This window comes from Pelodiscus sinensis, chromosome 8 (assembly GCF_049634645.1).
Source record: "Pelodiscus sinensis isolate JC-2024 chromosome 8, ASM4963464v1, whole genome shotgun sequence".
In the NCBI taxonomy this organism is placed as follows: Eukaryota; Metazoa; Chordata; order Testudines; family Trionychidae; genus Pelodiscus; species Pelodiscus sinensis.
Window position 1 is genome coordinate 20,718,014 of NC_134718.1, and position 70,335 is coordinate 20,788,348.

Here is a 70,335-nt window from a genome sequence, read left to right on the forward strand (position 1 = left end):
TCAACTGGTAGTGTCTCTTGACATTAAATTCCTTATAAACAGCCACAGTCTCTTGGCATATCAGACAAACACAGTGATTCTCTATTTCAGTGAAGAAATATTCCACTTTCCACCTGTCCTGGAAGCGGCGGCCCTCACTGTCAACTTTCCTTCTCTTATTTACAGTCGCCATTTTTTTAAATTGACCAGAAGGGGAAGGGATCATGTGAGCGCAGTGCCAGAGGTTTAATACACTGCCCAAGTAATACATTGCACTAATACACTGCCCAACAAGAATTCTCTTGCCTTTGTGGCTGTTTGTGGCGAAGTCTCTAATGATGAGCTCCACGTGCCTGAGCCCGTTTGTGGCAAAGTCTCTAATGTTCGCAGCTCCACGTGCCTGAGCCCGTTTGTGGCAAAGTCTCTAATGTTCGCAGCTCCACGTGCCTGAGCCCGCCAGGAAGCTGACAGTGCACAGGGCCAATCACAGATACTGAGCTTGAGCAGCTGCGGAGTCCGTCCCTGATCTCAGCAGCTGCGGAGTCCGTCCCTGCACTCTCGGCCCCAAGGTAGAGGGCTTGCAGGGTCAGAGGCGGGCGGAGAGCGCAGGGCACGCTGGCCTCACGGCGGCCCGGGGGCAGGGCGAACCCGTAGCCAAGTGGGGGAGCGGGGCTGCGGACGTGCCCTACATGGAGGACTTTAGGACCGCAGCGGCCGCCATGGACAGCGGCGGCGCGGTCGGAAGCGGCGCCAGTCAGAGGAGCGCCGGGGAGCCAGGAGAGGGGGAGGAAGCGGGGGCTGTCCCCGCACTCTCAGCCCCAAAGCGGAGTGCAGGGGCAGGGTTTGGGACCGTGGCGGCAGCGGCGGCCCGAAGCGGCGCGCTGAGCGCGCCAGTTAAAAAAAAGCACCGGGGAGCCGGGAGAAGCGGGGGGCCGTATTAAATCCGACCGCGGGCCGCATTTGGCCCGCGGGCCGGACTTTGGACATGCCTGGACTAGAGGAAAAGTGAAGGAGAACAGAACAGAACAGAACATCCCAGCCCAGCCTAACCCAGCACAAGAGACTAGCCCTAGACAGCCTGCAACAAAGCCTGACCCAAGGCATTGGGAGGAGGTACTTAGGAGGGGTTGGAGAAGTGGCCCAGGGAGGGGCCACTGTTCCATGGGGCAAGAGCCAGGCCTCACAACCCACTTGGGTCTATCCCTCCCTCCCCCATAGGGCCCTGGGCCAGAACCTGGAGCAAGTGGGTGGGACTGGGTTCCCCCCAACTCCTTCTTGGCTGGTGGGCTGCTTGCAAGAAACAGGAGAGGCCCTGTGGTTTAATGTAGGGGCTGACCTCCCATACCCTGGACTTGCCGGGCTCAGAAAGCAGGATACCCTTGCCTTCATGGCAGCGTTAGGGACACCGCAAGCCTCTGAGGCACATGAAGAAAACCCCGCCAAGAAGCACAGAACCTAGGGGCTTAGCCCCAACCAGCCACAATAAGAACTGACCCAAACTTCCATTCTGAGCTGAAACTAACTTTTGCTTTGAGGTTAGTAAATAGCTGGATAATTGATTTATTCATTTTTTAACAATTTTTCATTTCTGCAATTCATCGCTTCCTTATCTCTCTGGCTGGGCCTGGAAGCAGAAGTACTATAATATACTGAGTAAACTTCAATCCTTCCATTTCAGGGCATAACTCAACATGATGGAATGTAAGAACTGCACAGTGGGTTTTTTTTCTAAATTTGTCTTTGAATTTTTTTGGCGGGGTTATTGGCATACTATAGCTGAAAACATTCAGATTTTGTTTGCCAAAAGCTAAAAACAACAGAATATTTTCAGCTTTCTAACTCTCAACCTAAATTTTTCTGGAAATTGATTTTTTATTAATATTTCCATTTAGTAAAAAAAACACTTCCTGTCAAAACTAGCTAGAGCTAAAACATGGGTTCCCAAACTGGGGGGTATACCCCCCAGGGTCTGTGTGTGAAGAAATTCCAGGGGGGGCATGAGGTGACCCAGTCCTCCCCCCCTGCCCCGGTCAATAGTTTTGCTGCTATTGGGAAGGGGGGGGCATGAGGGTTTCTCAAAAATCAAAAAGGGGGCATCCTGCCGAAAAGTTTGGGAACCACTGATCTAAAATGTACGCTACAAACTCTTCAGTCTTCAGGCAAGTGGGTGACTGGCTATGTTTCCCCAAGAAAAAGACTGAGCATCCACTCATTGCATTTTTTTCCACCTATAACTTAAGGTTGCAAGCCTTGGAAATGGGAGTGAAGAGGCCTCCAAAGGCATGTCTATACTGGGGAGTTTTTTTAAATAACTCTCCTTATTTCAAAATAACAAGGCAAGCATTCACACTACCAAGCCCATTATTTCAAACTAAGGGGCTTGTTATTTCAAAATAATAACCACTGCTCGTGACGAGGAAAAACTTATATTGAAATAGTTATTTTGGGAATTATTTCAGAATAACTTATTTTGCAATAACCTGATAGTGTAGACATAGCCACAGTGGCCAAAGCAGTGTTTCTCAACCCTCAGGGTACTCGAGAGAAGTCCGGGGGATACATTAACACAACTGAAATTTGGAGAAAACTGAATTTTTTTAAGTTTTACCGTGCTTTATTATTTTTGTATAGCCAAAAATTTCATTGCCCACATGGCTATGATTAAGTTTTTTAAACAAATGTGTTACAATGGTAGAAAAAAAAATTGTGTCTGAAAACTGTAGGTACTTGGGTTACTTTTTTTTTTTTAATGGGTACTTTATAAAAAAGGTTGAGAAACACTGGTCTAGCGGATAATGGCAGTGGGGGTAGGGGAGGAAGTATAACCTCTTAACTTACCCTGGGAGTGTTGATTTTATTTCTGAACCTTTGATTTTTTTTTCTATTTTTGCAAAAGGCTATTTTTGGTATCTTCATTGAAGAATGCCTTATTTCTAGCTCTTGTTCTGTCCAGCTGTCTATGGGTATGTCTACACAGCAAAGTTATTTCGAAATAGCTTTCCTAGCATCTACACAGCCAAACCGTTATTTCAAAATAGGGGAGTGCTTATTTTGAATTTGGTAAACCTCATTCTACGAGGAATAATACCTAATTCGAAATAGCTATTTTGAAATAAGCACTGTGTAGACACTTATTCCGAAATAGGGGGCCTCCAGCCTTCCCAGGGTGGCCTGATGGCCACTCCAGCCTCAACCAAGAACACTTCTCTCCCTCCAGGGAGCCCTTAAAGGGGTTGACTCTGGCCAAAGTGCCTGTGCCAGCTCCAAACCTGCCAGCCCAGAGCCAGCAGTCACTGTCTCTGACCCAGTGGCCCCAAAACATGAGCCAGCAAGCCACTGGCAGCCAGCCCTCCACTGCTCCCCAGGAGCAGTCTGCCAGATCCCAGGAGCCTGACAGGCCCGGAGAAGGTGAGCACCTTCCTGGTCCAGGGTGGAGATCATGGATCTTATTCAGGTTGGGGGGGATGCCCCCAACATCCATGATCTCTGCACTAGATGGAAGAACCTGGCTGTCTATGGCAGGATAGCTACCAGTCTGGCCACATGTGAACCCAGGAGCAGATTTGTATGAAAATCAAGTTGGTCTGGCAAGACCCCCAACCCTGAACCCTGAGCTTCCCCTCCCCCTTCTTCCCCTTGCTTCCCACTTCCAGCTCCCTCCTCCCAGGTTTCCCCTTCCCCTCTCCCACCCTCTCTCACCTCCTTTCCCCAGTCTCACCAGAGTTTCATCCCCCCCCCCCCCAGTTTTGTTAAATAAAGACAATTTGTGTTTATGAAAAAACATGTATTTTATTTTACATCAGGAAGGGGTGCTGGTGGGGGTAAGTGGAAGGACATGAGGGAGGAATGAGGCATAAGCCCCCAGTGGGGCAGACCACGGATACTGTTAGTACTTCTCAGGGTGGAAGCTCTCCCACAGGGCCTCCTGGATACTGACAGCCCCCCCAATGGACCTCCCGGATGGCAGCCTGCAGAAAGTGCAGGCTTGCAGCAACACATCCAAGAGAAGCACCAGAGTGCCCAGGGGTAGCTCCGTCTCCATGTTGCAGAGTGCTCTGGACTGGCCAGGTTCAGAAAGCTCTGGACTGGCCAGGTTCAGCTGGTGGTGGGAAGCAGAGCTCCAGTAGCAGCGGGGCTAGTGTGGTGGGGAGCAGTGGAGAGTGCAGCCAGGCCTAAGCCAGAGGCAATGGGGCTGGTTCCTGGGAGCAAAGCCCTGGCCAGCGGAGATCAGCAATGCAACCTTGACTGGGGCTGGCAAAGTGGAAAGAGTAGCCTCAGCCAGGGCCAGTGTCGGGGGGAGTGTAGCCTTGGCCTAGGGCAGGGAGCACAGCCCCTGCAGGGCTGGGGGTAGTGGAGCTGGTGGGGAGCAGGGCCAGCAGCTGGGAGGGGAGCCCTTGGTCCAGCTAATTCCTTGGCTGGGGACCCCTTAGGTTCTAAGAGTGCCAGGCAAGGGAGGTCCCATCTGTACCACAAATAGCAGTTAAAGCATTAAAAGTATATTTTCAAACATGTCCACTACAGCCCAAGAAAATCTACCTTTGTCTGCTTGAAATATCAGAGATCTTACAGAAAGCTCTTTCTTGCAGACCATAATTTACATAGGTAGAAATTTTGAATAAGCATCTGCTGTGCTTGGTGTATGTGCCAACCCTGTCTGAATCTTATGAGTTTTCCCCGTTCTTCATCACACAGTCCCTTTCTCTATCATTATAAGTGATAATGCACTGCAGAAATGCTGGTAACACTGCAGTCAAGACATTGCTCCAATGTGCATTCTGCCACAACCACATACTTAAATCTTGCATAGGAAGATGAGCTTCTGTCAGAGCTACCTCTAATTATAGCCTCAATTCTGTTTTGCTTTGTTTCTCAGCTAATTGAAAGTTTATGTAGACCGAAGATGCTTTTAGATGGAGCTTGTAATGGTTCAGGGGAAAAGTCCCTGTGTGGATTCTAATGGGATTCTTAGACAATTTTTTGCCATGTTTAGAATTCCCACATAATATATCTGGGGGTAAGAAGTGAATTCAGTTGGTACTCTGGAATCCTCCTGTGAATACAGTACTGCAGAAGTCTCATTTTTGCCTTATTAATAAATATCCTCACTTACTCAAACCCTTCTTTGTTGGACTCTGTTCCATCAGATCTCAGATAGAGGAGCTCCCTTTAGGTAAATTATTATTTACTTACTGACAACTTTGTTTCAAAAGCAATTATTTATCATTCCCCAACTCCTTGAGCTAGGTTTAGATGACAGCTATAGAACTTCATACGCCTCACAGTATAAATTGCTGATATAATTACAAGCCAATTAAATGTGGGATAGCTTTGTTGGTTAATAGCCATTTCAAGCCTTACAAATATTTCTGGAGGACACTCTTTCTGTGGACCATACTTCTGATATTTGGGCTTTGATAAACTAGCTGCCATATTTACATATACAAATGAAAGTTGCTGTAAGAAGGGAATCCGTTTTCTTAATCCTGATGCTCACCTAAATCCCAGTTGTGTTATTCATGCATTCCCAAAATACCCAATCATTTAAAACCAAGTTTTATTGTACTGTAAAACCTGCGCTATCTGTAACTTAAGCATCCAGAAAACTGTAGAAACTGGCAAATTTCTGACACCAAAAAAAGGGGAAAAAAAAGGAAACTGGCTCTTTTAGGTGCTGGGCCGCTTATGCAGCACGTACCTGGCGGAGGACCGAATGGCAGCCAGAAGCAAGCATCTCTGCTCCTCCCATGGCTGCTGGCATCCCCGGCAAGCCAGCCCCCTCCACCTCTTCCTCCCATCCCCCCTTGACTTTCATCCCGCTTCACCAGGCCCCCCCTGCAGCTTGTGGCTCCCCCTAACAAGGCCACATCCTGGCTCCTGCCCCACCCTCCTCAGATAACCAGAATTTGTAGGTTACCGGCACGCTCTAATCCCCGGGTGTGCTGGATAACACAGGTTTTACTGTACAAGCAATTCAATGTCAAGTACCAAAGGGGGACCTAGGGAACTGTAATCACATAAACCTCTATTGTTCCTGTCTGTAGCCATGTCTTAAAGGCACAGACATCCTGGGCAGCCATTGTGGCAGGAAGGCAGTCAGAGGAAGCCACTGGCCACACGGCTCTCCCTGTCTGTCTGCCAAGGAAGCATGGCACAAGCACAAGACTCCCAAGGACCTTCCAGAGAGCCATCCCACAACCCAGCCAGGGAGCCAAAGAGGCGAGCTCCAGCCTGATCAGGGCCTGAGGTCCTAGCACTATTGGAACTTTGGGGAGAGGAGGAATTCCTGAAGGCTCTGCATTCCCAACACCAAAATGACATTTATGGCCAAGAGGCTGGCAAAAAAAGGCTATCAGCCCAGAACCTTGGACCAAGTGCGGGCCAAGGTAAAAGAATTGAGGCAGGACTATGCCAGGGCCCATGAGCACAGCTCCACCTCCTGGGAAGTGCCTCATTACTGTGTCTACTACCAGGAGCGGGACATAATCCTGGGAGATGGGGAATCCATCTCTGCATGGGTGCTCATCGAGTCAGGGTTGGAGACACCTGTCCAGCACTGCCAGGAGGTGGCTGAGGACAACCCAGAGCAGCAGCTGCAGGAGGAGGAGGAGGAGGAGGACCCCAACAGGAGTCTTGTCACCCTCACCCTGGAGCTGGTCCCCCATACCTAGGAGGCCTCCCAGGAATCTTCTGACCCTGGTGAAGGAACATCAGGTGAGCGTGGTCAGGTTGCCACACATAGAATGGGGGAGGTGGAAGCACAGGTGTGCCAGCAAATCTTCACGTCATGCTCTTCCTGGACAGCTTGCACCTCTCTGTGCATGTGCAAGCACGTTCAGTCCCAGGGCATACATGGGCAGCTGCTCTCAGCTTGGGGAGGGCCCCACACATGTCTGATCCCAGGGAGGGCTGTCCTCTCCCCGCCAGGCACTGCGGGAAGCAGGCTGGTCACAAGGGCACATGCACGATAGCACACAGACCACCACAAGTGTCACACAACACTCAGCCATGTATGCACATGCAACACAACAATTGTTCCCGCAGGCAGTGCTGCCCTGGGCAGGCGGTGGGGGCCTTGGGACACCCAAGTTGCTCCAGGCCCCTGTACTACATCTGGTGACCCACTGTGGCTGGACAGTTCCCTGGGCTGCATGGCCATGGTGGTGTTGCGGTGGGGTGGAAGGAGGCAGGATGTTGCCCTAGCCATCTTGGGGCCCGAGGCCAAGGCTGCTGACCAGGCCAGACTGGGCTTGCAGTGAGAACATTGGTGTCCCTTATTCCAAGGACTTACTGATCACAAGCAGGGACAGCGTGTGCATGCATAAGTGACCACTTCTCCCTCTTATCCTCCACAGACAGACCTGCTGGAGCAGACCAGTGTGCGACACCCACCCAGGCCCACAGAAGCTGCAGGCACTGGTGGATCTCCAATGCAGGCACGTTGAGGCCCCAGAGGAGACTATGGCACAAATACCCAGCTGCAGCTCCCCCCCCCACCCCGCCCCCTGCCCCACTCACCCCGAGCCCGTCTAGGGCCACGAACTCGAGGCAGCAGACTTTTGCAGGCAAAGCAACACCCTCAGCCCTAAACCTGCCTCCCTCCCTCCTCCAGGTTTACATCCCCCTTCAGTCCCCGTTAAGGAGACTTTGTTATACAGTAAATTTCCGATAATACGGCACCTTTAGGACCCAGGGGGTGCTGGATTATCCGATATGCCGGACTATCGGAAGGGGGGCCATGAGGGGTCTGGGGTGATGTGGGGGGGTGCCACCCCAGACCCCCTCATGGCCCCCCTTCCGATCGTCCGGCTCTGCCCCAGGCATCCCCGATTCAGCCGCTGCTGGTCAGTTTCAGCAGCAGCTGAATTAGGATGCCTGCAGCAGAGCAGCTGGAGTGCTGCCGGGTTGGTCAGGTAGCACCGCCCCTTGGCGCTGTGAGATCAACCCGGCAGCACCTCAGTTGCCCTTGGGGATGCCTGGGACAGAGCAGCTGGGGTGCTGCCAGGTTGGTCCCACAGCGCCAAGGGGCGGCGCTACCGGACCAACCCAGCAGCACCCCAGCTGCTCTGCCCCAGGTGTCTCCCAGTCAACCGCCGCTGAAACTGACCAGTGGCTGACTCCAGGAAGCCGAAGGCAGAGCTGCTCTGCCCCGGGCTTCCTGGAGTCAGCCACTGGTCAATTTCAGCAGCGGCTGAATCGGGGACAGCTGGGGTGCTACCAGGTTGGTCCCACAGCGCCAAGGGGCAGCGCTATGGGACCTACTGGCAGCACTCCAGCTGCTCTGGCCCCGGCTTCCCCGATTCAGCTGCTGGTCAGTTTTAGCAGCGGCTGAATCGGGGAAGCTGGGGGCAGAGCAGCTCCAAAGGTCCGGCTGCCTGGAGCACTGCCGGGTTCCTGAAGGTGCCGGACCATCAGATGCCGGACCAATGGAGTTTTACTGTATTTACAATAAAGTTTATTTTTGAAAACATTTTGAACACAGTTTTATTTTGTTAGTAAATGTTATTCTTTGTACACTGATGGGTTTTTAGGGTAAGTCTAGACAAAGTTACAGAGGCATGTAAATTAGACATACCGACATAGTCAATGAAGCGGGGATTTAAATATCCCCTGCTCCATTAGAATAAAAATGGCCACCGCGCTGTGCCAGCACAGCCGTTTGTCGGTGCGAACAGGCAGTCAAGACGGGGATCAGTCATCAAGGAAAGCCTTTGCCGACAGAGTCCCGTCTTGACAGCTGAGCCAGCACAGCGTGGCAGCCATTTTTATTCTAATGAAGTGGGGGATATTTAAATCCCCGCTTCATTGACTATGTCGGTATGTCTGGCAACAGAGGCATGTAGTCACTCTAGACATACCCTTAATGCTTTTGACAGCTGTGTGTGTGTGTGTGTGTGTGTTAAGTGTCTGGAGACTGGTGCAGGGATGAGTGGTGGGAGGAAAGGTCTTGAGGGGGGCCCAGGCCATAGGCCTCATTGGGGAGAGTCATTGGGCTCCTGTTGAGAATCTCTCACGCAGGGGCTCCTGGATGCGGACCCCCACCTGCTGTGATTGGCAGATGGCAGCTGTCTGGGGCTGCTTGAACTGCCTCCCCTCAACATCAGCTCATGCCCCCCCCCTCTGGGAGGAAGGTCTCCCCTTTGCTCTCCACCAGGTTGTGAAGCACACAACACACAGCCACCACCTCAGGGTATGTCTACACTAGTCACCCTAGTTCGAACTAGGGTAGCTAATGTAGTCATTCGAACTTGCAAATGAAGCCCGGGATTAAAATATCACGGGCTTTATTTGCATGATCCCGCGTGACGCCATTTTTAAATAGCCCGTAGTTCGAACCCCCTGCCTGCGGCTACACATGACACTGGCTAGGTAGTTCGAATTAAAGCTCCTAATTCAAACTACTGTTATTCCTCCTCGGACCCCCTCTTCCCTGTTACTCCTCTTCGGAGTAACTGTAGTTCGAATTAGGAGCTTTAATTCGAACTACCTAGCCCATGCCGCGTGTAGCTGCAGGCAGGGGGTTCGAACTACGGGGCATTTAAAAATGGCGGCACGTGGGAACATGCAAATAAAGCCCGGGATATTTTAATCCCAGGTGTGATGGTCTGTCACTGGTTGGGGGGCGGGGCGGCCGGAGCCCCCGCCGGCAGGGGGCCGACTGCCAGAAGCGGGCCCCCCAGCATTCCTCCAGCGCAAGCCGGAGGCAGCGGCGGGCGGGGGCCCTACCCCCGCGGCTGCGCCGGCTGCAGGAACACAGCCCGTTCCCTGCGGCCCCGGGCGGCGGGGGCGGGGCAGAGCAACGCGGCTGGCCAGCTGGGCTGCGCGCCGGGACGTGCCCGGAAGGGGTGAGGCCCCGGGTAGCGGCCGGCGCGGCGGGCCCATTCAAAAGGGCCCGCCGCCGGCGGGGCAGGGCGCAGGCTCCTCGCGGCGGCGGGGGAGCAGCCCTGGCAGCAGGACGGAGCCCGAGCGCCACATCCCACGGCTGTCGGCCCGGCGCTGGTCCCGAGGCCTCCGGGACAGCCACTGCCCTTGGCGGTCGCTCAGCCCCTCGGCAGACGGGGGGCGAACCCCACCACGCCGTGTCCGGAGGGAGTGGGACAGCCAGAGACAGATCGGGACCCGAGAGCTCTCCCCGGAGGCCGCACCCGGGAGCGGGACACCGCAGGACGCCGAGCCAGGGTAGGTGCAGGGACACCGGGCGCGATCGGCAGGAGTCACTCGGAGGGAGGAAGGAGCCCGGGGTGGGGCGCTTCTGGCGCCCATGGGTGGACGAGTTGCGGAGGGAATGACCCCCTCGTTTACCACGCCGGGGCATTAACACGCCCAGCCGCTTAGGGCCCCGGGCTGGGACCCGGAGAGAGGGTGGGACCTGGTCCCCCTCCCTCCCTGAAGGGAGCATCCCACTCCCCGAAACCTCAACAAAGGGAAGCCACAAGGCGCAACCCCGCGAGGGGAAATTCCAGACCGGGGGCCTTTCGCCCCATCCCGCAGAGACGGGTAACTATTGCAGGGTTCGCTGATCTCCCCCTTCCTCCCGGGAGGGGGTGATTGCACCCGTTATCGGGGACCCCATAGCGGGGACCCGAGAGTGGATGTGGAACCAAGAGGGGACAAGGGGGTCCGCAGACCCCCCCTCTCGGGCTAAGAGGGGGTGATCGCACCCCGAACCCGCACACCAGGCTTCATTTGCAAGTTCGAATGACTACATTAGCCACCCTAGTTCAAACTAGGATGGCTAGTGTAGACAGTCCCTCAGGGATATTGCGTTACCCCATGTTGAGGTGAGTGAGCAGGCACCTAAACCTCCCCTTCAGCTGGCCAAAGGCGCATTCCACCTGCAAGCGCATCCATGTCAGGTGCGTGTTAAATTGTTCCCTGCTTGTGTCCAGATGGCCAGCGTAGGGCTTCCTGAGCCAGGGCATAAGGGGATACGCCACATCGTCCTCAATGCAGATTGGCATCACCAAGTCCCCAACAGCAAAGTTTCGCTGCAGAAAGAATGTTCCAGCCTGAAGCCTGCGGCACAGGTAGGAATTTCTGAAGATCTGGGCATCATGTGACCAGGCCCGACCACTCAACACTAATGTCTGTAAACTTTTCCACCAGGGCCTGCAGCACCATGGAGAAGTAGCCCTTTCTGTTGATGTACTGGGCTGCTTGATGGGGTAGTGAGTGAATAGGGATGTGAGTTCCATTGAGCACTCCTCCACAGTTCGGGAATCCCAGCCCAGCAAAGCCAGCCACGATGGTGTCCAGGAGTACAGGATCGGTCAGAAAAGTTCCCCGCTGTTGGCAGAACCGCAGCTAGATTTCACCTTCAAAATGGCACATGATCGGCACAGCGCCAGAACGTGAGTGTGCAAATGATATTTGAATCCCGGGCTTATTTGCACTTTCGAAGTGCTTGATTTGCATCCCTCTGCCGACAGAGGGATGAAGTCTTGATGTAGCCTAGGTTACTTCCCTCATCCAGTAAGGATCCCACACCTGCCCTGACCACCCTCTTACTGCTAACATGCCTGTAGAAACCTTTCTTGTTACCTTTCACATCCCTTGCTAACTGCAATTCCAATTGCGCTCTGTCCTTCTTGATTATACCCCTGCATGTTTGAGCAATATATTTATACTCCTCCCTAGTCATCTGTCTATGTTTTAACTCCTTGGGTGGAGCACAGGGTGAAGCACCACGCCCCTTGCAAAAGGAGAGACCCCCCCCCCAAAGAGAGGCTGGAACAGGGGTAGGCAAGAGGCTGTCAGTGGCCTGCCAAGCCACTGGATCTGGCCTGTGGCTGTCTTGCCGGAACCCTTAGGTAGAGAACAGCTCACACTTTAAAAAGACAGCTGTTCTCTGATCTAGACAGCTGGGGAGGGAGGAGGGAGACTTTTCATGCTATTCCCGCCCTGCAGCAAAAATACTCAGCTCCCATTTGCCAATCTCTCAGTTTCCAGCCAATAGGAACTGAGAATTCGTGCTGTTGGCAGGGCTTTCTCTGTCCTACCTCATCACCTCTCCACCTCCCTTATGCCCCGAGAGGAGCCATGTGGAGCAGCGAGCAGTCTGCAACAGACAGTCTATCTCAGGGTTCTACAAGTAGGTGCCTTCCAACCAGAGCCTGCCTCTGGTACTCCATGCCTCCCTCTCTCCCCTTTGACTACCTGCCCCAGGGTACCACCTTCTGTATCCCTTTCCCCCCTTCTCCCAGGTCACAATGCCCTCCCATACCCTACAACCCCCACCCCTCCAACAGGCCAGACTCCTCTTCTGCCCCCATATCTCTTCCCATCACATTCCCTTGCCTCAGGTCACTACCCAACCCTCTGCACCCCCTTCATGCAAGTCACAACTCCCTCCCAGACCTTTCAAACCTCCTAAAGCCCCTCCCCAGGCCAAAATCCTCTCCTGTACCCATACCCCCTACTGGACCATGTACCCCAAACTCCTGCCCTAGATCATAGCTCCCTCCTTCACCCAAACTCCTTCTCACACCCCTCATCCTCCTGCACCCCAATCTCCTCTCTCAAGTTCCCTTCTGCACACAACCCCCATCCCGGACTGCATACAGCTTCTATAGAAATGCAGCCCTTGACCACTTGCCAAAATCTTGGCGTAGCCCCCCATTAAAAATTATTGCCCACCCCTGGGCTGATAGTGTGGCCCGCACTGCCCAGCACACACCTCCTTTTTGCATGCTGAGTGGAGAGAGAGGGGACGAGACTTATTTGTGAGAGATTGGGTAAATGCTGAGAGAGAGCGAGCTGCAAGTGACTCCCCCCTCCACTCCTGCCATACTTTTATTGCCTTCCAGCCTGACTCAGAGCTCAGGCAACCTGGAACCTGAAAATATGGGATCACTGCTCATTTGGGATGGGGGAGACTCGTGTTCAATCCCCCCCTTCTGCTGGGGGAGATGAAAGCACTTCACCTTAGTCAGAATTTGATGCTAGAAGGGACCACTAAATTTTCTAGTTTAGGGGTTCTCAAAGTCAGGGGGAGGCCTGTCAAAGGAATTTTTTCCTTTTAAAGAGCTCTGGCTGTCAGCTTCTGATAACTGGCACTCCTGCAGAAGCCTGAGAGATGGAAATCAAGGGGAAAGTCAGAGCCCTGCCATTTGGAGTCAACCTGTCCTTCCTCCCCATTCTTATGCCAGCCCCCTACCTTGCTGCTACCTCAGGGGGCTGACAGTCAGGCTCAGCCTGCCAGCATCCTGGGGCAGGAGCAATAGCACAGAGGTAAGGGTGGCAATGGAACATTAAGACTGCTGTGAACTGAAAAGTGACATTAACAAAAATCCGTATTCACAATACCAACCTTATTTCTGTATTGTTGCTAGTCCTGGGCTGCCTTCAGAGCTGGGTGGCAATATCTGTGGAGCATAAATGACTACAGACACAAAGGGGGGCTCAACCAAAAATGTTTTAAAACCACTAATCTCATCTAACCTTCTGTATATCACAGAACACCAGCATTCTAAAGCCAAAGTTAGACCATAGTACTAAGTTTACAGGAAGCCAAACTCTTAAGTGGCACAGTCAAACAATAGAAGAGACTGTGAAGTACCAGCTGTGCCTGAGACCCTCACAATGGCAGGGAAATGACTGAGAGATACCCAGAGAAGCCCAGTGAGTGACCCTCACTGCAGAGGAAGTCCTCTAAGATCAATGCCAATCTGATCGGGGGGGGGGGGGGAATTTTACCTTAACTAACATGTGGTTGGGCATGCGAGCAAGGACTCAAGAGTCTTGGCCCTCCTGGCCTATATTCCATTTCCAACCCTGGCTATTCCTGATGCTTGGATGAAGATTTTTAAAACAAAAACAACACCTTGCATAATATTCACTTCTTTACCCCATTAAGTAGCTATCTGAAAACCTGAAGCATGAGCATTTAGGGAGCTAGGACATAAATAAAGTGAGACCCAGGACTGATACACCTTGGCTGTGTCTACACTGGGCCACTTATTCCGGAAAATCAGCCGCTTTTCCGGAATAAGCTGAGCGTTGTCTACACTGGCCCTTGAATTTCCGGAAAAGCAACGATGCTCTACTGTACAAAATCAGCCGCTATTCCGGAAAAACTATTCTGCTCCCACTCGGGCATAAGTCCTTATTCCGGAACACTGTTCCGGAAAAGGGCCAGTGTAGACAGCCCAGTACAGGCAGTCCCCGACTTACGTCGGATCCGCACTTACGTCGGATCCGCACTTACGTCGGATCCGCACTTACGAACGGAGCTTTCTCGCCCCGGAAGTCGGGGCGAGAAAGCCCCGTTCGTAAGCTGCTCCGGTGCCCCTGGTCTGCTGGAGACCGTCTCCAGCAGACCAGGGGCACCGGGCGGGTTCCCGCGCTTCTGAGGCTTTGCCAGAGCAAAGCCTCAGAAGCGCGGGAACCGCTGCTGCTGCCCCTTGAGACCCGGTGCCTGTGGTCTGCTGGGGACGGTCCCCAGCAGACCACAGGCACCCGGACTGAAGCCGCAGCCGCGGGGGGTCCCGCGCCTCTGAGGCTTTGCCAGAGCAAAGCCTCAGAGGCGCGGGGAACCGCCGCTGCTGCCGCTCCAGTCTGGGTGCCTGTGGTCTGCTGGGGACGGTCCCCAGCAGACCATAGGCACCCTGACTGAAGCCGCAGCCGCGGGGGGGTCCCTGCCTCTGAGGCTTTGCCAGAGCAAAGCCTCAGAGGCGCGGCACCCCGCTGCCGCTGCGGCTCTGCTCCCCGTGTCCCTGGTCTGCTGGGGGTGGGGGCGCAGCTAGTGTGCTCCCCCCCCAGCAGACCAGGCTTTTGTTTTGGACTCTGGGGCAGAGCAGCTGGGGCACTGCCGATTGGTCCTGCAGCGCCCGTGGGCACTACTGGACCAACCCGGCAGCACCCCAGCTGCTCTGCCCCAGGTCCTGATTCAGCCACTGCTGGTCAGTTTCAGCAGCGGCTGAATCAGGACGTCTGGGGCAGAGCAGATGGGGTGCTGCTGGGTTGGTCCAGTAGCACCCCAGCTGCTCTGCCCCAGGCGTCCCCAACTCAGCTTCTGCTGAAACTGACCAGCGCTGACTACAGGAAGCCCAAGGCAGAGTTGCTCTGCCCCGGGCTTCCTGGAATCAGCTGCTGATCAGTTTCAGCAGCAGCTGACTTGGGGACGCCTGGGGTTCTTAAGTTGATTCTGTATGTAAGTCAGAACTGGCGGTCAGTTTCAGCAGTGTCTGAATCTGGACGCCAGTTCCGACTTACATACAGATTCAACTTAAGAACAAACCTACAGTCCCTATCTTGTACGTAACCCGGGGACTGCCTGTAGTCTTTTCCGGAAAAAAGCCCCGATCGCGAAAATGGCATTCGGGGCTCTTTTCCAGAAAAGTGCATCTACATTGACCACAGACGCTTTTCCGGAAAAAGGGCTTTTCCGGAAAAGCAGCCTGCCAATGTAGATGCTCCTTTTCCGGAAAAACTGAAAACGGAATAGTATTCCGTTTTAAGCATTTCCAGAAATTCATGCCAGTGTAGACACAGCCCCTGTCTGCTACCATCACAAGCAACCCCCTCATACAACTGCACTGAGAAATTTGTCCATCTCTCAAAATTAAATTATTTGTCCTCAGAACTCATTGCATGAATCTCACCCCTTTGATGGTGAGAAACTTTCTAATTTCCAGCCAAAGTTTGTTAATGGATAGTTCATATCCATTGTTCTTGTGCACACATTCTTTAGCATACACAGCTCTTCACCCTCCCTAGTATTTACCTCTCCCCTGTCAGTCTTCTTTTTTGATAGACTAAACAAGTGAAACTTTTCCAGTATCCTCTCATAATATAGAGCCTCCATTCCCCAACCATCCTAGTAACTCTTCTCTGCACCTATTTCTATTTAAATTTATCTTTCTTGAACATGGGTGACTACAATGGAACACAGTATTTTATGCGTGGTCTTATCTGTGCCGTGTGTAGTAATCTTGTATAGTAATTCTGTCTGGCTGTTAGAAATGCCTCACCTGACATAGCCTAGGATCCCATTTGTCTTTTTCATAGCCACATCACATTGGTGGCCCATAGCCATTCTGTGATCAACCCATACTTCCAACTTTCTCTTGTCTGCTGACACCTTCAACTGATGAGGCCCCAGCATGATTTTGCACTTTATACCATTGAATTTCATCCTACTCCCAACTTTATTTAGAACATAAGAATGGCCCTACTAGGTCAGATCAAAGGTCCATCTAGCCCAGTTCTGTGTTTTACAATAGTGAACAATGCCAGATGCCCAAGAGGGAGTGAACAGAAAAGAGAATCATCAAGTAATCCCTCCCCTATCTGACAAACAGAGGCTCAGGGACACCATTCTTACCCATCTAAACTAATAAGTATTGATGGACCTAATCTCCATGAATTTACCTAGTTCTTTTTTGAGCCCTGGTAAAGTCCTGATCTTCACAACATCTTCTGGCAAAGATTTCCACAGGTTGACTGTGCGCTGCACGAAGAAATCTTCCCTTTGTTTCAAACCTGCTATCTATTAATTTCATTTGCTGACCCCTAGTTCTTACATTATGGGAACAAGTAAATTAACTTTTTCTTATTCACTTTTTCCATACTTGTCTTGACTAATCCCCATCCCACCGCTGCAGTACAAGCAATATGCGTTTTTATTCAGAGACAACAGCAGGGAAATCAAAGAAATAGGAACTCGAAGGGAGGGGCTCAGAAATGCATGAAGGACAGCCTTTTGCCTCCTGAGGTCCTTGAGGGTAAAGCTGCCCTTGATTCCTACCCACCATGTCCTGGGCCTGGCAGATCCTGGGGTTTCTAGCGGTGGAAGCAATGTAGCTGGGGAAGGAGTTATAAATATTTTGAGGAGGGCAGATGGGGTTCTGGGAGAAGACTTTCCATAGGCACACAGCTAGGCACTCCATCACTGTTGTCAGGGGGGCAAAGATTCTCTCCTGCTGCCTCACCTGCAGCTTCCTACATGCTCTCCTCTCCTGGCATTCTGCGATCCTGTCCTGGTGCTCTGCCCGCATCTCCTCCATCTGCTCTTTGAACATATCCTCCCTTGTCTGTTTTCACCTGCATATCTGTGATAAGTGGACAGATGCTGGAGCCAGAGGAGTACGTAGTGAGCTGGATGCTGTTCCTGCTGTAATGAAAGGTTACAAGGGCAGACATTACAGGAGTTAGATTAGGATTAGGCTCAACACAATGTGTTAACATAAAGCGAAGGTCTCCATAAAGACCATGGAAGGTGTTGTGTGCAAGGCCAAAGTTTTGCTTTTAAGCGGCCAATGTACAGAAGGTAAGCTGAGTTCTCAGGGGAGCATCTCAGGCTAGGGCAGGAGCCTGCAGGTGGGAGGGGGAGAGGGACAGAGTGGCTTACCTCATGCAGGGTGTCCAGCACATGCAGAGTCCCATACACATGGCTTCAGGGCCAGCTTTAGGAAGTGTGGGACCCAATTCAAACAGTTTTGGTGGGGCTCCACCACCCAGGATTTTTTGTTGAGAAAAAAAGAAAAAAAAACACACAACAAACTACAACCACACACAAAAGTTTCGATACATTGCGGCATATATTATAAATATCAAGTTGGTTAAGCTGTTACCCGGGAGACTTTTAGGTAAGCAATTGCTGTGGAGCCTAAGCAATTAATCAAAGCCTAAGGCTGTGCCCCCACAGAAGCCAGATTCGGCCTGGTGTTACATATTTATCACCGCTGGACTGAGAATCACAAATCAGGCCAGACAAGGTTTAGGGCCAAACCATGTACAGGCAGTCCCCGGGTTACGTACAAGATAGGGACTGTAGGTTTGTTCTTAAGTTGAATCTGTATGTAAGTCGGAACTGGCGTCCAGATTCAGCCGCTGCTGAAACTGACCGCCAGTTCTGACTTACATACAGATTCAACTTAAGAACCCCAAGCTTCCCCAAGTCAGCTGCTGCTGAAACTGATCAGCGCTGATTCCAGGAAGCCCGGGGCAGAGCAACTCTGCCTCGGGCTTCCTGTAGTCAGCGCTGGTCAGTTTCAGCAGCGGCTGACTTGGGGACGCCTGGGGCAGAGCAGCTGGGGTGCTGCTGGGTTGCTCCAGTAGCACCGCTCCTCGGCGCTACTGGACCAACCCAGCAGCACCCCAGCTGCTCTGCCCCAGGCGTCCTGATTCAGCCACTGCTGAAACTGACCAGCAGCGGCTGAATCAGGACCTGGGGCAGAGCAGCTGGGGTGCTGCCGGGTTGGTCCAGTAGTGCCCAGAGCGGCGCTGCAGGACCAATTGGCAGCACCCCAGCTGCTCTGCTCCAGGGTCCAAAACAAAAGCCTGGTCTGCTGGGGGGGGGGCACACTAGCCGTGCACCCCCCCCCCCAGCAGACCAGGGACACCGGGAGCAGAGCCGCAACGGCAGCGGGGTGCCGCGCCTCTGAGGCTTTGCTCTGGCAAAGTCTCAGAGGCGCGGGACCCCCCCGCGGCTGCGGCTTCAGTCCTGGTGCCTGTGGTCTGCTGGGGACCGTCCCCAGCAGACCACAGGCACCGGGACTGAAGCGGCAGCAGCGGCGGGTTCCCGCGCTTCTGAGGCTTTGCTCTGGCAAAGCCTCAGAAGCGCGGGAACCCGCCCGGTGTCCCTGGTCTGCTGGAGACGGTCTCCAGCAGACCAGGGGCACAGAGCAGCTTACGAACGGGGCTCTCTCGCCCCGGAGCTCGCAGGTAGCAATCTGCTACCTCGACCTCCGGGGCGAGAAAGCCCTGTTTGTAAGTGCGGATCCGACATAAGTCGGATCCGCGTAAGTCGGGGACTGCCTGTATTTGAAAGTTAAAGGCACACAACAACAAGCAACTGCAACAAACCCACCCTATCCCAGAAGAAAGAAAGATAGAAAGGTCCCATACACAAAAGGGGTACACTTTACAGAATAGGAGATGGCGATGGATGCCTGCGACCTACAATCCCTTGGCTAATTGAAAGCCTTAGGAAAAGATCAGCAGGGGAGATCCCTCAAAGCGCTGGTCTGTCCTCCAGAACAGATATGCTTCCTGGATCCTCGTCTCCACCGTGGGTTGGCTCCTCCGGAAGAAGCTCCTGTCAGCCCTTCAGCTTCACGGATCCGTCCGGTAGGCAGGGTTTAGTGGATGAGCAACAGAGTCCCAGTCCAATAGGCACCTGCCAGAAATCCACACAGCACCACGAGCTAGGCCTCAAAACCCTAACCAAACATCCACAGGCATGGGATGGAACGTCACAGGGAAGACAAATGAAGACACGAACCTAACCAGACTACAGACAGGCAGGCAAACCAGAGTTCCTCTCAGAACCAAGCATTTAAAGTTTCTGAGGTGGGAAAACAGGAGTAGTGAGTGGGGTGCAAAATATGGTGTGTGTGCAACGAAAAGTGGGGCTGAGTGCAAACTATCCAATCTTTTCAATAAAGTTTAAAGTTTGATTTTTAAAAAGTTACCAGACAGTGTTGCAGTTTTCTGTTACATTGATTTACTTTTTAAATAGCAAAAATTGAGTCTTTGTTAAGGAAGTGTCAGTTCTGCGGGCAAATTCCAGTCCTTAGTGATTTCAGCACCAATGACTTCACTAGGTAATGTGGTACCTCACCACCATTGCCTCCTTTGCACTGCCCTTCAACACATATTGCCTGCATGTTGAGTCCAAAGTCAATCACACTGAGACAAGACAAGGACTCTCGATAGATTCTAGTCAGCTCTGACTTTAAACACTGGATGTAAAGGGCCAGATATAATTGAGGACTCTCAAACAGACTCTACACCACCAGAAATAAAACCTGTTTCCATCTTCTGTGACTTTCACTTAGATGTGACTCACTATCCTCTGCTTAGTGTTCAAGTTATGGTAGACCCTAAGCCAGGTCATATTAAGTTCAGGTCTTTTACCTTTTAATCATACAATACAGATAACAACATTTCATTCTCCCAGCTCCAAGTCTTAAGTGAATTTCAACACAAAAGAGCCAAAATTGATCACCTTGACACACCAAGTGTGTCTACTGATGATCTCTGTGGCGAAGTAGGTATGTCTATATAAATAAGGTCTGCTCATGAAGCCTTTTCCTACAGTTGATTAACAGATGGCAGTAGATAGCTCATTCAGACCACTGGCTGATAATAATCAGTCACCCTGACCAGCCATTAACCATAGTCATGGACTCACCCTACTCTCCATTGTCTCTTATGATTCTCTGATGACCTGTGACACAAGAGGGTGGAAAGAGAAACTGAAGGGAGAGACCTCTCTAAATTCACCAATCAAAGAGCAGTACTACCAACCCAAAAATCACAAGGAACGCCTACACAAAGTTATGAGAATGGTTTACAAATCATAAGATTTTTTTAAAAATAAAACATGTTGGATTTTTTTTGGCCTTTTGTTTCTTGTGTATTTAGGGTTCATATTTTAAAGCTTTCCTCCTTAGCTGTAAGGCCCAGAAGTATAGAGAACTTTTTTTAAATGAAAGCTGAGATTCCTACATAATCAATTGACTCCAGGCCTTTAGAAAAACACCAAATGTTTTGAGACTCATGGTAAAACAATGGAGGAATTCTTGTGAGCCCATGCTTTGCCCACAGTATAAATTAAAAAAAAAACCAATATGGGTATGTCTACACTTGCAGCCTAACTTGGAATAGGGCTGCAAATGTAGGCATTCGAAATTGCAAATCAAGCCCGGGGTCTAAATATCTTGATTTGCATGTTCCCGGCCGGGCGCCATTTTTGAAATTGATAAACCCATAATAAGTGCCTGCGTCTACACATGGCAGTGAAACAGGCATTAAAATAAAGCCCTAGTTCGAAATGCCTGTTAAACCTCATTGCAGGAGGAATAACAGGTAACAGGTATTTCGAATTAGGGCTTTATTTCAAACGCCCGTTTCACTGCCACGTGTAGAGGCGGGCAGTTATTCTGGGCTTGTCAATTTAAAAAATGGCGCCTGGCCAGGAACATGCAAATCAAGCACATGATATTTAGATCCCGGGCTTGATTTGCAATTTCTAATGCCTACATTTGCAACCCTAGTTCGAATTAGGCTGCAAGTGTAGACATACCCTATCTTCCCCACTAACCATCCTAATGAGATACTGCAAATGGTGAACTGAATTCAACAGCTCCTGATATGAACAGGTATCAACCCAGTTTTTCATATTTGAGATGGGTTACCAGGAATCATACATGACCATATGAAATCTTTCCACTCTCAAGTCAGCATATTCACAAAGCACCTACAATTTTGATCTATGCATTTATTGGATAGTGAAAGAGAAAGGAGGGGAATTAGTGTAATAAATGTTCAAATAAAAAAAAAAAAGCCTGAAGGAATTAGGATTGGGCTCCTACATCTCACGTTCAGAACTGACTAGGACACTTATGACCATTTTTCAAAGGTGTGTGAAGATCAGATAGATATCTTTGAAGATCTGAGTTGGCAACTGTCTCTTTAGGAGGTTAATTATCTTTGAAAATCTGAGTTTAGATTTCCAAGTCCAATTTTCAAAAATGACTTTAGTCACACAAGTGCTTTTGAAAATTTTAACTGGGGGCCTAAAGAGACAAAAATAAAATGAGACAAAAGGCAGGAGATATGGTATTCCTTTTAAAAACTTGTGAGATCTATTTTTAACTACATTTTATATTATTTTTCTCCATGCCACTTCTGTTTTTGTTTGGACAATTTAAGAGGAAGAATGTATTGATTGCACTTCGATTTATACTCACAAATAATTCCTTTTTCTTCTGACAACTTCCTCATTATATATACATTTTATTGTGTTGATATCCCTTGCCTACTCTGTTAGGCTTTTTTATTTTGTGTGGAGGCCAAACCCCCCTCCCACAACGCAGAGACGAAATCCCTGCGCTTGACTCACCCCTCTTGAGTCCTGCGGTACGGTCATGGTGCTATAGCCTGCAGGGAAGCCGCTGGCGCCGACACCTCCTCCCACAGCACACCCAGCGCGCTACAGAGCTGTGGGAGGGGAGCAGCCAACGCAACCCCTCACCAGACCAGGTCAATTAGTGAGGGTGCTGGCCTGATTGCACCTGCTGCCCGTGTCACCACCGGGGTGTACCCCAACTAGCTCTGGGCGCCCGCCTCAAGGTCTCCTCCCACCCCAGAGGTGCAAAGGCTGCAGCAGGCGTGGCTCTCCCGGGGCAGAGCTGAGGGGCACCAGCTCCCAGGGCAGGGATCCCTGATGCGCCCCAGTACTATGCTCCTGGCCCAGCACAAGGCCCCCGGCTACCGCCGCCCACCCGCAGCAGCACTTGGCCCTTCGCCCACGCTCCTGGCACCCAGCTGTTCCCGCCATACCGCTCCCCTTCCCGCCCGCCAGGAGTGACTTACTGGCTGTTCTCCCCCCGCAAGGGCCCCCTAGGCTGTTCTACTTCCATCCCCTAACGCGAGCTTTCCTGCACAAGTCACTCACCTGCGCTGCTCGCTCCGTCCCTGGGACAGCCTCAGCACCACCGATAAGCGCATGCGCAGTCCTCCCCTCTCCGTTTCTCCCCCCTATGCACATAAGCCCTGAGTGAGGGTATTTCCAATATGGCTGTGTGGAATGTGCGCGCATGCGCTTGGGCTCCTTCTGTGAGGTACAGGGGGACCGCGGCTTTAGGTAACTAGCCCCCGTGGCACCCGGCACACTTCCGGGTTCAGGGCGCGGGGCCCGATTCGAGGCCCTGCATGGCTTCCCAGGACAGTGTTATTTTCTCAGCCCTCAGGAGCCTGCAGACAGGAGAGGGGGAAAGAGCAGGATGACTTGCTTCTGTTTCCAATACACACTGGTTCTTGGAGCCTGCAGAAGGGAAGGAAGGGATCTGTGTCCAGCACATGCAGCTTCCTGGGGAGAGTGTTTATAGCTTCCCCTCCTCCTTCATTCAGGTTGTCTGGAGAGATATCAATCTTCTCCAAATCACATAGGTTAGTCTATACTGCTTCCTTCTTGTGCAAAAGCCTATGCAAATGAAGCACAGATTAGCATATTGCTGCACTTCATATGCATAATTAGGACCGTTTTTGCACAAGAGGCTTTTGCGCAAAAAGCTGTGTAGATGACTCCTTTTTGCAGAAAAAAACTCCTCTTGCACAAGAGTCATTCTTCCTCATTTTTTCATGCTAGGCCGCACCTTATTGGCATAGGTTTTTGTGCAAGAAGGAAGCAGTATAGACATAGCCCTAGAGTGATTGAGAGCAGATGCTGTCTGAATGTGGCCACAAATCTGTGCCTTCTTCTGCAATGCTTTGTGGTTCAATGATGCCAAACCACTAATTAGAGGCTTGGTGTAGGAAGCCACCTACCATGGAGGACAGAATAAGACTGGCCTCCCCAAAAAACTTGTGAGAAGGATCAAAGAGTTCCTATCTGAAACTTCATGGAGAGGTGCATGGAAGACTCACACTTCATGTGCAGACACATTAACAGGCTGTTCTGGGCCCCCCTGCACTGTGTAGGCACAGAGCATGCCAAACATCACACCCATTTGCCTTAACTCACTTGTAGTAAGAAAAAAATTGCAAACTCACCAGAAGTGCCCTCCCCGGGGTTGGTGCTGAACTAGGAGACATCTTGGGGGGGAGGGTAACTGGCTCCAATGTAATGAACAAATCTTGGCTCTCAGGGATTACAGGTTGGCCATTTTCCTCCTCTTCTTCCCCTTTATCCACCATGCTGTCCTCCACTTTGACACCAGGGCTGTGTCTACATTGGCATGAAGTTCCAGAAATGCTTAAAACGGAATACTATTCCGTTTTCAGTTTTTCCGGAAAAGCATCTGTGGCCAATGTAGACGCGCTTTTCCGGAAAAGAGCCCCAATCGCCATTTTCGTGATCGGGGCGTTTTCCGGAAAAGACTACTGGGCTGTCTACACTGGCCCTTTTCCAGAACAGTGTTCCGGAATAAGGACTTATGCCCGAGCGGGAGCAGAATAGTTTTTCCAGAATAGTGGCTGATTTTGTACAGTAGAGCATCGTTGCTTTTCCGGAAATTCAAGGGCCAGTGTAGACAGCTCGCAGCTTATTCCAGAAAAGCGGCTGATTTTCCAGAATAAGTGGCCCAGTGTAGACACAGCCCAGGAGTGTCTTGGCTGGACTCTACAGTCAGGTGTGGGAAGCTGGTCGGGTCCCTGTAGCACCAGCATCTGTGTGGTGCTGCACCAGACCATCCGTTAGCCGTCTTTGTCATATGGTAGGACTGCCTTAGCATTGCTGAGCGTCCCTGGAATATCTTTTGGCCCCCAGGCAACTTGCAATCTTTGCGTAAATGTCCACCTTTCATTTTCATGTTCGGGGTCAGAGAGAATGGATTCCTCTCCCGATGCCTCGATGAGGTCCAACAACCTTTGGACACTCCACATTGGTACTTCTTCTGTGTCCCTAGGAACTGGAACCCCGGGACAAGAAATATTTGAAATCGCTGAAGTATTTGAGATGTTAGAGGGGAGGACTACACTTGCTGTGGTCTGCTACATGTGCTGAGATGTGCTCATAATCTTGGCCACACAGGAAATGAAATTCAAATTTTCTTGGAGCTGTTCATCTGGAGAGCAGTAGAGGTGCAAGTTCTGACAAGAGCAGTCAGAACAGGAATGTGGAATGCCTCCAAGAGGCCAATAGCCTCAACTTTCACCAAAACTGCCTCTACGCTACTGTAAATTCAACCATGCAAGGTTGTGAATGGCGTTACTCCTCATGAAATCAGGACTAACCCCAACATTGACTTCATCAATCCTTAAAGTTGATGACAGGCATGCAGAGGCTGGAATCCACAATGACAGGTGAGGAAACGGCTTCTCTACCCTCCAGGATCTGGTGGAGCTCTGCGTGCTAGGGGCAGGTGTGGGGTCCTGCCCCGGTGCACAAGCTGCGCTCTCTAGCACTCACATAACCCTGGTGGAGCTCTTTCACCTTACTCTGGACCTGTTCTAATGTCCAGGGTAGGTGTCCATGCTCTGCCACGGACTTGGTGATGTGCCCATAAATGTTGGCATTCTGCCGTGTGGAGCAGAGATCCTGTAGTGCAGGGGTGGCCAACCCACAGTTCGTGAGCCACATACGACTCTTCCCTTCTTAAAGTGCGACTCGTGAAGCCTCCCCCTCAGCTTGCAAAGCGGCTCCTGCATCCCTAGAAACAGCCCCATGTCCCTGGTTCCCTATGCTCACCGGGTGCAGAGGAGGCATCTGGCACGGCAAAGCAAAATGGTGCTGGCAAGATGGCACCACTCGATGGGAGCCTGAGGTAGCATTCTTTTTTTTTTCTCAACCAAACGTGGTGGCTAGGGCTTTTTTTTTTTTCCTCAACAACTTTTTTCCCTCAGCTCATGGCTCTTTGTGCTATATCCAGCACTATTTTGTCTCTTTGCCTGTAACGGGTTGGCCACCCCTGCTGTAGTGTCTCCTCCTTGCCCCACAGCTCAAGGAGGGACAGGATCTCTGCTCCAGACTACAAGGGAGCCCATTGCTTGGTCCCTCTCGGTGGATCCTGGGAGTCCCGGTGCTGCTCCCTGCGAGGGCCAGGGTAGTCTCAGGGGACTTGTGGCTGTGCCATTGGTGAGCAAGACTGTGGCTGGGAGAGCTGCATGGTCAAGGTGCTGCTGCTCCAAGGCTGGCTTCCTGACACAAGGCTTGTCCAAGGTGCCTGCAGCTTTAAGAGGGGCCAGGAGACAGGAACTATATAGTTGTGATTATTTTGGACAGAGTGGTCACCAGGGCACCTGTATTACTTCCTGGAGGCTGCTTCTTTTGAAAAAAAAAACAAAAAAACAAAAAACCCTTCTTCCTTGTCCCCACATGCCTTTTTCCGAAAGACATCTTTCAGAAATGGCGTTCTTTCTGATAGAAAGAGTATCACCACTGTGAGAAAACCCCCTTTCTTCTTTCAATTTTTTTTCGAAAGAACGTGATTGCAGTGTGGACATAAATGAAGTTTTTTTTCAGAAAAACAGCTATTTTTCCAAAAAGAAGCCTCTATAGTGTAGACATAGCTTTTCTTTCTTTCTTTCTTTCTTTCTTTCTTTCTTTCTTTCTTTCTTTCTTTCTTTCACCCAGGATATCCCCCTCCTGTGGGCTGCAGACTGGTGCAGTCCCCGCTCACGCATGAGGGCACAGCCACAGGGAATGTGTGTGCAAGGAGGACTGACCACCCATCCCTCTTGTGTCTTCTCCACAGCTGGGATAGAGGGCTGTGCCATGCTACTGCAGCCACCTTCCAGAGTCCAGGGGAGCCGCAGACGAGGCAGGCCTGGGGAGGAGCTGATACTCCAGCACATCAGGGTGATGCGCGACATCCATGCCACCCTGTCACGCCAGCTGAACACTGACCTCGAGTGGCAGCAGCAGGTCTGGAATGACCTCATGGTGCACTGCGACACCATGTGAGGCATCCTGTCCCACATGAATGAACAGCCTGTTGCTGCTGCTCCTTCCTTCCACCCTCCTGCCCCCACCCCATACCCATGGCCCACCCATCTGCCCACCCTGCCAAGACTCTCCTCCCTAAGTTCCCCAACTGCATGGAAGCAATCGACAGCACAAACAACCCCAGGACAGCAAAGCCGCCAATTATGACCTCCAGGAACCGGATGACTCTGCGCAGCAGCAGGGAGTTGATGGTCTGGACAACCTGCAGAAGGAGAGAAAGAAACACACAAAACAGAGAATGAGAGCGGGGTTGTGTGCTCCCAGTGGGACGTGGCTGCCCCCACTCCTGGCCTCCTTACCCCACAGGAGCCCGCCACTGTGAGTCTATGTGCCCCCCCTCTCCTGCACTCCCGACTAGGCCAGTGTGAAGGCAAGAAGGCACCAGCCCCTGGGGCCAGGCCTTTCCCCCACCCCCAGTCCACCACGTACAGTGCCCAGCCCTTCTGTCCTGAGGGTCCTCCTTATGCAACACCCCCTCTTCCCCACATGCAGGGACTGCATCTCGTGATCTCCTGACCTGCATCAGGATGACCCCGACAATGGACCTTCCCACCCCAAACTGGTATGCTGCCGAGCGGTAGCTGTCTGGGGTGGCCAGCTTCCACAGCACGATGGTAACATGCTTCTGGAGTTGGATGATGGGCCGCAGGTGGGTGTCACATCATTGGAGGGCAGGGGCGAGCCAAGAACAGAGCTCCTGGAAGATGGCCTTCCACATGCAGAAGTTCTGCACCCATTGCTGGTCGTCCCACTGCTCCATGACCAGCTGGTCCTACCAGTCCGAGCTGGTCTCCAGCCTCCAGAATCTTCTGGATATGGTGGGCTGGGGAAGCCAGAGTGGAACACCTGCAGCTAGACAAAGGCTGATGAAGAATATCTCAGGGTCCACCTCCAGCTAGAAGAGGACCCCTGCTTGAGGCAGGCACTGCAGGGAGTGCAGCATGGCTCTGCTGATGAAGTCAGCCTCTGCCCTCCCACTCGCACCCCTCCACTCACAAGTATTGTGGAGCACACAACACATGGCTACCACGTGTGGGATGTTCTACTCCTTGATGTCCAGTCGGGTGAGGAGGCATTTGAACTGCGCTTTCAGATGCCTGAAGGTGCCCTCAATGACCATGCAGACCCTGCTGAGCGTGGCATTGAACTATTCCCTAGAGTGGTCAAAGTAGCTAGTGTAGGGCTTCATGAGCCCAGACAAGAGAGGGTAAGTCACATCTTCCTACCATGCACATGGGCATGTCCACGTCCCTGACCCTGATGGTACAGTCGGGGAAAAAAGTTCTGGCATGCATCTTCTGGAGCACTCTGGAGTTGCGGTAAATGCAGGTGTCATGTGCCATCCTCAACCACTCAATGCAGATGTCCATGAACTAGCCCCAGTTGTCCAGGATGGCCTACAGGACCATCTAGAAGTATCTCTTCTGGTTGATGTAGACAGAAACCCAGTGTTTGGGGGCCCAGATGTGGATGTGGGTGCCATTAATAGCACCGTCACAGTTAGGGAAGCCCATGCTTTGCACAGAACTCCTGGAAGATGGCCTTCCACATGCAGAAGTTCTGAACCCATTGCTGGTCGTCCCACTGCTTTATGACCAGCTGGTGCCACCAGTCTGAGCTGGTCTCCAGCCTCCACATCACCGAGATTGATGACCCTGCACAGCAAGATGATGTAGATGGCCTTGTAGAAGGAGACAAACAAACAAGCAGATAATCACAGGGTGGCCAGAGCCCTTGGGAGGTCCCTGAACCCAACCCCTTCCTCTCCTCTCCACACACACTTATCCCATCCCTCGGCATGGCTGTGTGAGTGCAGGATTGAAAAACCACCTGGGAGGGGGTTGCACCATCACCAACCCACTGCCCCTCTTTTGCTAGAGAACCCTGTTCCAGCAGTCCACAACTCTCCTGGGACAATAGCCCAACAGCGCCATACCTGCATGAGCAGGGCACGATGGTCAATCTCCCTATGCCAAACTGGCACCTGATGGTTCGGTAGCTGTCTGGTAAGGTGAGCTTCCCGCTTCTGGAGGGAGATGACAGGTTTTATGTGAGTATCCTCTTGCCTGAGGGCAGTGGCGAGCCACTCACAGAGCTTCTGAAAGGTGTCCTTACTCTTCCAAAAATTCTGGAGCCACTGCTGATTGCCCCAATGCTCCATGATGAGCCAGTCTCACCAGTTGGCACTGGTGTCCAGACTCAAGAGGCGGCAGTGCATGGTGTGCAGGGGAGGGTGGGAAATATACAGCAGGATGAGCCATGCCTGCAGAGAGGTAAGGAGGGTCTCGAAGAGGAGCAGGGGGTTGGATTCCTGCATGGCATGGGAGGCAGCCTGCAGAAACTGCTTCATGAGGTGCAGCACAAGCTGCAATAGCTGTCAACTGCCAGGCAGCTCCAGTTCCATAACTGGAGAGATGAGGTGTCTACAAGGGCAAAAGAAAAGGCTTTGCTGTCCCTCAAGGAAAAAAGCCTGAGACACAGCTGTACAAGGGGGTCCCTTTAAGCATGAGCCTCAAATAGCCTCAGGCAGCAGCACCAGGAAGTAACTTCTGTCCTGATGCCCTGACTGAAGTGGTTCCAGGTGGCCTTAAATGCGAGTTAGCATCCAATCAGTCTGGGTGCTCTATTTGTAAATAGCTCAATGCTATTTTGATGAGCTTTTGATGTGCAGATGCACTAATTCAAAATAAGATACTTTGAATTATTTTTTCCAGAATAGCTTATTCCGAAATAAATGTGCATTGTAGACATAGCCTTATTGTCTCCTACTCCCATTCTTATTTAGACAAATGAAATCATAGGGTATGTCTGATAACTGATATTATTCCAAAATAACAGTGCACATTTACACTATAAGTCTTTATTTCAAAATAATGTTGAGCTGGAGGACTTTTTATTCCAACTCATGGTAACCCTCATTTCACAAGGAGTAAGGGAAGCTGAAAGTAAGAGTATTATTCCTTCGACTCCTGCTGTGCAGACTTCCTGCTGTGCAAAAAATGAGGAGTACAGGATCTTCCAAAACAGGGCATTTCTGTCGAAAACGCCCCGTCTAAACTGCCGTGTTTTTTTTTTCTTCAAAAAAGCCCTGTTTCGGAAAAAAAGCAGCAGCCGCCATTATGCAAATGAAGTGTGAGAGATTTAAATCCTGGCTTCATTTGCAATATTGATGTGCCTAATCTACATCCCTTTATTGAAAAAAGGATGTAGTATAGGCTATGTCTAGATTGCAAGCCTCTTTTGAAAGAGGCTTTTTCGAAAGAATCTTTCAAAAAAACCTCTTTCAAAAGAGAGCATCTAGACTGCAACCACTTCTTTTGAAAAAGCGAGCCACTTTTTCGAAATAGAGTACCCAGGCAGAGGAGATGCTCTCTTTCGAAAAAGCCCTGTTTGCATTCAATAACGCCTTTTTTCAAAAGAGCACTTTCAAAAAAATGCGTTATTCCTCCTAAAATGAGGTTTACCGTGGTTGAAAAAACCGCCGCGTTCTTTCAATTTAATTTCGAAAGAACACAGTGGCAGTCTAGATGCAGGGGAAGTTTTTTCAAAAAAAGGCCACTTTTTTTTAAAAAACCCTGTAGTCTAGACACACCCTTTAGATACAGCCTCAGTGCTATCAGCTTCTTTCTTTCTTAAGCATGCACTGTACCCACAATTTAAATCTGTCTAGTTAACTATATATTTTAGAGAGTTTGTCTGTCTGTCTGTCTGTGAGTTCATTTGGTCAAGAACTCCTCCTAAACATCTCATGGGGAGAAGCCATGTTAGCCTCTATCTGCAAATCAATGAGGAGTCCTGTGGCACCTTAGGCCATGTCTACACTAGGAAATTATTTTGAAATAACTTATTTTGAAACAGTAATTCCTGAAATAACTATTTCAAAATAGCATGTCAACGCTACAGAGAAGCCTTGAAATTAGTCTGAGGCAGGCTTCCTTAATGTGGATGCGCTGCCTTGATTTAGAGCCCCAGGAAGACTGGGGAGTAATTACTCTGAATGACTCTGGAGTAGTTATTTAGAAATAGCAACAGTGGCGTATCCACACTACCACTATTTTGAAATAAGTGTTATTCCTCGTGGAAAGATGGAGTTATTATTTCGAAATAACCAGACCCTTATTTCAAAATAACAGGATTGCTAGTGTGGATGCTCCACTTGTTATTTCAAAATAAGGAGAGTTATACATTAGGGAGTTAGTGTAGACCAAGGCTTAGAGACTAGGAACAAGGTGTACAGCTAGTTTGGATTAGGAAGTCTAATCCGAACTAGCTAGTTCATGCCGCGTGTAGCCGCGCGGCACGGGGTCTGACCTAGCCGGCATTTAAAAAATGGCACCGGTCGGCTTCATGCAAATGAAGCCCGGGAAATTCAAATCCCGGGCTTCATTTGCAACTCCATATGACTACATTACCCCCCCTAGTTCGAACTAGGGGGGTAGTGTAGACATACCCTAACAGATTTATTAGGGCAGAAGACTAGCTTATGAAAGCTTATGCCACCCATGAAAGCTTATGTCCTAAGGGTATGTCTACACAGCAACATTAGTTTGAAATAACTAGCGTTATTTTGAAATAATGTTCAACTACTGTCAAGCTGGAGGACTTCTTACTCCGACTCCTGTAACCCTCATTGTATGAGGAGTAAGGAAAGTCAGAGGAAGAACGCTATATTTCTAAATAAGTGCTGTGAAGACACTCCCAATTTCGAAATAAGCTATGCAATTGATGAAGCTAAATTTGCATAGCTTATTTCGAATTAAGTCCTGCTGGGTAGATGCACTCTAAATCTTTTAGAATCATAGAATCCTAGGGCTGGAAGAGACCTCAGGAGGACATCAAGTCCAGCTCGCTGCCCAAAGTAGGACCAACCCTAACTAAATCATCCCAGCTAGGGCTTTGTCAAAACAGGACTTAAAAACCTCTGGGGTTGGAGATTCTACCACCTCCCTAGGTAATCCATTCCAGTACTTCACCATTCCTGTAGGGAAATAGTTTTTCCTAATATCCTACCTTGACTTCCCGCTCTGTAACTTGGGACCATTGTGCCTTGTTCTGCCATCCCTCATTACTGAGAACTTATATTTTCTGGGCGTTTTACTGCTTCTCAGATTTTTTTGTTTTCATTATTCAGTTTTTGTTTTTAGTTTGTGTCTTTATGGCTTATTATTCTTCCTTTTCCATTTCTTCACTTTTGTTCTTGCAGAGCCAAAATAAGAAAAGGAGAACAGAGATATAAGGGACTAAGGGTACATCTAGGCTGCAGAGTTTTTCCGGGACACCTCTGGCATACTAGAAAAACTCTGCCATATCCAAGGAACGCATCTGCTCTTCCAAAATTGTTTTCTCTGTAAACTTCATTTTATGAGGAAGAAGGGATGTTCTGAAAAAGGGGGTTTCCCCACATTTGGCCCAATGTAGACGAGCCAAATGTCCGAAAAGCCTCTTCCAAGAAAAGAAGCGGAAAAAGTGGTTCGCAATTTGCATATCTTTTTTCCAGAAGAACTGTGTAGTCTAGACACAGCCTGAGAAACAGGAAAGAAAAAGAGAGCAGTATAACACTCATGCATGGTAAGCTAATACATCATCCATCATACAGTATTTTATACTATTCTGAGAACTAGCCTAGAATTGCTTTCCTTTCATTATATATCTGAAATACTAAGCACCTGCTGATGGATTTTAAGCATCCTTTTAACATTTTGTTCGTTCTAGAAACTATACATTTTACATTATCTGCAGAAGATACCTAGGCAAAGCACAACATAATTAAAACCAATTAATAATTAATCAAAATAAGATGAAGTAAATATCAAGCTTTGGGTATACATCGATGACAAAATTCCTACAAAAACACCTAAAGACAACTGTTCAGAAGTGTTTGAAAATAATATTACAATATAATATCTATAGAGTGTGTGTATGTGTGTATCTATTTTAACTACTATGATTAACAGTATAATTTAAATATGCAATGTCTATATTTAAAACATTGACATTATTTTTAATAGAAGTAATGTTGAATTGTGCTTAATGTAATTATGGAATATTTAATTAAAAAGTAATTCCAGCTACTGAGCATACAGAAAAACTCATTATAGAACAGCCTTATTTATTGCATTTAAACTAGTAAGTGCACGAGTCCACAGAAAGAGAATGCCCAGTCTCTGAAAACTGAAACATGGAAGAGAACAATGGATTTTTCTGTTGTGAATAAGCATGAGTAGGCAATCATTGCTATCTTTTAAATTAATCATATGATTATTATAATACAGTTTCCCCCATATTATATTACTCCATAGGCCTTCAATATCTGGCCCTCATCTCTCCCATAGCACAAATGGACTCTTCCCCTTAATTATTTTAGCATCAACGAGTCCAATTCATGTCTAGGAGCTCAACCCCCAGGATATTATAAATGACTTCACATACTACATAGTCACCACCATGAGTGGTATTTCCTTCACACTGATACACAGTAGAAAAGAATTAAGGCCCCCACTGTGAATTCTGCACTGATAAACCCCTGTAACAGCAGAGGTTGGCACTAAAATAGGTTTCCTACCATCCTGAGTGCAAAGACATGATTCTGACACATTTTAAAATCTGCAACTGGCTTGTCTTCTTTTCTTGTTTTCACTTGTGACCTCCCCATGTTTGTGTGTCTAGCATTACAGGCTTTGCCAAGAATTGGAATAAAAAAGAAAAAGAGAAAGATATAAACAGCCCTAGAAAAATCATTTCCACAAAAGCTGCTTCCTCTCCAGGTCCCTTGATCATGCATGTCAATGAAATTTCCCTCAGGCCTTTGGATGCATCAGCAAACAGTGAGAAATCTTTGGAGGCATGGGGGGGAAGACATTTGTAAAGTTTTTACATGACTGGCTTTACTGGTATATGAATGGGAAGGCAGGTCATGTGGAGAGTTGTACAAGCTTTCTGGGTGAGCTCACCAGCAGGATTTGTTGCGAGAGATGAAATATAACCTTTTGATATACAGAGATGGTGGAAAATGTGATTGCGAAGGGCAATAAAATCCAGCACAAAGCCATGTTTGCCTCATAAAGCCATAGAGTAAAACTCATTTATCTTATCTGTGAAAGGGGGAATTCTCCTGCAGCATTCTATTTCTTTTTATATATATATATATATTTTTCTCTTTTGAAAATTTTGAATGCTTGTTTGTTAGTTTGATGTGAACTGTGAAACACCTATTAATATGATTGAGTTAGAAAGTCTCTGATCCTGCTCCCATTGAAATCCATAGTAATTCATCAATTAACTCCAATACTGCAAGGTCAGTTGTTTTTAGCAGAACCTGAGGTATATGTATGGGCAGGTGTTTCTCAAGTCTTGCCTACTTCTCTATAACCACAGTGCTCTCAATGAACTTAAATCATGCACTTCCAGAGCCCTGCTCTTTCAGCCTGTGGAGTTGAAGCTGCCAATTACACTGTGATAAATGCCACCTGCAGATTCCTAAAGCAGAGTGGAATTTGCACCTGAGGAGACTAAAGATTAAAAGGCTTTGTGCTTGTTTAGGCTGGAAGAGAATTCTACTTCTTCTTTTTGCCCCTAAATTAGAAATGTGTCTGAAACCGCCAATCTAAACATCCTAGCTACGTCTAGACTGGCATAATTTTCTGCAAATGCTTTTATCGGAAAAGTTTTCCGTTAAAAGCATTTGCGGAAAAGAGTGTCTAGATTGGCATGGACGCTTTTGCGCAAAAGCACCTTTTGCGGAAAAGCGTCCGTGCCAATCTAGACACGCTTTTGTGCAAAAAAGCCCTGATCGCCATTTTTGCGATTGGGGCTTTTTTGCGCAAAACAAATCTGAGCTGTCTACACTGAACCTTTTGCGTAAAAACTTTTGCCCTTTTGTGCAAAAGCTTTTGCGCAAAAGAACTTTTGCTCAAATGGGAGCGGCATAGTATTTCTTACATGAGATCATCAGTGTTCTTGCTGAAATTCAAGTGGCAAGTGTAGACAGCTGGCAAGTTTTTCCGCAAAAGCAGCTGGTTTTGCGGAAAAACTTGCCAGTCTAGACACAGCCCCTGACTGGGGATTTCAAAATCCAACCCCTAATTCAGGGCCAATTTTTGTAAATGGTTTTTGTCTCTATAATGGTTCAAATATAAAACCCCCCTTATGTCTGAATACCCAATGTTAAGGGCATCTGGAAAGGTAAATTAGCCATGTAAGGTTAACTTACAACCAATACAGTAATTATTACAACAAGGCTGCATCTAGACTGGCATTATTTTGTGGAAATACTTTTAACAGAAAAGATTTTCCGTTAAAAGTATTTCCGCAAAAGCGCGTCTAGATTGGCAAGTGCCTTTGTGCAAAAGATTTGCTTTTGCGCAAAAGCATCCGTGGCCAGTCAAGATGCAATTTTGCACAAGAAATCCCCAATTGCCATTTTCGCCATCGGGGCTTTTTTTGCGCAAAACAATTCTTCCCTGTCTACACTTGCCCTCTTGAGCAAGTATTCTTGCGCAAAAGGGCTTTTTCCCGAGCGGGAGCGGGAAAGTATTTGCAGAAGACGCACTGATTTTGTATATTACAAAGTCAGTGCTCTTGTGCACAAAATCTTGCTAGTCTAGATGCACCTCAAAGCTATGTCTATACTGGCATGATTTTCCGAAAATGCTTTTAACGGAAAACTTTTCCGTTAAAGCATTTTCGGAAAAGCACATCTAGATTGGCAGGATGCTTTTCCGCAAAAGCACTTTTTGCGGAAAAGTGTCCGTAGCCAATCTAGACGCGGTTTTCTGCAAAAAAGCCCCGATCGCCATTTTCGCGATCGGGGCTTTTTTGCGGAAAACACTACTGTGATGTCTACATTGGCCCTTTTGCGCAAAAGTCTTTTGGAAAAAGACTTTTGCCCGAACAGAAGCAGCATAGTATTTCCGGAAAAGCACTGATGATCTTACATGAGATCATCAGTGCTTTTCCGGAAATTCAAGCGGCCAGTGTAGACAGCTGGCAAGTTTTTCCACAAAATCATCTACTTTTCCAGTCTAGACACAGCCTAACAGTATAGAGATATACCCTTCTCAGGGCTGGAAGGGACCTTGAGAGGTCATTGAGTCCAGTCACCTGCTCTCATGGAAGGACCAAGTACCATCCCTGACAGATTTGCCCCAGACCCCTAAATGCCCCCCTCAAGGATTTACCTCACAACCCTGGGTTTAGCAGGCCAATGCTCAAACAACTGAGCTATCCCACCCCCCTTATGGGTTCATGTCCACACCCTTCTGTCAGTGTGTCCCTCCTTACCAAGCATGTTGCCATCCACTTAAGAAGGGGAGTGGATGGGGTCTCAGCACCCAGCTGCTCAACTCCACACATAGCTGCCTGCCAGGAGCCCAACTGCCACCCTTGCTCTTGGCTTTTGATCACAGCTGAGTTCCTGGCTGCAAGCTCCACACCTGGAGACTGGGCAGCTCCCAGGTTCCTGGTAGAGAACTAGGAGCCTTGGTGCAACTGTCCTGTTCTCTACAGTAAGAGCTAGAAGTCTCTGGGAATCCACCAGGCTGTGCACACTCAGCTTCCCAATCCCAGAGAGGGACCAGCAGCAGCCCTGATGCTCCACATTTCCTATAGGAAGCCCATCAGCTTCTACTCAGTGGCTCCTAGGTCTCCTTGTGGAAACTCCCCTGCCAGGAATGGAATGCGAGGGAGGCAGGATCCTCTGGGAAGCAGTTCAGCTGGCAGGAGGAAATGGGGAGTAGAGTAGGTGCAGCTCAAACAGGGAGCTCAGGCAGCAGCTGGTTTGGAAAGAAAGCTGGGAGACAGCTTGTGTCTGAGTGGGGCAGGTACAACCTTGCTGAGAGCAGGGAGTTTAAGACAGCCAGGTTGTATCTGAAGTCTCCACCCATCCAAAGATGTTTGTCTCAATTTCACAATTCCATCACTGGGCCAGGAAATTGATAAGAACAATAGTGGACAGCCAGTGTAAATAACTCAGTCCTTGTCTAAACTAGGACTTTACATCACCTCGTCTATACTAGGACTTTACTTTAGCCACCTACGGTAGATTTTCTATGTGGTGTGTCCACACTACATAGCCTGTTGTGCCACTCTTTGGGGGAACTGAAGTCAATTCCTATACTCCTGCTTTTCACTAGGAACAGTGCTATTCCTGACCTTGCATGGTTGCAGTGACCCTAATGTAGGCACAGAGTTGCTAGAAATTTGATGCTATTGGCTTCCAGGAGGTCGCTCCTCACCCTCTCCTGCTGGCAGGAAAAGAAGCATTATCCCCAGGAGTCCATGTATGCTAGTAGCCTCCCCCCTACCCACCACCTGGAGCACATGACAGGACAGCACCATAAAGGAGATGTTGCATTTGCTCAGGTCCAAGTGGGTCAGAAGACTTCTGAACCTCCCCATTAAATGTCCAAACTCACATTCCACTACCATTCTGCACCTGCTCAGCCTGTTGTTGAACTCCTCCTTGCTGGGGTCCAGGTTGCCCATGTAGGGATTCATGAGCCAGGGGAGCAAGGGATAGGCCAGGTCACCCAGGAGCACAATGGGCATTTCTGTTTATGCCTCTAATAGCGGTGGAATTATTATGTGGGGGTTGGAGGGCACTTACATTGACAGGAACAAGAGTGAAATGTGTACACTTCCATATAAGTAAGTTTCCTTACATTAACCTAACTCTATAATGTAGAACAAGCCTAAGATCTGAATTTTGGGGCTCAGACCCAACTCTGTCAACAACACAAGTCCAAAGATACACTTCATTAAATTAAGAGCAATAAAATCACATCAATTACACAAGAAAAAAACCTTTTACACATTCTACATTAATATCGTAATTCATCACCACAGGAGATCAAAGAAACAAACATTGTGACTAGATTATTAAAAGGTTCTGATAATGTTATGTCTATGAATAGCACTGTCAGCTATACAAACTAAGATAATGAGGGCATTCAAATCTCATGCTTCCAAGGGCAAGCTGATTTAAATTATTCTTCTCATTCATCCATGCATGTATATTGCACAACTGAAGCATCAAGTTCCAGTCACTGCTGGAGGCAGGAGATGGGGTCTAAATGGACCAAGAATATGTTGATCCAGTGTGGAAATTCCTTTGTTTCTATAGTCCTATCAAGTTGGCCAACAACCACAGATTAAGTGAGTCACTTGCTGGATGTGAGATCTCAATGGAGAAGAAAAAAGAACAAGTAGCAAAAAAAAAAAAAACTTTGCCCATCCTAATTTCTGTTTCCATGGAAATCTTTTCTTGACTTCAGTGAGATGGAATTTCATGCATTTAACACTGGTTCAAAGACAGTCTTCAATTTAAAGATTGCAGTGCAAGACAATGCCCCTTATAGTTTCAGAATACAAGGTATGAAATTATATGTACTCCCAGATAGAGTTTTATGACTAATTTTTTTTTGTTTACCGTATTTTCCGGCGTATAAGGCTACTGGGCGTATAAGACGACCCCCTAATTTTTTAGTTAAAAGATAGGGTTTCATCTTATACCCCAGCGCCCCTCCACCTCCCCGGCTTTGCTCCCGGTGTCCCTGGTCTGCTGGAGACGGTCCCCAGCAGACCAGAGGCACCGGGAGCAAAGCCGCAGCAGCGGCCGGGTCCCGCGCCTGGGATGCCCCGCCACCGGCTTCCCCCGAGGCTTTGCAAAGCCGCGGAGGGGCTCCGGCGGCAGCTTCCCCCGAGGCTTTGCAAAGCCACGGAGGGGCTCCGGTGGCTGGGCAGCCCAGGCGCGTCGGGGCTGTCCCGCCGCCGGCTTCCCCCGAGGCTTTGCAAAGCCGCATACCCGGCGTATAAGCCGACCCCCGATTTTTGGGGGATGTTTTTTAACATCAAAAGTCATCTTATATGCCGGAAAATACGGTAGTTTGCTGGTTGAACTGACTAGTCAATGAAACATTTCCTCTAATCAAGACAGAAGGTTTCATTTTCATTATTACTTTTTTTTACCCCTCTAACACTTTTAGTGGAATTTAAGTAAATTTCTATGCAAAAAGATGTTTGAAATAAAAAACTTTAAAATGTTTCATTTAGATGTCAAGTTTTCAGATTTTTTTCACTGAAACAATTCTATGAATTCAACACAATTTTGCAAACTATTTCAGTCAAGACCAAATTTGCATTTTTTTGGCAAAACAATGTTTAACCCAAAAAGATTTATCCCCATCTATTTGAGATCCATAGACTTGCTCTCAGGGGAAGATGACTTTCCTGCTTTATACAGTACCCAATCTCAAGATAGGGATGCAAATGTAGTGTACCGAAATTGCTAATGAAGCATGGATTTAAATATCCCACGTTTAATTAGCATAATCATGTCTGGACGCCTTTTTGAAATCGTGTTATTGAGAAATAAAACGCTACGTGTAGCAGTGTTATTTCAAGAGAAAACCCTCTCGATATTAGGATATTTAAATTCCGCGCTTCATTAGCAATTTCGGTACACTACATTTGCATCCCTATCTCGAGATAGGGAGCAAGTGTAGACGTACCCAAAGACTAAGAATTCCAAAGCCTCACAAGGAATTTAGAGGAAATTGCAGTCAAAATTAATGAACATTTCCTTTTGAAACTTCATAGGTAGTTTCAAAGTCTCAGTTGTAAAAATCCTGTCTTTATTCACACAGAGGAGCATATACATTCTAGCTGCCCTCAGGATGGCAGCCTTCATCCACTAGTCTCTCACTCTAACAACTCGCATTTCATCCAAGTATAAGGGAATATCTCCCTCAGCTTCTTGATTTATTATTTGGGCTTTTCATTTTTAGACATGAGACCTTATTAAAATTTAATCTATCAAGGCACTGATAGATAAAATGACCAGAGAACTAATTCTAAACTATATAACTTCATTATTACATGGTGTGAGAGGGTGATCCCCTGACGTGGCCCAGACATGACTGGGCCAAGCTCCCGGGGTTCCCTCCCTTGGTTTATTGTAGCCCTATTGGTGCGGTGCCCCCGGCATCGGGCAACCAGTGGCCCTGTCAGGGCCCCCTTACCGAATGGGCACAGTGACAACCCTCCACCGATGCCCCAGCAGAGCTAACACCCAGGGTCCTCAGTCTGGTCCCTTGTATGGCTATTCATCTCACTCTCTTTCCGGAGAGCCATCTCCCGTAGCCCAGCTCCTGCACCATCTGGCCTGGGACAGGGTCTTGCCTGTTGTTCCCCTGTGGGGTAGAGGGACCCGAGCCTGCCCTCACTCACGGGTCCCAGCCCAGGGACCTAAGGTCAGGTTCAGTGCGGTCCCTGCCTGGCTGGGTCCCTCCCTTCCCTCAACTCACCAGCCCACGGGCTTTAGCACAGCCCTGCCCTGGGCCACTTCCTACCCCTCCTGCTACCCTCTTATAGCCATACGGGGCTATGGGTCCGTCCTCGGTGCTCCCCCAGACCTGCCCCTTCCCATCTCCTGTTCGCTCTCCTCCCTGCTCTTGATTTCTGGGCCTGCTTTTCATACCCCTGCTGTCTCTGATCCTGCCCCTTTGCGTAGTGTGGGGCACCGTTGGCACAGCTCATGCTCTGGGACATGACCCCACTCCTGCCCCTATCATGATGACCTGCAGCGCATCCTGAGGGGCAGTGCAGCCCCTTCCCCACCCTTGGTGGTGGACTCAGGACTGGAACTGCCCATAAAGCCCTGTCCAGGTGTCCCAGCCCAGGTGGAAGAGGAGAAAACAGTGAGCAACATCACCACGCTCAGTGTGGAGCCAGTACCCCAGGGCCTGGATGTCTCCCAGGCATTCTCCAAGGCCAAGGAGGGATCATCAGATGTGTGCTCTTAGTTTTTCATACTCACAGGGTGAGGGGTGTCAAGCGCTGAGGGGTTGTGGTGCCATCATCGCTTGGCCTTCTCGGTCTGGCTGTTGCATTGCAGTCCGTGCATGTGGATGCACGTGCAGCATCAGTCTACACCATGCAGCTCCAGGAGGCAGCCCAGGAGCACCCCTGATGGAAGTCCAGGCAGCTCAAGCCCCTCTCCTGGCCATTGGATCCCAGTGTGACCAGACACTTCTCTTGCCTGCTTGTCCATAGGATGGGTGGGGGGCGGGAGGAGAGGGGACGGGAAGCATGGTCTCCTTGGGACCTCTGGGCCCCTGTGAGGCAGGACCCACTGTCAAGGCCACACATGGCCTTTCTCCCAGGACATCACCACCACTTTTGGAAGACACAGGCATCATGCAACTTCTCCAACCAGCCAACAAAAATATCTGTGAACTGGCCCAGAGCAGCAAATCCAGCCACAATGGGGTCCAGGTTTCCCAGGCAGATGGACAGTGTTTAGGTCCCTCACCACCTGCAGACGGAAACAAAGAAAGACACAAAACAGAATTAAAGGGGGTTCCTGAGCCCTTGGGAAGTCTGCAACCCACCCTTTCCCAACCACAAACACCCCTGCACCCACTCTCTATGAAGCCCCCTCCCCCTTGTAGGGCTGTGAGGGTATGTCTACACTACCACCCTAGTTCAAACTAGGGTGGTTAATGTAGTCATACGAACTTGCAAATGAAGCCTGGGATTTGAATTTCCCGAGCTTCATTTGCATGTTGCCGGACACTGCCATTTTTAAATGTCCGCTAGTGCGGACTCCGTGCCTGCGGCTACTCGCGGCACGAACTAGATCGTTCGGACTAGGCTTCCTATTCCGAACTATCTGTACACCTTGTGAAAGTAGGAATAAGGGATCTTCCGGAAAAGGGCTTATTTTCCGTAAGATCCTGTCTAGACTGGCGCTTTTCTCCGGCAAAACCCGTGTTACCAGATTTGCCCAATACCCTGGGGTATGCTCATTTATCAGGGTTACCCTTATGGGACTGGGGGGAGGTTAACAGTTCTATCAGTGTGCTGTTGGTGCTTACTTGTGCTCTCATATGGAGCTGAATTCTCCCTGCTGCCAATTCCCCCTCCCACTGGAGCTCTCCTGCAGGAACTAGGTTCCTCAGGATGGGGTTCTTCCCACCTTAGCAACACACACAGACACTCACACCCACTAATCAGAGCACGTCTGAGAGGACTGGGTACTCAGCACTCACAAGCTGACCCCCTCATATGTCCCTGGACTCAGCTGGCTGGGTTTCACAGCAATGCCACACTGCACCCTCATGTGCCTTTGGACTCCGTGGGCTGGATTAAACAGCACTTTAAGCTGCCATCCTCATAAGCCCCCAGGTTCAGCACCCCCTATCCCCACTTTCACACCACAGTCATTCACAGGTAAACCACACGATGAGCAAACCCCACAGGATTTTGGGCACTACAGGGATCTTTTGCTTGGGTACAAGAAGCGTTGTTGCAGAGCGAATGGGGAAGCCAAAACAACACCCCTTAAGGAAGAGTGAGCAAAAGAGAAAGAAAGAGAGAGAAGCAACCAGCTTAACAATGAAAGTGATTTATTTCTGAGTAGTGAATAGATATCAAACAGTTACAATATTAAATCTAACAATTACAATATTAAATCTAAATTGAAGCTGCTTACAAATGTTAGGTAACCATATAACAGTTTACACAGGGCAGGGTCAGGAGGCTATGCTTAGAGAGATAGTTGAGAGAGAGAGAAAGAGAGAGAGAGAGAGAGAGAGAGACCTCACCACTCCACGGAGCTTGCACTGATCAGGGTTCCCAGATGATGATGGTAGCCGGGGGTCCAGAGGGCAGGAGAAAAGCAGGACAGAGCCCCCAGCACGATCAGACAGGAGATGAAGAAGTCTCAATGGAACTGATGCAGTTTAAGTCCAGGTATCAGAACAGTTTTCTTGGGGCAAGGAGAGGAGTTTTATAGAGATAGTTCAAAGAGAAAGAGGAGAGACAATAGAGACTGATCACACCTGGTTATGGGTGATGTTCCTTGAACGAGCTCACAATGCAACTTGGCAGTTTCAGTATTTTAGATGTCAATAGGATCGTTACTAGAATTGGTCTGATAATGACTAATTTGGGTGTGAGCAGGACTAGGTTCATTAGCATCTGGAGCAGGGATTTCCCATCAGGCAGTGCTTCTCTGCTTTCGGTGTCCCATAGTTCAGTGCGGTTCCTGCCTTGGAAGAGCTGCTCTCCATTCTGTATGCTAATGAGATGTCCCTCTGTTCCATCCTTAATGTAAATGAGGCTGGGGTGTTTCCTTAATTGTATCACCCTTGTCTGAAGCAGTTTAGGTGTGTCTTCCCTGGCCTTTTCTTTGCTTTGTCTTTGATTCTAGCAGAGGCCTGAGGGAGGGGAATGGTTTTCCATGAGTGTCACTCCCTGACTCCCCAAGAGCACAAGGCTGACAGGTGACCATGTTCTGGTTCCCCAATAATCACAGAGCTGGTGGGTAACACCCGGAGCCAGAAAAAAGCGGGTTAGGGTTTAGGGTTTAGGGTTAGGGTTAGGGTTAACGGTTAACGGTTAAGGGTTAGGGTTAAGGGTTAAGGATTAAGGGTTAGCGTTAGGGTTAGGGTTAGGGTTAAGGATTAAGGGGTAAGAGTTAATCGTTTAGGGTAAGGGTAAGGGTGAGGGTTAAGGGTTAGGGTTAAGGGTTAAGGGTTAGGGTTAAGGGTTAAGGGTTTAGTGTTAGGGTTAAGGGATAGGATTAGGTTCAGGATTAGGGTTAAGGGTTAAGGGTTAGGGTTAGGGTTAGGGTTAGGGTTAAGGATTAACGGTTAAGGGATAAGGGGTAAGGGTTTAGGATTTAGGGTCAGGGTAAGGGATAGGGTTAGGGTTAGGGTTATGGTTTACGGTTGACGGGTTAAGGGTTAAGGGTTAGGGTTAGGGTTTAGGGTTAAGGTTAGTTTTAGGGTTTAGGGTTCAGTGTTTACGGTTTAGGGTTTAAAGTTAGGGTTAGGTTTAAGGGTTAAGGGTTTTAGGTATGGGTAAGGCACAGGGTTAGGGTTAGGGTTAAGGATTACGGGTTTAGGGATTGGGGTTTAGTGTCAGGGTTAGGTTCAGGGTTAGGTTTTAGGGTTAAGGGTTAAGGTTTAACGGTTAGGGTTTAGGGTTTAGGGTAGAGAGTAAAGGGTAATGGTTAAGGGTCAGGGTTTATGGTTAGGGTTAGGGTTAAGGGTTAAGAGTTAGGGGTTAGGGTAAGAGTTAGGGTTAGTGTTACGGTTTAGGGTTAGGGTTAGGATTTACGGTTAAGACTTAAGGGTTAGGGGTTAAGGGTTAGGGTTAGGGTTAGGGTTAAGGATCATTTTAGGGTTTAGGGTTTAGGATTTAGATTTAGGGTTAGTTTTAGGGTTAGGGTTAGGGGTAGGGTTAAGGGTTAGGGTTAAGGGTTAAGGTTTAAGGGTTAAGTGTAAGGGTAATGGATAGGGTTAGGGTTAAGGGTTAGGGGTTAAGCTTAGCGTTAAGGGTCAGGGTTTAGGGTTTAGGGTTAGGTTTAGGTTTAGGGTTAGTGTAAGGGTAAGGGATAGGGTTAGGTTTAAGGTTTAGGGGTTAGGGTTAGGGGTTAGGGGTTTAGGGTTCAGGGTTTAGGGTTAAGGGTTAAGGTTTAAGGGTTAAGTGTAAGGGTAGGGGTTAGTGTAAGGGTAAGGGTAAGGGTTAGGTTTAGGGTTAGGGTTAGTGTTACGTTTAAGGGTTAGGGGTTAGGGTTAGGGGTTAGGGTTAGGGTTAAGGGTTAAGGGTTAAGTGGTAAGGTTAAGGGTTCAGGGTTTAGTGTTTAGGGTTTAGTGTTAAGGTGAAGAGATAGGGTTAGGGTTAGGGTTAAGGGTTAAGGGTTAGGGTTTATGGGTTAGGGTTAGGCTTAGGGTTTATGGTTTAGGGTAATGGTTAAGGCTTAGGATTAGATTTAGGGTTAAGGGTTAAGTGTTAGGGGTGAGGGTTAGGGTTTACGGTAAGGGTAAAGGTCAGGGTTAGGATTACAGTTAGGGTTAGGCTTAGGATCAGGGTTAGGGTTAAGGTTAGGGTAAGTGTTAGGGTTAGGGTTAGGGTTAGGGTTAGCGTTACGGTTAGGGTTAGCGTTACGGTTAGGGTTAAAGGTTAAGACTTAAGCTTTTAGGATAAGCGTAAGAGTAAGGATTAGGGTTAGGGTTAGGGTTAAGGGTTAATGGTTAGTCTTAGGGTTAGGGTTAAGTTTTAAGGGTTAGGGTTAAGGGTTAAGGGTTTATTGTTTAGGGTTTAATGTTAGGGTTAAGGGTTAAGGGTTAGGATCAGGGTTAGGGTTAGGGTTGGGGTTTGGGAAAAGGATTAAGGGTTAAGGGATAAGGGATAAGGGGTAAGGGTTAATGGTTTAGGGTTTAGGGTCAGGGTAAGGGTTAGGGTTAGTGTTTAGGGTTTAGGGTAATGGTTAATGTTTAGGGTTTATCGTTAGGGTTACGGTTAGTGTTAAGGGTTAAGGGTTAAGAGTTAGGGATTAGTGTAAGGGTTAGGGTTTAGGGTTTAGGGTTAGCATGACGATTTAGTGTTGGGTTAGGGTTAACGGTTAAGACTTAAGGGTTAGGGATTCAGGGTTAAGGTTAGGGTTAGGGTTAAGGTTAGTTTTACGGTTTAGGGTTTAGTGTTCATACTTTAGGGTTTAGCGTTAGGGTTAGTTTTAGGGTTTAGGGTTTAGGGTTAAGGGTTAGGGTTAAGGGTTAAGGGTTAAGTGTTAAGAGTTTAAGGTTTACGGTTAAGGGTTAGGGTTAAGGGTTAGGGGTTAAGGTTAAGGGTTAAGGTTTAAGGGTTAGGGTTTAGGGTTTGGGGTAAAGGGTGAAGGGTAATGGTTAAGGGTTAGGGTTTATGGTTAGGGGTACGATTAGTGTTAAGGGTTAAGGGTTAAGAGTTAGGGGTTAGGGTAGGAGTTAGGGTTAGTGTTACGGTTTAGGGTTAGGGTTAGGATTAATGGTTAAGAGTTAAGGGTTAGGGGTTAAGTGTTATGGTTAGGGTTAGGGTTAGGGATAAGGTTCGTTTTAGGGTTTACGGGTTAGATTTAGGGTTAGTTTTAGGGTTTAGGGTATAGGGTTAAGGTTAAGGGTTTAGGGTTAAGGGTTAAGTGTAAGGGTAATGGATAGAGTTAGGGTTAGAGTTAGGGTTAGGGTTAGGGTTAAGGGTTAGGGGTTGGGGTTAGGGGTTAAGGTTAGGGTTTAGGGTCAGGGTTTAGGGTTAGTGTAAGGGTAAGGGTAAGAGATCGGGTTAGGTTTAAGGGTTAGGGGTTAGAGTTAGGGGTTTAGGGATTAGGGTTAAGGTTTAAGGGTTAAGTGTAAGGGTAAGGGTTAGTGTAAGGGTAAGGGTAAGGGTTAGGGTTAGGGTTACGTTTAAGGGTTAGGGGTTAGGGTTAGGGTTAAGGGTTAAGCGGTACGGTTAAGGTTCAGGGTTTAGTGTTTAGGGTTTAGTGTTAAGGTGAGAGGGTAGGGTTAGGGTTTAGGGTTAGGTTTAGGGTTAAGGGTTAGTGTTTATGGTTAGGGTTAGGGTTTAGCGTTTAGGGTAATGGTTAAGGCTTAGGGTTAGTGTTAGTGTTAAGGCTTAAGGGTTAAGGGTTAGGGTGAGGGTAAGGGTAAGGGTTAAGGGTTAAGGGTTAGTGGTAATGGTTAAGGGTTAGGGTTTAGGGTTCAGGGTTAGGGTTAGGGTTAGGGTTAGAGTCAGTGTTAGGTTTAAGGTTAGGGTAAGGGTTAAGGGTTAAGGGTTAGTGGTAATGGTTAAGGGTTTGGGTTTAGGGTTTTGTGTTAGGGTTAGGGTTATTGGTTAAGAGTTAGGGTTAGCGTTAGGGTTGGGTTTAAGGGTTAAGAGTTAATCTTTTAGGATAAGGTTAGGAGTAAGGATTAGGGTTAGGGTTAGGGTTAAGGGTTAATGGTTAGTGTTAGGGTTAGGGTTAAGGGTTAAGGTTTAGGGTTAAGAGTTAAGGGTTTATTTTTTAGGGTTTAATGTTAGGGTTAAGGGTTAGGATTAGGGTTAATTGTTAGGGGTTCAGGGTTAGGGTTAGAGTTAGGGTTAAGGTTAGTTTTACGGGTTAGGGTTTAGTGTTTATGGTTTAGGGTTTAGCGTAAGGGTTAGTTTTAGGGTTTAGGATTTAGGGTTATGGGTAAGGGTTAGGGTTAAGGGTTAAGTGTTAAGAGTTTAGGGTTTAGGGTTAAGGGTTAGGGGTTAAGGTTAGGGTTAAGGGTTCATGGTTAGGGTTAGGGTTAGGGTTAGGGTTAAGGGTTAGGGGTTAAGGTTAGGGTTAAGGGTTCATGGTTTAGGTATTAGGGTTAGTGTGAGGGTTAGGGTCAATGTTAGGGTTTAGGGTTAAGGTTTAATGTTTAAGGGTTAGGGTTAGGGTTTAGGGTTTAGGGTAAAGGGTAATGGGTAATGTTTAAGGGTTAGGGTTTATGATTTGGGTTAGGGTTAGGGTTAAGGGTTAAGGGTTAGGGTTAGGGTTAGGGTTAAGGTTAGTTTTAGGGTTCAGGTTTTAGGGTTTAGAGTTAGGGTTAGTTTTAGGGTTCAGGGTTTAGGGTTAAGGGTTAGGGTTAGGGTTTAGGGTTTGGGTTAAGGGTTAAGGGTTTAGTGTAAGGTTAAGGGTAAGAGATAGGGTCAGGGTTTAGGGTTAGGGGTGATGGTTTAGTTTAAGGGTAAGGGTAAGGGATAGGGTTAGGGTTAGGGTTAGGGTTAGGGTTAAGGGTTAGGGTATGTCTACACTACAAAGTTAGTTCGAACTAACGGACGTTAGTTCGAACTAACTTTAATAGGTGCTACACTAGCGCTCCGCTAGTTCGAATTTGAATCGAACTATCGGAGCGCTTAGTTCGAACTAGGTAAACCTCATTTTACGAGGACTAACGCCTAGTTCGAACTAGCTAGTTCGAACTAAGGGCTGTGTAGCCCTTTAGTTCGAACTAGTGGGAGGCTAGCCCTCCCCAGGTTTCCCTGGTGGCCACTCTGGCCAACACCAGGGAAACTCTATGCCCCCCTCCCGGCCCCGGACCCCTTAAAGGGGCACGGGCTGGCTACGGTGCCCGTGCCAGGTGCAAGCCTGCCAGCACCCAGCTAGCAGACCCTGCACCTGGCACGGCACAGAGCCACCCACCCGATGCCCCCCAGCCCACCCCCTCTTGCCGGGACCAGGCTGGCGGCTCCCGGGAGCTTGCCCTGGACCGCAAGAGGCGGGCACCTTCCTGGGCTAGTGCGGACATCGTGGACCTCGTCCACGATCTCCGCACTAGGCACAGGAAAGTGGCTGTCTAGGGCAGGAGAGCTGCCAGCCTGGCCACCCAGGACCAGGTGTGCATGAAAATCAAGGGGGTCCACTGAGACCCCCGACACTGAGCCCTGAGCTTACAATGGCCGTACTGGGTCAGACCAAAGGTCCATCTAGCCCAGTAGCCTGTCTGCCAACAGCGGCCAACCCTAGGGACCCTGGAGGGGATGGACCGAAGATAATGACCAAGCCATTTGTCTCGTGCCATCCCTCTCCAGCCTTCCACAAACTTTGGGCAGGGACACCACTCCTACCCTCTGGCTAATAGGACTCCATGGACCCAACCTCCATCACTTTATCTCACTTCCCTTTAAACTCTGTTCTAGTTGTAGCCTTCACAGCCTCCTGCAGCAAGGAGTTCCACAGGTTAACTATTTGCTTTGTCAACAACAACAACTTTCTCTTACTAGTTTCAAGCCTGCTACCCATTCCTTTCCTTTGGTGTCCTCTAGTCCTTCTTTATGGGAACTCAGGAAGAACTTTTCTGAATGCACCCTCTCCACCCAACCCCTGCTTTTAGAGACCTCTATCCTGTCCCCACTCCGTCTCCTCTTTTCTAAGCTGAACAGTCCCAGTCTCTGTAGCCTTTCTTCATCTGGGACCTGTTCCCAACCCCTGATCATGTTAGTTGCCCTCCCCTCTCCCAGCCTTTCTCTTCCCCTCTCCCACCTCCTTTTCCCAGTGTCCCCCAGTTTTTTTCAATAAAGACAGAGTCAATGTTGGAAGAAACGTTATCTTTATTTTGTACATCAATAAGAAGAGGGGCTAGGGAAGGGTAAGTGGAAGGAGGTGAGGGAGGAATGGGGTACGAGCCCCCGATGGGGAGGACTGGGCTGGCTCTGCGGGCTTCTGGGGGTGGAAGCTCTCCTGCAGCCCCCCAATTACTCCCTCTCCCCAGATGGCAGCCTGCGGCAAGTGCAGCCGGGCTGATGGCCGAGTGGTGTGATGTGCCCAGTGTGGGCACTCAGGGCACTCCAAGCCAGAACTTCTTTGGAAGCGGGGCACCCCTTAGAACTGTGTGTCCGGGGTGGGGGTCGGGACCCTTTAAGCGCAGCCCTCGGCTAGCCTGAGACAGCATCTCCATGCTCTAAGTCCTCCTTTTATGCCCTGCCGGCACTGCTTCCGGCCATCCTTAAGCCCTGTTCAGAGTCCACTCAATGTGGACTTACTAGTTCGAACTAGCAAAACGCTAGTTCGAACTAGTTTTTAGTTCTAGACGCGTTAGTTCGAACTAGCTTAGTTCGAATTAACTAATTCGAACTAAGTTAGTTCGAACTAGCGCTGTAGTGTAGACGTACCCTCAGGGATTAAGGTTAGGGTTAAGGGTTAGGGTTTAGGGTAATGGGTTAGGGTTTAGTTTAAGGGTAAGGGATAGGGTTAGTGTTCGGGTTAGGGTTAGGGTTAAGTGTTAGGGGTTAAGGTTAGGGTTAAGGGTAAGAGTTAAGGATTAAGGGTTAGGGCATAGGGTTAGGGTTTAGGGTTTGGGTTAGTTTTAATGGTTAAGGTTTCGGTGTTAAGAGTTAGGGGTTAGGGTAAGGGTTAGGGTTTAGGGTTTAGGGTTAGCGTTATGATTTAGTGTTAGGGTTAGGGTTAACGGTTTAGACTTAAGGGTTAGGGTTTCAGGGTTAGGGTTATGGTTTGGGTTAAGGATAGTTTTAGGGTTCAGGGTTTAGTGTTTAGGGTTTAGGGTTTAGAGTTAGGGTTAGTTTTAGGGTTTAGGGTTTAGGGTTAAGGGTTAGGGTTAGAGTTTAGGGTTTGGGTTAAGTGTAAGGGTTAGAGTCAGGGTTAAGGGTTTAGGGTTAGGGTTAAGGGTTAAGGGTTTAGGGTTAGGGTTAGGGTTAGGGTTTAGTGTTTAGGTTTAAGGGTTAGGGTTATGGTTAGGGTTAAAGGTTTAGGGTTAAGGGTTAATGGTGAAGTTTTGAGTGTTTAGGGTTTGGGTTACGGTTAGGGTTTAGGTGCGTGTTAGGGTTGGGGTTAGGGTTAGGGTTAGGGTTAGGGTTAGGTTTTTGGGTATAGGATTAGGGTTAAACTTAGGGTTAGGGTTAGGGTTAGGGTTGGGATTAGAGGTTAGGGATTAGGGGTTTGGGTGAGGGTTATGGTTAAGGTTACCTTTAGGATTCAGGGTTAAGAGTTAAGAGGTAGGGTTAAGGGTTAAGGGTTAGGGGTTAGGGTTAGGTTAGGGTTTAGGGTTAAGGGTAATGGTTAAGGGTTAGGGTTTAAGGTTTAGCGTTAGGGTTAGGGTAAATTCTTATGGGTTAAGGGTTACGGTCAGTGTTAGGGTTCGGGTTAAGGGTTAAGTATTAAGGGTTATGGGTTGAGGGTTTAGGGTAAGGGTCAGGGTTAGGGTGAGGTTTACTGTTAAGGGTTAAGGGTTTAGTGTTTAGGGTTTCATGTTAGGGTTAAGGGTTAGGGTTTAGGGTTTAGGGCTAGGGTTAGGGTTAGGGTTAGTTTTAGGGTTTAGGGTTTAGGGTTATGGTTAGTGTTAGTTTTAGGGTTAAGGGTTAGGGGATACGGCTGGTGTTTAGGGTTTAGGCTTGGGATTAGGGTTAGGGGTTAGGAGTTAAGGGTTAGGTTCAGGGTTTAGGATAAGGGTGAAAGGTTAAAGGTTAAGGGTTACAATTAGGGTTTGGGTTTAGGGTTATTGGTTTAGGGTTTAGAGTTAGGGTTAGTGTTTAGGGTTAACGGTTAAATATTAAGGGTTAAGGGTTGAGGGTTAGGCTTAGGGTTAGGGTTAGGGTTAGGGTGAGGGTTAGGGTTAAGGGTTAAGGGTTAGGGTTAAGGCTTAAGGGTTTAGTGTTTAGAGTTTCGTGTTAGTGTTAACGGTTAAGGGTTAAGGGTTAGGTGTAGAGGTTAGGGTTAGAATTAGGTTTTAGGGTTTAGGGTTAAGGGCAATGATTAAGGGTTAGCGTTTAGGGTTTGAGTTTAGGGTTAAGGGTTAATGGTTACACCTCGTTCCCGTACCGGTAGTTCGGAATAGGAATCTAGTCCGAACTACCTAGTTCGAGCCCCGTGTAGCTGCGCTACATGGGGTTCGAAGCAGCGGGGATTTAAATATGGCGGCTCCCTGCTTATGCAAATGAAGCCCGGGAAATTCAAATCCCGGGCTTCATTTGCAAGTGCGGTATGCCTACATTACCCCGCTAGTTCGAACTAGCGGGTAGTGTAGACATACCCTGAGTATTTAGGGTTTCGTGTTAGGGTTAAGGGTTAGCGTTAGAGTCAGTGTTAGGGTTAAGGGTTAAGTGTTAAGGGTTATGAGTGAGGGTCAGGGTTTAAGGTTTAGGGTTAAGGGTAATGGGTAAGGGTTTGGGTTTAGGTTTAGGGTTAGGGTTAGGGTTAAGGGTTAAGGTTTAAGGGTTAGCGGTTAGGGTTAGGGTTAGGGTTTAGGGTTTAGGGTAATGGTTAAGGCTTAGGGTTAGGGTTAAGGATTAAGGATTAAGGGTTAAGGGTTGGGGTGAGGGTTAGGGTTAGGATTAAGGGTTAAGGGTTTAGGGTTAGGGTTAGGGTTAGGGTTTAGTGTTTAGGTTTAAGGGTTAGGGTTATGGTTAGGGTTAAAGGTTTAGGGTTAAGGGTTAAGGGTAATGGTTAAGGGTTAGGGTTTAAGGTTTAGCATTAGGGTTAGGGTACAATCTTATGGGTTAAGGGTTACCGTCAGTGTTAGGGTTCGGGTTAAGGGTTAAATATTAAGGGTTATGGGTTGAGGGTTTAGGGCAAGGGTCAGGGTTAGGGTGAGGTTTAGTGTTAAGGGTTAAGGGTTTAGTGTTTAGGGTTTCATGTTAGGGTTAAGGGTTAGGGTTTAGGGTTTAGGGCTAGGGTTAGGGTTAGGGTTAGTTTTAGGGTTTAGGGTTTAGGGTTATGGTTAGTGTTAGTTTTAGGGTTAAGGGTTAGGGGATACGGCTGGTGTTTAGGGTTTAGGCTTGGGATTAGGGTTAAGGGTTAGGGGTTAAGGGTTAGGTTTAGGGTTTAGGATAAGGGTGAAAGGTTAAAGGTTAAGGGTTACGGTTAGGGTTTGGGTTTAGGGTTATTGGTTTAGGGTTTAGAGTTAGGGTTAGCGTTTAGGGTTAACGGTTAAATATTAAGGGTTAAGGGTTGAGGGTTAGGCTTAGGGTTAGGGTTAGGGTTAGGGTTAGGGTTAGGGTTAGGGTTAGAGTTAGGGTGATGGTTAGGGTTAAAGATTAGGGTTAAGGCTTAAGGGTTTAGTGTTTAGAGTTTTGTGTTAGTGTTAACGGTTAAGGGTGAAGGGTTAGGTGTAGAGGTTAGGGTTAGAATTAGGGTTAGGGTTTAGTGTTAAGGGCAATGATTAAGGGTTAGCGTTTAGGGTTTGAGTTTAGGGTTAAGGGTTAATGGTTACACCTCGTTCCGGTACCGGTAGTTCGGATTAGGAATCTAGTCCGAACTACCTAGTTCGAGCCCCGTGTAGCTGCGCTACATGGGGTTCGAAGCAGCGGGGATTTAAAAATGGCGGCTCCCTGCTTATGCAAATGAAACCCGGGAAATTCAAATCCCGGGCTTCATTTGCAAGTGCGGTATGCCTACATTACCCCGCTAGTTCGAACTAGCGGGTAGAGAAGACATACCCTGAGTATTTAGGGTTTCGTGTTAGGGTTAAGGGTCAACGTTAGAGTCAGTGTTAGGGTTAAGGGTTAAGTGTTAAGGGTTATGGGTGAGGGTTAGGGTTTAAGGTTTAGGGTTAAGGGTAATGGTTAAGGGTTTGGGTTTCGGTTTAGGGTTAGGGTTAGGGTTAGGGTTAGGTTTAAGGGTTAAGGGTTAAGGGTTAGTGGTTAAGGGTTAGGGTTAGGGTTAGGGTTAGGTTTAGGTTTAGGGTTTATGGTTAGGGTTAAGGGTTAGGGTTAAGGTTAGGTTTAAGAGTTAAGGGTTAGGGTTAGGGTTAGGGTTAGGGTTAAGGGTTTAGGGTTAGGGTTAAGGGTTAGTTATTAAGGTTAGGGTTAAGGGTTAAGGATTTATGGTTAAGGGTTAAGGGTTAAGAGTAGGGGTTAGGGTTTAGGTTTCGGGTTTAGGGTTAAGGATTAAGGGTTAGGGGTTGGGTTAGGTTTAGGTTTAGGGTCCAGGGTTTAGGGTTAGGGTTAGGGTTAAGGTTAAGGGTTAGGTATTAAGGTTAGGGTTAAGGGTTAGGGTTTAGGGTTTAGTTTAAGGGTAAGGGATAGGGTTAGTGTTCGTGTTCGGGTTAGGTTTAAGGGTTAGGGGTTAAGGTTAGGGTTAAGGTTAAGGGTTAAGGATTAAGGGTTAGGGGATAGGGTTAGGGTTTAGGGTTTGGGTTAGTTTTAACGGTTAAGGTTTCGGTGTTAAGAGTTAGGGGTTAGGGTAAGGGTTAGGGTTCAGGTTTTAGGGTTTAGAGTTAGGGTTAGTTTTAGGGTTCAGGGTTTAGGGTTAAGGGTTAGGGTTAGGGTTTAGGGTTTGGGTTAAGGGTTAAGGGTTTAGTGTAAGGTTAAGGGTAAGAGATAGGGTCAGGGTTTAGGGTTAGGGGTGATGGTTTAGTTTAAGGGTAAGGGTAAGGGATAGGGTTAGGGTTAGGGTTAGGGTTAGGGTTAAGGGTTAGGGATTAAGGTTAGGGTTAAGGGTTAGGGTTTAGGGTAATGGGTTAGGGTTTAGTTTAAGGGTAAGGGATAGGGTTAGTGTTCGGGTTAGGGTTAGGGTTAAGTGTTAGGGGTTAAGGTTAGGGTTAAGGGTAAGAGTTAAGGATTAAGGGTTAGGGCATAGGGTTAGGGTTTAGGGTTTGGGTTAGTTTTAATGGTTAAGGTTTCGGTGTTAAGAGTTAGGGGTTAGGGTAAGGGTTAGGGTTTAGGGTTTAGGGTTAGCGTTATGATTTAGTGTTAGGGTTAGGGTTAACGGTTTAGACTTAAGGGTTAGGGTTTCAGGGTTAGGGTTATGGTTTGGGTTAAGGATAGTTTTAGGGTTCAGGGTTTAGTGTTTAGGGTTTAGGGTTTAGAGTTAGGGTTAGTTTTAGGGTTTAGGGTTTAGGGTTAAGGGTTAGGGTTAGAGTTTAGGGTTTGGGTTAAGTGTAAGGGTTAGAGTCAGGGTTAAGGGTTTAGGGTTAGGGTTAAGGGTTAAGGGTTTAGGGTTAGGGTTAGGGTTAGGGTTTAGTGTTTAGGTTTAAGGGTTAGGGTTATGGTTAGGGTTAAAGGTTTAGGGTTAAGGGTTAATGGTGAAGTTTTGAGTGTTTAGGGTTTGGGTTACGGTTAGGGTTTAGGTGCGTGTTAGGGTTGGGGTTAGGGTTAGGGTTAGGGTTAGGGTTAGGTTTTTGGGTATAGGATTAGGGTTAAACTTAGGGTTAGGGTTAGGGTTAGGGTTGGGTTTAGAGGTTAGGGATTAGGGGTTTGGGTGAGGGTTATGGTTAAGGTTACCTTTAGGATTCAGGGTTAAGAGTTAAGAGGTAGGGTTAAGGGTTAAGGGTTAGGGGTTAGGGTTAGGTTAGGGTTTAGGGTTAAGGGTAATGGTTAAGGGTTAGGGTTTAAGGTTTAGCGTTAGGGTTAGGGTAAATTCTTATGGGTTAAGGGTTACGGTCAGTGTTAGGGTTCGGGTTAAGGGTTAAGTATTAAGGGTTATGGGTTGAGGGTTTAGGGTAAGGGTCAGGGTTAGGGTGAGGTTTACTGTTAAGGGTTAAGGGTTTAGTGTTTAGGGTTTCATGTTAGGGTTAAGGGTTAGGGTTTAGGGTTTAGGGCTAGGGTTAGGGTTAGGGTTAGTTTTAGGGTTTAGGGTTTAGGGTTATGGTTAGTGTTAGTTTTAGGGTTAAGGGTTAGGGGATACGGCTGGTGTTTAGGGTTTAGGCTTGGGATTAGGGTTAGGGGTTAGGGGTTAAGGGTTAGGTTCAGGGTTTAGGATAAGGGTGAAAGGTTAAAGGTTAAGGGTTACAATTAGGGTTTGGGTTTAGGGTTATTGGTTTAGGGTTTAGAGTTAGGGTTAGTGTTTAGGGTTAACGGTTAAATATTAAGGGTTAAGGGTTGAGGGTTAGGCTTAGGGTTAGGGTTAGGGTTAGGGTGAGGGTTAGGGTTAAGGGTTAAGGGTTAGGGTTAAGGCTTAAGGGTTTAGTGTTTAGAGTTTCGTGTTAGTGTTAACGGTTAAGGGTTAAGGGTTAGGTGTAGAGGTTAGGGTTAGAATTAGGTTTTAGGGTTTAGGGTTAAGGGCAATGATTAAGGGTTAGCGTTTAGGGTTTGAGTTTAGGGTTAAGGGTTAATGGTTACACCTCGTTCCCGTACCGGTAGTTCGGAATAGGAATCTAGTCCGAACTACCTAGTTCGAGCCCCGTGTAGCTGCGCTACATGGGGTTCGAAGCAGCGGGGATTTAAATATGGCGGCTCCCTGCTTATGCAAATGAAGCCCGGGAAATTCAAATCCCGGGCTTCATTTGCAAGTGCGGTATGCCTACATTACCCCGCTAGTTCGAACTAGCGGGTAGTGTAGACATACCCTGAGTATTTAGGGTTTCGTGTTAGGGTTAAGGGTTAGCGTTAGAGTCAGTGTTAGGGTTAAGGGTTAAGTGTTAAGGGTTATGAGTGAGGGTCAGGGTTTAAGGTTTAGGGTTAAGGGTAATGGGTAAGGGTTTGGGTTTAGGTTTAGGGTTAGGGTTAGGGTTAAGGGTTAAGGTTTAAGGGTTAGCGGTTAGGGTTAGGGTTAGGGTTTAGGGTTTAGGGTAATGGTTAAAGCTTAGGGTTAGGGTTAAGGATTAAGGATTAAGGGTTAAGGGTTGGGGTGAGGGTTAGGGTTAGGATTAAGGGTTAAGGGTTTAGGGTTAGGGTTAGGGTTAGGGTTTAGTGTTTAGGTTTAAGGGTTAGGGTTATGGTTAGGGTTAAAGGTTTAGGGTTAAGGGTTAAGGGTAATGGTTAAGGGTTAGGGTTTAAGGTTTAGCATTAGGGTTAGGGTACAATCTTATGGGTTAAGGGTTACCGTCAGTGTTAGGGTTCGGGTTAAGGGTTAAATATTAAGGGTTATGGGTTGAGGGTTTAGGGCAAGGGTCAGGGTTAGGGTGAGGTTTAGTGTTAAGGGTTAAGGGTTTAGTGTTTAGGGTTTCATGTTAGGGTTAAGGGTTAGGGTTTAGGGTTTAGGGCTAGGGTTAGGGTTAGGGTTAGTTTTAGGGTTTAGGGTTTAGGGTTATGGTTAGTGTTAGTTTTAGGGTTAAGGGTTAGGGGATACGGCTGGTGTTTAGGGTTTAGGCTTGGGATTAGGGTTAAGGGTTAGGGGTTAAGGGTTAGGTTTAGGGTTTAGGATAAGGGTGAAAGGTTAAAGGTTAAGGGTTACGGTTAGGGTTTGGGTTTAGGGTTATTGGTTTAGGGTTTAGAGTTAGGGTTAGCGTTTAGGGTTAACGGTTAAATATTAAGGGTTAAGGGTTGAGGGTTAGGCTTAGGGTTAGGGTTAGGGTTAGGGTTAGGGTTAGGGTTAGGGTTAGGGTTAGAGTTAGGGTGATGGTTAGGGTTAAAGATTAGGGTTAAGGCTTAAGGGTTTAGTGTTTAGAGTTTTGTGTTAGTGTTAACGGTTAAGGGTGAAGGGTTAGGTGTAGAGGTTAGGGTTAGAATTAGGGTTAGGGTTTAGTGTTAAGGGCAATGATTAAGGGTTAGCGTTTAGGGTTTGAGTTTAGGGTTAAGGGTTAATGGTTACACCTCGTTCCGGTACCGGTAGTTCGGATTAGGAATCTAGTCCGAACTACCTAGTTCGAGCCCCGTGTAGCTGCGCTACATGGGGTTCGAAGCAGCGGGGATTTAAAAATGGCGGCTCCCTGCTTATGCAAATGAAACCCGGGAAATTCAAATCCCGGGCTTCATTTGCAAGTGCGGTATGCCTACATTACCCCGCTAGTTCGAACTAGCGGGTAGAGAAGACATACCCTGAGTATTTAGGGTTTCGTGTTAGGGTTAAGGGTCAACGTTAGAGTCAGTGTTAGGGTTAAGGGTTAAGTGTTAAGGGTTATGGGTGAGGGTTAGGGTTTAAGGTTTAGGGTTAAGGGTAATGGTTAAGGGTTTGGGTTTCGGTTTAGGGTTAGGGTTAGGGTTAGGGTTAGGGTTAGGTTTAAGGGTTAAGGGTTAAGGGTTAGTGGTTAAGGGTTAGGGTTAGGGTTAGGGTTAGGTTTAGGTTTAGGGTTTATGGTTAGGGTTAAGGGTTAGGGTTAAGGTTAGGTTTAAGAGTTAAGGGTTAGGGTTAGGGTTAGGGTTAGGGTTAAGGGTTTAGGGTTAGGGTTAAGGGTTAGTTATTAAGGTTAGGGTTAAGGGTTAAGGATTTATGGTTAAGGGTTAAGGGTTAAGAGTAGGGGTTAGGGTTTAGGTTTCGGGTTTAGGGTTAAGGATTAAGGGTTAGGGGTTGGGTTAGGTTTAGGTTTAGGGTCCAGGGTTTAGGGTTAGGGTTAGGGTTAAGGTTAAGGGTTAGGTATTAAGGTTAGGGTTAAGGGTTAGGGTTTAGGGTTTAGTTTAAGGGTAAGGGATAGGGTTAGTGTTCGTGTTCGGGTTAGGTTTAAGGGTTAGGGGTTAAGGTTAGGGTTAAGGTTAAGGGTTAAGGATTAAGGGTTAGGGGATAGGGTTAGGGTTTAGGGTTTGGGTTAGTTTTAACGGTTAAGGTTTCGGTGTTAAGAGTTAGGGGTTAGGGTAAGGGTTAGGGTTTAGGGTTTAGGGTTTAGGGTTAGCGTTACGATTTAGTGTTAGGGTTAGGGTTAACGGTTTAGACTTAAGGGTTAGGGTTTCAGGGTTAGGGGTATGGTTAGGGTTAAGGATAGTTTTAGGGTTCAGGGTTCAGTGTTTAGGGTTTAGGGTTTAGAGTTAGGGTTAGTTTTAGGGTTTAGGGTTTAGGGTTAAGGGTTAGGGTTAGAGTTTAGGGTTTGGGTTAAGTGTAAGGGTTAGAGTCAGGGTTAAGGGTTTAGGGTTAGGGTTAAGGGTTAAGGGTTTAGGGTTAGGGTTAGGGTTTAGTGTTTAGGGTTAAGGGTTAGGGTTATGGTTAGGGTTAAAGGTTTAGGGTTAAGGGTTAATGGTGAAGGGTTGAGTGTTTAGGGTTTGGGTTACGGTTAGGATTTAGGTGCGTGTTAGGGTTGGGGTTAGGGTTAGGGTTAGGTTTTTGGGTATAGGATTAGGGTTAAACTTTAAGAGTTCTGGTTAGGTTTAGGAGTTAAAGGTTAAAGGTTAGGTTTATGTTTAGGGTTAAGGGTTAGGTTATGGTTAGATTTATGGTTAGGGTTAGGGTTACGGTTTGGGTTTAGGTTTTAGTATTAAGGGTAATATTTAAAGGTTAGGGTTTAGGTTTTAAGGTTTACGGTTAGGGTTTAGGGTTAGGGCAAGGGTTAAGGGTAAGGGTTAAGGGATAAGGGTTAATATTGGGGTTAGGGTTAGGGTTAAGGGTTAAGGTTTAGGGGTTAGGTGTTAAGGGTTTAGGGTAAGGGTTAGGGTTAAGGGTAAAGGGATAGGTGTTAAAGGTTAGGGTTAGGGTCAGGGTTAGGTTTAGGGTTTATGGTTAGGGTTAAGGTTTTAGGGTTTGGGTTAGGGTTAAGGGTTAAGGGTTAGGGTTAGGGTAGGTTTAGGGTTTATGGTAAGGGTTAACGTTTAGGGTTAGGGTTAGGGTTAGGGTTAGGGTTAAGGGTTAAGGGTTAAGGGTTAGCGGTTAGGGTTAGGGTTAGGGTTAGGGTTAGGGTTTAGGGTTTAGGGTAATGGTTAAGGCTTAGGGTTAGGGTTATGGATTAAGGATTAAGGGTTAAGGGTTGGGGTGAGGGTTAGGGTTAAGGATTAAGGGTTAAGGGTTGGGGTTAGGGGTGAGGGTTAGGGGTTAGGGGTGAGGGTTAGGGTTTAAGGTTTAGGGTTAAGGGTAATGGTTAAGGGTTTGGGTTTAGGTTTAGGGTTAGGGTTAGGGTTAGGGTGAAGGGTTAAGGGTTAAGGGTTAGTGGTTAGGGTTAGGGTTTAGGGTAATGGTTAAGGCTTAGGGTTAGGGTTAAGGATTAAGGATTAAGGGTTAAGGGTTGGGGTGAGGGTTAGGGTTAAGGATTAAGGGTTAAGGGTTAGGGGTTAGGGGTTAGGGGTGAGGGTTAGGGTTTAGGGTAAGGGTTAAGGTTAAGGTTAGGGTTAAGGGTTAGGGGATAGGGTTAGGGTTTATGGTTTAGGGTTTGGGTTAGGGTTAAGGGTTAAGGGTTAGTGGTTAAGGGTTAGGATTAGGGTTAGGGTTAGGTTTAGGTTTAGGGTTTATGGTTAGGGTTAAGGGTTAGGGTTAAGGTTAGGTTTAAGAGTTAAGGGTTAGGGTTAGAGTTAGGGTTAGGGTTAAGGGTTTAGGGTTAGGGTTAAGGGTTAGTTATTAAGGTTAGGGTTAAGGGTTAAGGGTTTATGGTTAAGGGTTAAGGGTTAAGAGTAGGGGTTAGGGTTTAGGTTTTCGGTTTAGGGTTAAGGATTAAGGGTTAGGGGTTGGGTTAGTTTTAGGTTTAGGGTCCAGGGTTTAGGGTTTAGGGTTTTGGGTTAGAGTTACCAGGTCCCCAGAGTTCACCCCTAGTTCGGGTGCCCTCTACGTTTTGTGACTGACTGCCTGCCCGTGGTCTGTAACTGAAAGCGTTGTCGGCCCGTGCTCTGAAGGGCCTGAGGGGGCCGGGAAGGGGGCTTGGGTCCTCCCACACTCCGAGCCCCGACCCTGGTCCCTGAGACAGGGACGTCGGTCCCTGGATAGTGGAGGGGGTCGAGTTCCCCAAACCCTCCACTCGCGGGGTCCACAGCCCCGCCCTGGGTATCTTCTTCCCGGTTTAGTCCCCAGGGATTCCCCAGCTGGGGAATAGGCTTACCCCCAGTCTCTTCCACTGCTGGGTGTCCGTGGGCCGGTGGTTCCTTGCGCTCCCCTCGTCTGGCAGGGGTCTGTCCTCCTCGCCACACCTGGCGTTCCTCTGGCTGGGGCTTTCGCCCTTTTGAATTCTCCGCCCAAGCGGCAGGGCGGGTCCTCCCCTGGTGTCTGCGGCCCTGACCTCCTGGGCATCCTGCTCGCCGCTCCCCATGACATCATCTGGCCGCACCGGAGTGTCCTTGCCACCGCCCGCCCTTCCTCCTCCTGCCCTGCCTTCCGGATCCCCCGCAGCCGGACCTCCCCCGACCGCCCGCCTCCCTGGCAGGACGGTCTCAGTCCCGGATACCGGCTCCATGCAGGGGAGCGCGGACACGGCACCTGCCTCGCCACCCCCGGTTCACAGCTCAGTGCGGGGGAACACAGACTCGGCGCCTGCCCCATCACAGTTAAAACTTTAAGGGTTATGGTTAGGGTTAAGGGTTAAGGGTTAAGGGTTTAGGGTTAAGGTTAGGGTTAGGGTTAAGAGTTAAGGTTTAGAGGTTACGGGTTAAGGGTTTAGGGTAAGGGTCAGGGTCAGGGTTAGGGTCAGGGTCAGGGTCAGGGTTAGGGTTAAGGGTATAAGGTATAGGATATGGGGCATAGGGTTTAGGGTTTAGGGTTAGGGTTAGTTTTAGGGTTTAGGGTTAGTGTTAGGGTTAGGGTTAATTTTAGGGTTAGGGGTTAAGGGTTAGGGGAGATGGTTAGTGTTTAGGGTTTAGGCTTGGGGTTAGGGTTAAGGGTTAGGGGTTAAGAGTTAGGGGTTAAGGGTTAGGCTTAGGGTTTAGGGTTAGGGTTAAAGGTTAAGGGTTACGGTTAGGGTTTGGGTTCAGGGTTAAGAGTTTAGGGTTTAGGGTTAAGGGTAATGGTTTAGGGTTAGGGTTTACGATTATGGTTAGGGTTTAGGGTTAAGGGTTAGGGGTTAGAGGTTAGGTGTTAGGGGTTTTGGTGAGGGTTATGGTTAAGGTTAGCTTTAGGGTTGAGGGTTAAGTGTTAAGGGTTAGGGTTAAGGGTTAGGGGTTAGGTTTAGGTTAGAGTTTAGGGTTAAGGGTAATGGTTAAGGGTTAGGGTTTAAGGTTTAGGGTTAGGGTTAGGGTTAAATGTTAAGGGTTAAGGGTTACGGTTAGTTTTATGGTTAGGGTTAAGGGTTTAGGGTTAAGTGTTAGGGTTAGGATTAAGAGTTAAGGGTTAGGATTAGGGTCAGGGTTAAGCATTAGGGGTTAGAGGTTAGGGTTAGGGTTTAGGGTTTAGGGTTAAGGGTAATGGTTAAGGGTTAGTGTTTAGGATTAGGGTTCAAGGTTAAGAGTTAAGGGTAGGGTTAGGGTTAGGGTTAGCGTTTAGGGTTCAGGGTTAGGGTTAGGGTTAGCGTTTAGGGTTAGGGTTTAGGGTTAAGGGTTAGGGGTTAGTGGTTAGGGTTAAGGGTTTAGGGTTAGGGTTAAGGGTTAAGGGTTAAGGGTTTAGGGTTAAGGGTTAGGGTTAAGGGTTTAGGGTTAGGATTAGGGTCAGGGTGAAGCATTAGTGGTTAGAGGTTAGGGGTTAGGGTTTAGGGTTTAGGGTTAGGGTTAATGGTTAAGGGTTAAGGGTTAAGGGTTAAGGGTTAGGGTTAGGGTTAAGGTTAGGCTTAGGGTTGAGTGTTAAGGGTTAGGGTTAGGGTTAGGGTTAGGGTTAAGTGTTGAGGGTTATTGAGTTCCTAGAATGGGTGATCAGGCAGACAGCAGAGAAAGCATTTTTTTAGGCCGTTCAGGCAGGGAAGCACTGCTAGTATCTGAGGGTATGTCTACACTACCCTCCTAGTTTGAACTAGGAGGGTAATGTAGGCATACCGCACTTTCAAATGAAGCCCGGGATTTGAATTTCCTGGGCTTCATTTGCATAAGCGGGGAGCCGCTTGTGGCGGGGTAGCCCCGCCCCTCCCGGAAGTCGCCAGGACGCTGCGATCATTGGGGGAAGGCTCACCTCCCGGAGTGGCGTGTATAGCCGACTGTCGTCCCCGAGCGGGGGGGCCGGCGCACCGGCCGGGTGACGAGCCGGGGCCAGCAGATAGCGCCGAGAGGGCGCGGGGAAAGGCGGACGGGGTAACGACGTCATGGGGAGGCTGGCCCAGGGAGGCGCCGGAGGCCGACGATGGGGGCGACATCATCTGCCTGCAACCGGCGGGCTGTTTAAATGGTCGCAGAGTGCCGGCCATCAGGGGGAACGCCGAGGAGACGCATTCCCCCCAGGAGCCGGTGGGCGGACGCCGGTACTGGAGGCTCTGGGCACGACCAGAGTGTGAGCCAGGTGAGCCAATTGGACCTGGGGGAAGAAGTGGCCCAGGGCAGGAACGCGGACCCTGAGAGCGGGGGAGTTTAGGGTTCTCGGGCCCCCCCCCGCTAGGTGGGGAGTCTTTCCCTGACCTTAGGGCCCTCGGCCGGGGTCCGGAGCGAGGGTGGGCCCGGACCCCCTTCTCCTAACCACCGAGCTGAACCGAGCAAAGCTGGGCGCATTGGGTCACTAACGACCGTGGAAACCGAGGGGGGCGGACATAAGCCTCTCCACACGGGGGAAACCCCTACACGTGGTGGAGAATGTGGGCACTGTAGACCCCGAGACGGGGGTCCGGATAGGGGGAAAGAGTTAACGAGGTATTGATTGCCCGGATATGATGGAGGCGAACAAGATCCTGGAGTGGTGGACGGAGACCCAAAAAGTGCAGCAGCAGCAGATGCAGGCGCTGCACCAGCTCCTCAACCAGTTCCAGGAGCGACAGGAGCAGATGGCGCGAGGGGCGCCAGTGACGGTACCTGGGGCGGCCGTAGGGTCCGGAGGAGGAGAGGGGGTCGGCACTCAACTGCCCATATGGCTAACTAAATTGGGGCCGGGTGACGACCTGGAGGCCTTCCTGGTGACATTCGAGAGGGTGGCCACCGCCGCAAAATGGCTGCCAGAGCATTGGGCTACCCTCCTCGTGCCCTATTTGTCGGGGCCAGCCCAGCTGGCCTCCCGGGGGATGTCCGCCAGTGATGCCTTGTGCTATTTCAAAGTTAAGGAGGCAATTCTGGACCAGCTGGGAGTCACCCCGGAGACCCACCGCCGGCGGTTCCGCGAGGCCACGTACGACCACCACGAGCGACCACGAGCCGTGGCCCAGCGGGTAAAGGAAGCGAGGATGAGATGGCTCGAACCAGAGACTAAGACGGGGGTCCAGGTGGCCGACCTAGTGATATTGGAGCAGTACGTCCACATCCTCCCCGTGGAGGGGCAGCAGTGGGTATGGTGACATCTTCTGGAGACCCTAGACGAAGCGGTAACCCTTATGGAGCACTATTTAGCTGTGGAGGGGCCGGAGGTGAGAGGAGCTACGGGGACCCCAAGAGAACCCCGGAGGAGTGAGGCCGAGACAACAAAGCCCGCGGGAGCCCAGAGTGCCGGGGAAGTATCTGGGAGCTCTCTGGGCCCCCTCCCGGTGAGGAGGTTGGCACCCTGGTGGAACCGGCCGGGCGGTGAAGCCAAGATGGATCGGGCGACCGAGACGGGGCCGGGCACCCCTCCGCCTGAAGGGGCCCCGAAGGTAGTCTGTTATCAGTGTGGCCAGGAGGGCCACTATAAGAGGGACTGCACCCTGATGGACTGCACTTTTGGGCAGCGGCGCACTGGGGGCACGCACAGGAGGGCAGCAAGTGCAGCACAGGTAATTAAATGTCTGTGGGTTAATGGGAACCCGGTGGAGGCCATACTCGACTCGGGATGCGGGCAGACCATTGTCCGAAGGGACGTGATACATTTGGTGCGAGCCCGGGGCGCGCCTGTAGCCCTCCGGTGCATCCATGGGGACATCCACTACTACCCCACGACCCGGGTGCGGATAGGGGATGGGGAGTTGGAAGGGGAATGCGTAGTCGCCGTAGGCCCTAAATTAGCATACCCCCTCTTGTTGGGCCGGGATTGGCCTGGCCTGAAATGGCTTCTGGGGCAGTGGGACAGCGGTAGGAACCCCGGATCGGAGCCAGAAGCAAGGCATGGGACCCTGGTAGCCCAAGGAGAGCCAGATGGGGGGGTGGTTATGCACGCTACGGCCCCATCGTCAGGAACACCGGCCGCCGCCCGCCTCGACGTAGAGGAAGGAGACTTCCTTACACAGCAACACGAGGATCCCACCTTACGGGCAGCCTGGGAGCAGGTGCGCACGACGAGAGAGCGGCCGGGAGAGGACCCGCCCAACCAGCCGGACGGGCCCCGGTTCGAGGTAAGAGACGACCGCTTGTACCGAGTGTCTACGGGGGAACGTCCCGGGGAGGAAAGATGGCAGCTACTGGTTCCGCGGCCGAACCGGTGGAAGGTCCTGGAATTGGCCCATGAGTACCCGTGGGCCGGGCACCTGGGCACGGAGAAAACCCAGCAGAAGGTACTCCAGAGATTCTATTGGCCCGGGGTATACCAGGAAATTAAGAATTTCTGTAGCTCCTGCCTACAGTGCCAAAAGACGTCCGGGAGCCGGGTCTCGCCAGCTCCCCTGGTTCCCCTGCCCGTGGTGGGGACCCCCTTTGAACGGGTGGCATTGGACCTGGTGGGACCGCTTGAGAAATCAGGGCACGGGCATAGTTACATCCTGGTCATCGTGGACTACGCCACCCGTTGCCCGGAGGCGGTGCCCCGGAAAAGAGCCACGGCACCCGCCATAGCAGAGGCGTTGGTCAAGCTATTCTCATGGGTCGGGCTGCCCAGGGAGTTACTGACGGATCGGGGACGAACTTAACTTCTAAGGTTATGACGGAACTGTGTAAGATCTTGCAGATTAGGAAGCTCCGGACGTCAGTATACCATCCCCAACCCGACGGGCTTGTGGAGCGCTTCAACCACACGCTGAAAGGGATGCTCCGAAAGTTCGCACAGGACGAATGGGAATGGGAATGGGATAAGATGCTCCCTGCACTGATGTTCGCCATCAGAGAGGTACCTCAGGCATCACTCGGGTATTCCCCCTTTGAATTGCTATACAGGCGGCGACTGCGGGGGATCTTGGACCTCGTAAAGGAGGGATGGGAAACGGCGGTCTCTCCCACCCTGGGGGCCGCCCAGTACGTGCAGAAGCTGAGGGAGACCCTCCATGTCCTGGCGGGCCGGGCCCGAGAGAACCTAGAAAGGGCGCAAGAAGGGCAGAAGGCCTACTACGATAAAAAGGCGCAGGTGAGAGGGTTTGAACCAGGCGAGCAAGTCCTACTGTTGCTGCCTAGTGGGGAGTCCAAGCTCTTAGCCCACTGGCAGGGGCCCTTCTGGGTAATAAGGAAACTCGGCCCGGTAGACTATGACGTACGGGTGGACGGTAACCGACGGGAAACTCAAATTTATCATGTAAACCTCTTGAAGACGTGGCACCCGCGGGAGGCCCTCCTGATCGACCCTCGGGCCACGGATATCGAGCTGGGCCCATGGGGGGAGCCGGAGGTGAGGATCGAGGGAATACGGATTGGAGAAGAGCTCCCGGGTCGAAAGCAAGAGCAGCTGTACCGCCTCCTCGATCGATTCAGGCCAGTATTGACGAGCCGACCCGAACAGACCTCGCTAGTACAGCATGAGATCAAAACGGAACCCGGCAGAGTGGTAAGGGATAACATGCGACCCCTTCCCCGGAAGCTATGGGGTACGGTGAAGGAGGAACTCCAGGCCATGTTGGAGTGGGGGGGTCATACAAGAATCCCACAGTGAGTGGCGAAGTCCCATTGTTTTAGTGCCCAAGGCGGACGGATCGACGAGGTTTTGCATCGACTTCCGCAAAGTCAACGCGATCTCGCGATTTGATGCGTACCCCATGCCACGTATAGATGAGCTATTGGGATGCCTCAGCAGGGCCGCCTATTTGTCAACCCTCAATCTGACCAAAGGGTACTGGCAGATTCCGCTCTCACCCAAGGCTCAGGCAAAAACGGCATTCGCCACCCCCTTTGGGTTGTATCAATTCAAAAACATGCCGTTTGGGCTGCACGGGGCCGCAGCCACATTTCAAAGACTCATGAACCAGGTCCTAAGGGACCATTAGGACTACGCAGCAGCGTATATCGATGATATCGTGATATTCAGCGAGTCCTGGGAAAAACATTTGGACCATATAGCGAACGTGTTAGAAGTCCTGAGGAAGGTGGGGCTCACGGCTAACCCAAAGAAATGTCAATTTGGGAGGTCCGAAGTGTCATATTTGGGGTACACCGTAGGGAGGGGGAAGCTCAAACCCTTGGTGGACAAGGTTCAGGCCATACGGGAACACCCTGTCCCAACTACGAAAAGGAAAGTACGGCAGTTTTTGGGACTGGCGGGCTATTATAGGCGGTTCATCCCTAACTTTTCCTCGTTAGCCGCACCCCTTACAGATCTCACACAGAAAGGGCAACCCGAAAGGGTAAGGTGGACCCCAGCCTGTGATGACGCGTTTCGAGAATTAAAAGACCGATTGGTACGCGCCCCAGTGCTGGTACAGCCTGATTTTAATAAGCCTTTCACCCTACAGACGGACGCTTCTGAAGTGGTACTGACGCAAGAGGAGGGAGGAGAGGAACACCCCATCCTCTATTTAAGTCATAAACTCTTCCCTCGGGAAAGGGGGTATGCGACAGTCGAAAAGGAGGCCTTGGCCCTCAAATGGGCTATCGATTCACTGAGGTACTTTCTTTTAGGCGATAAATTTACCGTGGTGATGGACCATGCCCCGTTGCAGTGGATGCAGCAGATGAAGGACACTAACCCACGGATTCTGCGGTGGTACCTCAGCCTGCAACCATACCAGTTTCAAGTCACGCACCGTCCAGGGACCAACAACGGGAACGCGGACTGGCTGTCCCGCGTAGCTGAAAACCCGGAGGCAGGGACGGCGAGTATGGCGCCAGACTTAAGGGGGAAGGTGTGTGGCGGGGTAGCCCCGCCCCTCCCGGAAGCTGCCGGGACGCCGCGATCACGGGGGGAAGGCTCACCCCCCGGAGCGGCGTGTATAGCCACCTGTCGTCCCCAAGCGGGGGGGCCGGCGCACCGGCCGGCTGATGAGCCGGGGCCGGCAGACAGCGCCGAGAGGGGGCAGGGAAAAGCGGACGGGGTAACGATGTCAAGGGGAGGCCGGCCCGGGGAGGGGCCGGAGGCCGACAAGGGGGGTGACATCATCTGCCTGCGACCAGCGGGCAGTTTAAATGGTCGCAGAGTGCCGGCCATCAGGGGGAACGCCGAGGAGACGCATTCCCCCCAGGAGCCGGTGAGCGGACGCCGGTACTGGAGGCCCTGGGCAGGACTGGAGTGTGAGCCCAGGTGAGCCAATTGGACCTGGGGGAAGAAGTGGCCCAGGGCAGGGACGCGGACCCTGAGAGTGGGGGAGTTTAGGGTTCTCGACCCCCCCCCTGCTAGGTGGGGAGTCTTTCCCTGACTTTAGGGCCCTGGGCCGGGGTCCGGAGCGAGGGCGGACCCGGACCCCCTTCCCCCAACCGCCGAGATGAACCAAGCAAAGCTGGGCGTATTGGGTCACTAACGACCGTGGAAACCGAGGGGGGTGGACGTAAGCCCCTCCGCACGGGGGAAACCCCTACACCGCCATTTTTAAAACCCCGCTGGTTCGAACCCCGTGCAACGCAGCATGAGGAGTAACGGTATTTCAAACTAGGAAGCCTAGTTCGAACTACCTAGTTCGTGCCCCGTGTAGCCATGCTGCATGGGGTTCGAACCAGCGGGGTTTTAAAAATGGCGGCTCCCCCTTATGCAAATGAAGCCCAGGAAATTCAAATCCCGGTCTTCATTTGCAAGTGCGGTATGCCTACATTACCCCACTAGGTCGAACTAGCGGGGTAGTGTAGACATACCCTGGAGCAGGAAAAAGACTAGTTAGTGGAGGTATCAACTTTGATTTTCTTTCTCATGGAGTCTGGTTCCTTTCTTGCTGAGAAATTATTCTGCAGACCCCTGCTGTCACATTCTCTCTCACCCCACACACACTTTAAGCTTGCTCTATTCTCAGTGGAAGATAGGAAGGAAACAATTTTACCCATTTTAAAGGGTTAACAAAACTATTGTCCCACTGTCAGCTCAATCAGGTATTGTGGTCTTTGAAGCATGATACCTCTGCCATGCTGCCCAGGCCAATTCACCTATACATCATGCCTTGCTTAGTTCTGATTTGCAAACACTCTGATCCAGTCTTTCACTCCTAAATGTAAGGGGACTGTTACCCCTTACTAAAACTCTGTGGGAGTTTTTGGTTTGCCAGCTCGCAGTATCTGAAGGGGAAGAGTTCATGAGACTGATTGACCCCAGAGACAATGGAAAGCAGCCAACACTCCAGCTCAGCCTGATTGACAGGTTGGACAGGCCAGTGAGGAAGGGGAGAGGCCAGGCCCCGTCCTCCCTGTGAGCTGGGATTGTTCTGGCTCTCTTTCTGAACAAACAAGCTGTGTGCAGAAGAGGTCCTGCAAAGACAGAGAGCTGAAAAGAGCAGTGCAAGCTGTATGAAGGAGTCCTGCAAAAGGAACAGAGAGCTGAGACACTGCTAAGAGGAGTGCAAGCTGTGCTGAGGGGCAGTTTTTGCAGCAGCAGAGCCAGGCATACACAGCACAGGGAGTGCAGAGCCTGTGTTGAGCAGCATGCTGGCAGTGCTCAGAGCCAAAAGGAACAGAGAAGCAACACAAGGAGCTGGAACTGGCCAAGCAGCACAGCCTGCAGCTGGATGTGGTGAGCACCTGGGACCAGCAAAGTGTGGGGAAAGGCTCTGGACTGGGAGAGGGGTCTGGCCACTTCGAGCTTGAGACTGTGTGGTCACTACCAGAGCTAGTGTGTTCAGCCTGTAGCCCCCCCTGCAGCATATCCAGGGCCTCTAAGAAAGAGACTGTGGACTGTCCTTACACCCTGCAGACTGCTGTTTTGATGTCCCTGTGCTACAGAGCAGGGCTGTGTGTTCTCATTTAACCATTCTCATTTTGTCTTATTCTTTTCTCTTTAATAAGTTGTTGTTTAATAAATTGTATTTGCTTTGAACCTTATGAAGTGATCACTGGACCAAGAAGGCCTGCAGTGTAAAGAGAGCACCTCGGAGTGGGGACACCCTAACTCCTGCCCCCAGTGACTACAAGGTCAGGGATTAAGCCCCAGGAAACCTGGGCCCTGCCTTGTTGGGGTTTCAAGGGCTCTGCTACTCCGGAGAGTGGAGGGGGAGCCCTCGGGATCAGGGAGCCATGGGGTAGAGGAAGTGGGAGCGGGGACTCAGATCCTTTCGCTGGTTCATTTCACCGGGGTGTATAGAAGCCAGGAAAGTTCCCCACAATAGCGGGATCATTCCCCCGCTTACATAAATCAAACCACCCAAAACACAGGAAAAAATGGCAGACTGTCCACAGAGAATTTGTGAGCAGAGAAAGGCAAAGAAGTAGTGACTCTTGGCAGAATAAAACTAATCTTTGCTTTAGCTTTATTTTATTCTTTCACTTTGGCTCTGTTCTACAAATGTAACCAATTTAGCAGGTTAAACCCTGTTGACCTCACTCCATTCAGCAGGATATTAGGAATTAATCCCCTTGGGTAGCTCCACATTCTGTAATTCCTCTCTACCCTAAAGATTTCAGATGTATTATAAAGCATTTTCAAAGGTAATCAGCTGGAAATGCAAAGCTGCTGAAATGGAAAAGATGTATTTATTTTTATGTAAAAAGGCACAGTCTTCCTGTCTGCATTTAAACTTTACTGTGAAGTGATTTGCTAAACAAATGTAGTATTGATTACAGATACTCAGGAATGATTTGTAAAGTCAGATGTAGTAATGAGATGTAACCGTAAATAGTAACCAAAAGCAAGACAAGGTGGAGGGCACTGCAGGTGATTAAATGTATCATTCATCATTTCAACAACCCCCTTCATGAACTGTTACTGAAGTGTCTTTTTTTATTTGTCTATTTGCTGATAGTGAGACTAACTAGTGCCTGAGGGTCATTAGGCTGGGCTTAATTTTAACTGTTGGCTTCTTGTAGGCAGTGAACCACTGTTTTTGTAATGGGTTAAACTATACAATTATCAAATATATACTTAAAATGAAAATCCTTGTGGTTTTTTTCCCCCTGGGTAAAACCCCAGAGTGGGTATGTTTATCCTTGGTTGAGGGGAGGGGAAGATATTTTTAATAGGGTATGTCTAGATTACTCACCTTTTTCAACAGAGGCTTTTTCGAAAGATATTTTTGAAAAAGCCTCTTTTGAAAAAGAGCATCTAGATTGCACCAAAAAAAATCGATCCACTTTTTTGAAAACAGGGCACCTGGAAGCACTTCTGCCAGGGCATGGGGGCAGCCTTTACTTCCGGGTCCTGCAGCATTCTCTTTGCAGAGACGCTTGCTTAAAGGGATCCTTCTGACCAGCGGTTGCTCTGCTCCTGCAGCTGGCTTGCCTACCTCCTAGAGGGACAGCAAAGCTTCTGCAGTGCTTGCTTTGAGTTCCCTGCTTTCTGGGAACAGCATTTTTTTTTTCCTGCTTGTGTTTTGTACTTTGAATTGGTTTTTTGCCATGGAGCCGAAGATGTGCCTGGGCAGGCGATGGCCCTGTACTGTGATACTGGAAGTTCTGCTGCATCTTCATGAGACCATCATGATGTTTGTGACAGAGGTGGATTCAGAGCCCAGCTTTGAGCCCCTCACTCGGGCTGCAGCCCCACTTCCCTTGCCACCAAACTTATTCCTGCAGAGGCGAGTTTGGAGGCTGGACACCAGTTCACCTATACATCATGCCTCGCTTAGTTCTTATTTGCAAACAATATTAGGGTATGTCTACACTACAACGTTAATTCGAACTAACTTAATTTGAATTAGTTAATTCGAACTAAGCTAATTTGAACTAACGGATCCAGACTAAAAAACTAGTTCGAATTAGCGTTTTGCTAATTCGAACTAGCATGTCCACATTAAGTGGACCCTGAACCAGGCTTAAGGATGGCCGGAAGCAGTGCCGGCAGGGCATCAGAGGAGGACTTAGAGCGTGGAGATGCTGTCTCAGGCTAGCCGAGGGCTGTGCTTAAAGGGTCCCGACCCCCACCCCGGACAGACAGTTCTCAGGGGTGCCCCGCT

At 49.2% G+C, this 70,335-nt stretch overlaps 1 long non-coding RNA gene across 2 annotated transcripts; it reads right to left on the reverse strand.

The window, feature by feature from the left end:
- Positions 1-9,483: 9,483 nt before the first annotated feature.
- On the reverse strand, positions 9,484-17,853 carry LOC102462638 (uncharacterized). Of its 2 annotated transcripts, none has more exons than XR_012905575.1 (4): positions 17,327-17,853; positions 16,908-17,089; positions 13,286-13,340; positions 9,484-11,262 (listed from the first exon to the last, which is right to left on the reverse strand). It is a non-coding gene; the product is annotated as an uncharacterized LOC102462638 (long non-coding RNA). The 2 variants fall into 2 exon arrangements; XR_331372.4 differs by having other exon boundaries at positions 9,484-11,291.
- Between the last annotated feature and the right edge of the window lie 52,482 nt (positions 17,854-70,335).